The sequence below is a fragment of the Amphiura filiformis genome, chromosome 11 (assembly GCF_039555335.1).
Source record: "Amphiura filiformis chromosome 11, Afil_fr2py, whole genome shotgun sequence".
NCBI classification, from domain to species: Eukaryota; Metazoa; Echinodermata; class Ophiuroidea; order Amphilepidida; family Amphiuridae; genus Amphiura; species Amphiura filiformis.
In genome coordinates this window covers 32,027,059-32,099,147 of record NC_092638.1, presented here as the reverse complement: position 1 = coordinate 32,099,147, position 72,089 = coordinate 32,027,059, and the positions used below count along the sequence as shown (strand labels likewise).

At 38.4% G+C, this 72,089-nt stretch overlaps 4 protein-coding genes and 1 pseudogene across 4 annotated transcripts; 2 read left to right on the top strand and 3 right to left on the bottom strand.

Annotated features, from left to right (window-relative positions):
- Positions 1-12,321: 12,321 nt before the first annotated feature.
- LOC140163636 (uncharacterized protein F54H12.2-like) lies at positions 12,322-13,317 on the bottom strand. The gene has a single exon (XM_072186950.1). The coding sequence runs from the start codon at positions 13,315-13,317 to the stop codon at positions 12,322-12,324; it is 996 nt and encodes a 331-aa protein (XP_072043051.1).
- Positions 13,318-14,535: 1,218 nt separating this feature from the next.
- LOC140163635 (uncharacterized) lies at positions 14,536-18,322 on the bottom strand. The gene is made up of 4 exons (XM_072186949.1): positions 17,325-18,322; positions 16,616-17,190; positions 16,254-16,497; positions 14,536-15,061 (listed from the first exon to the last, which is right to left on the bottom strand). The coding sequence occupies exons 1-4, from the start codon at positions 18,320-18,322 to the stop codon at positions 14,536-14,538; spliced, it is 2,343 nt and encodes a 780-aa protein (XP_072043050.1).
- Positions 18,323-20,550: 2,228 nt separating this feature from the next.
- LOC140163634 (ribonucleoside-diphosphate reductase subunit M2 pseudogene) lies at positions 20,551-21,528 on the bottom strand (annotated as a pseudogene).
- Positions 21,529-24,828: 3,300 nt separating this feature from the next.
- Positions 24,829-30,720, top strand: LOC140163633 (betaine--homocysteine S-methyltransferase 1-like; the record flags this gene model as incomplete). The annotated part of the gene is made up of 8 exons (XM_072186948.1): positions 24,829-24,979; positions 25,523-25,662; positions 26,860-27,051; positions 27,683-27,830; positions 28,774-28,962; positions 29,251-29,381; positions 29,794-29,888; positions 30,591-30,720. Coding segments are annotated over 8 exons (1,176 nt in total), but the record flags the coding sequence as incomplete, so codon positions are not given.
- An 8,859-nt stretch (positions 30,721-39,579) lies between these two features.
- On the top strand, positions 39,580-40,023 carry LOC140163632 (uncharacterized). The gene has a single exon (XM_072186947.1). It carries the CDS (start codon positions 39,580-39,582, stop codon positions 40,021-40,023), a length of 444 nt encoding a protein of 147 aa, XP_072043048.1.
- The last annotated feature ends 32,066 nt before the right edge of the window (positions 40,024-72,089 follow it).

The following is a 72,089-nucleotide window of genomic DNA, read 5'->3' as shown; positions in this document are numbered from 1 at the left end:
AATTTAATTTGACTTTAAATGAACACCTTCTTATTTCTTGATTCTAGTTACGAGCTGTAATATGCATATCAAATTCAGGTTAAAATGTCCCAATATATTTATCAAAAAAATGATCAATTTGTCAAACACCAATAGATTTACGCGTAAAATTAGTTTGCTGTCACGTGTATTAAAATAGTAGTTATACAATATTGAATATGTAATTGTGTTTCTGTAACACTCAAAATAAGGTTTAATTAGTTATAAAAAGGGTCTTATTTGAGTAAATAATAATTAGTCGTTACACAGCACCGTAAATATTTTTCCCAGTGCCATTGGGAGAGGGCGAATTGTAAGGGGAAGGGGGCAAAAGTCATGAAATTTCGGCACAATTTCTTTTGGTTTTTATCGAGGAAACAGGATGCAAGATCTCTGACTGGGGGTATTTTCCCAATAACCCCCACCCCACCCCCGGTGGCGCCGCTGGCCATAGATACAAATACATTCTCGAAATATTAAGTTTATGCTTATCATAAGTTTATATTGAAGAGTTATCATGTGACTCTTCAATTCTGGAAAAAAATTGGTTCGTACCTAGTGGAAGTCTTGAACAAAGGTTTAAACAAAGATCATCTTCCCAAAGGCATTAAAGAGGGTAAAGAAAGATGTCAATTAAAGAATTGGAGACCATAAACTAGACTATAAAATATCCTTGCAATGAGGGTGTCATTCCTATAGGTTGGTCACATTAACCAGAGTGGTTTTGTTAGAGGAGAAAGTATATTAGGAGAATATATTCGTATTAAACAACATGTTATGGATTACTATGTACAAAAATATTCCTGGGCTATTATTATTTCTAGATTTAGAAAAAGCCTATGATTCACTTTAGTGGAATTTCTTATTTGAGGCTTTAAAAAGTAGGAACTCTTGTCCAGATGTTGTAAATTATGTGAAAGCACTGTACACGAATATCAGTAGCTATATTTTAAATAATGGGATTACGTCACAATATTTTTTCTGTAAAAGAGGTGTTCGTCAAGGGGATCTATTGAGTTCTTACTTATTCATCTTAGCTCTGGAATTGTTATTGTGTTCTATACGGCAAAATCCGTATATGGTCGAATCCAACCAAAAGTGTCCACGGGCCAAAAATAAAAGTCCGAAATAAAAATGTCTCCACAACTTTTTCCTTTTGCCCATTGATTGATGACATATTGGCCTTATAGGAACCAAAAGTGCCATTACTAATCTTGAAAAATAAATCCAGGACGTGTGATAGTAAATGTGATATCAAAACCCAATGTTACCTACGAATACCACTAGGATGCTTTCACTATCGCAATACTAATCAACCTAAAACAAATGGAATATTCTCATTAACGCTTTTTTCGTGTAATGTAGACCACAGGGTGTCAGGAAAATGCTAGCTCAACCAGAAAATATTTGTTTTATTTTTCTAACGCGATCAATATGATCTTAGTCAATTTATGCTACTTTATTTTTGAAAATGAAGTTTAGGTCAGTTTCTGTATTTTATTTATCAAATGAGTATGAGTAAGAATATTAGGAATTATACGCATACACCTAACGCTTTATACAATGAAAAGGTGAAGAACCCCGGGTATTCGTAGGTAACATGAGCGATTTAACAATATCTATATTGAGTTTAGAGGTTTAAATTTTGCTATTATGGTAATGAATTAATAAAATGGCAGTTTTTAGATCTCTTTCAGATGGCACGTCCAAATGAATAAATGCTATTACCTTAGTTCAAAAAATTTTTGATGCTTTTAGCAAGATTTTGACCACTTCATTTTGATATACAAGTAGTTAATCAGCAATTTTACATAATAAATAATTGTTGAATGAATCCGTATATGGGTAATAATAGTGTCCTGGGGTACCGCTTAAAGTTTTTGACAATTAATTTCCATTGGTGGGGACACTTCATTACACATGTCATGTATTATGCTGTATTCGTAAGTAACATTTCAGTATTTGTAGGTAAGAATTAGACTTTTGGTGGATATCGCAATCAAAACTTCATTTTATAAAGCACTTTGAATGTATTATTTTCTTTATGTGCGTTTATTGATACTTTAGACCCTATCATGAATTAATAATGTCGGTTCACAGCGGTTGAAAGAGGATTGAAGTAAGAAACAAAGGCACTAAAGTGACTTTAATTTGCTTAATTGCACACAAACCGTTATTGCAGACTTGTGAAGTCCATCTTGGAGTCAGTTACGTCTTGTGGCCTTTCGTTTGAGGGCAACTACAATTAGCTTTATACCAGGGTCCATCACGGTGTTGTCTAGATCATGAGACAATGAGAACAGTCGTTTTTTCCATGGTATTCGTAGGTAACCTTAGCGAAAACGTCAAAAGTTACCTTCGAATAAATCAATTTGGACACAAATTACTCAGAAACCAGAAGGTCGGTAAACATTTAAAATGAAGCACACATGACAGTTGACAAATCCAAGTATTTATCCCTTCTAATCTTCTTTGAATCTGATTTTTCTTTCAAATGAGCAGACCGTCGTCTATTTCAGTACATATTTTTCAACAATTAAGCCGTATTCACTTTTGCATGGTGGGCATGTATGTGAATTCGTAACTTTCATTGACATATGATTTGATAGCAAACATACAGGCCTTCGTTAAGTACCAATATGGGCATTGGCATGAATGGCGGTGTTTCACAATACTGTCATGATGTCAAATTGTATTCGTAGGTAACATTCGGTTACCGAAATTTACCTACGAATACTTGCTTTTATTGTTGACATCTCAGAAATATTTAAACGCAGGCTATTGAAACTTGGTAGAAATAAAGAGTGTATTACCCTGCACCTATTGCTTAACTATTGTTTACTATTCTCTCACTTTGTGGAAATGACACAGCTTTTAACATGTATTCGGAGGTAATGCATAATTTTTACCAAACCTACCTTTGTGCCATTTAGAATTTCTGGCAGCTAAACACAATAATAAAGATGTCCGAATCCAATGCATTTCAGTATTGGACATATCAAAGCTTGTATCAATTGCGCATTTATTAGTGATTTCCATTTTTTAAAGATATATCTAGTGCTATGAAAAATTGTATTCGTAGGTAATGTAAAAAAATACCACTCAAAAAATTATCACAAAAATTCATAATTATGTACAAATATGTGAAAAATTGAACAGGCAATCTTTGAATACACACCTTTCAGGAAATCAATTTAGATTCAATCCAATGACTTCTTTTCATAACTGATTTAGATGTTTTAAAAATACTTTAAGAAATATTTTGAAAAAATGGGTAAAAATAGCATGTTTTGGGGTCTCTGTGTCTAAGTTTTTCACAGAAGGGGGTCTTATTATATATGGCGCGAAGCGTATGATCAAGGCGAATAAACACAATACAAAAACGAATGCAAATTGATTAATACTTTTAAGTTATGGCCCTGAACATGCCGTGTACACTTTTCGTTGGATTCGACCATATATATATCCGGTATTATGATTAGTAATACAAAATTCAAACTGGTTCAATATGCTGAAGACACTATTTGTATTTTAGATGGGGAGCAATCTGCAAAAAAAAATATTGAAATTTTTAGTTTCTTTTACTGCAGCGTCTTGTTTAAGACTGAACGTAAATAAATCTCTGGGTTTATGGATTGGTACAAAGAGACATTGTATTGAGAAGCCTTTTGATATAAACATCTCAAAAAAAGTAACTAACCCCCTTATATAATGAGGCGTAGTTGAGTCCAATATTTTAAAACTCATAGCGAGACCAATAAATATTGGGCGTAAAGCATCCAATTTTATCATTATTATGTTTTGGATCCAATATTTTCACACACTTGGACTCATCAAAGCATAATAATGGAAGATAAGGGGATGTGCACAGACACCAGTTTGAAACTAGGGGTCTCGATGAGTTACGTGACACCCAAAGATGGAGTCATTAGCGTGAGATGGCCCAAATAGGAGGGGGTGTGAGAGTCATGGGGAACATTTTATCAAAAAGAGAGGGGGAACAATGAGACCAAAATATAAAAGTTGACAAAGTTTGGATTTTTTTTTCAAAAACCATGGAAAGGTTTAGGAGGAAATATTTGAAGAAAAACACTTTTTTAGAGAAAAAAAAAGGATCACTTGGTGACAGATTATCAGGAATGAGGGGGTTGGGGTTGGGGGGGGGTTGTGTTTGACGAGGCCACATAAATTGAAATTTTGTTTCACATCCCATCATTTATTTATTATTTTGCTAAATAAAAAAAATACTGCAGTTTCCATGTGATATTGACAGAGCTAGCAGTTTTCGATCAGCATTTTATTACAGGAAAATGATGAGGCCCTTTTTATATTTAAGATTATGAAGGATTAGACTCTTTTAGAGTTCCACAAAAATACTTGCAAGTGATTCATGGTGAACATTTAACTTGTTTATCAACATTAGGCCTAACCTTAAAATTTAATATGAAAATTGAGGAAAAAAATATGGACTGATCCCAGAAATTGAGGAGTGGACGCGAAATGAATTGATTGAAGGGATCATTTGATGTGAGTCAGTTAAAAAAATGAGGGTCAACAACAAGTTGAAAACTTGGCCCAGAAGAGCAAGTGAGATATTATGTTTTCAAAAGTTATTTCTTTCATCACATGAAAAAGGAAATTTACATTTCATTTATAATATGCTCCAGTATTTAAGCTTATTTACACATGTTACCATGGTTATGGTTACCTTAGCTCTGAAAATGCTATTAGCCTTTGACCCCTAGCCAGGTTCATCACAGGGCCGGGTAATTCAAACCGTCTATACATATATCTATGTAAGCTTATGTAGATCAAGATGCATCAAGTTATGACATTGCATATTGTATAGTACAGAGCTAATATTGGATCCAAAACATAATAATGATAAAATTGGATACTTTACGCCCAATATTTATTGGTCGAGCTATGAGTTTTAAAATATTACCTCGTCCAATATTTTTAAAACTCATAGCTCGACCAATAAATATGGGCTCAATCGATCCAATTGTATATCAAAGTTGCACAAAGTTCTGCAAAGTTACGTAAAATTTTGCAAAGTTGCACACAGTTCCTCAAAGTTGTCTAAACATTTTGCAAAGTTGCACAAAGTTCCGCAAAGTTGCATAAAATAAAGAGTTTTGCAAAGTTACATAACATTTTGCAAAGTTGCTCAAAGTTGCGTAAAATTGTGCAAAGTTGCTTAAAGTTACGTAAAATTGTACAAAAGTTACACAAAATTGTACAAAGTTGCATAAAGTTGCACACAGTTACTTAATGTTAATGCAAAGTTGCGCAAAGTTCCTCAATGTTAATGCAAAGTTGCATAAAGTTGCACAAAGTTACTCAATGTTAATGCAAAGTTTGGTCATTTTTGACAAATTTGGACGAATTTGGGCAACTTCCCCTGTGACATGGGGCCTCATAAAATATGAATTTTAACCCAAGGGATCGGATAGCAACGTTTGCACAGTATTTTTGTGGGACCTGAGAGCACATCTGTCATATCGAATTGCAATTGAATTTCAAATAATTTTGGTATTTCGAAATTCGCGATACAGTACAAATTTTATGGCAAATTTGATATTTTTTATATTTTTGGTATTTAACAGTTCTCGAAGTAAAATCTAATGATATGTACTTAACATGTATGTACCTGGGATAAAAGCCGACCATCATATGAAAATTTTGACCTTTCATATTGAAGATATAATTTCCCCAAAAGACCTACTCTTTTGGTGTTTTGGTCAATATTTTCATATGATGGACGGCTTTTCATCCCAGCTACATACACATGACTTTAAGTACACATCATTAGATCAATACAATTTACTTCAAGGACTTTTTAATTTCATAAATATCAATTTTTAATCATTTGCCATAAAATGTGTATTATATCGCGAATTTCAAAAATTTTAAATTATTTGATATCAGAAGGACGTCCTAGTATTCAAAATGCAATTCGATATGTCTGATGTGCTCTCAGATCCCTTAAAAATACGTGAAAACGTCGTTATGAATATTTGGATGTCAAGAAGACTTACATTGTCTGGTAAAGTTCTTTTGATAAAGCTTTTGCTTTGTCAAAGTTCATATTTTTAGCATCAGTAATTCATATATCCCTGACTATGTTATTAAAAGGATTGACAAAATTATTTTTAATTTTCGTTGGATTGGTGGTAAAGGTTTTATTAAGAAAACTTCTATTATTGGTGACATTGATGAAGGAGGATATGAAGACGGTGGATGTTAGATCAATATTTCTTGCTCATAAAATTAAGTGGGCTAATAAATATAACACTACCCTATCTGACTGGAAAGTTCTTTTTGATGATTTTATTTCTGCTTTTGGTGGAAATTTTGTTTTTTATTTCAAAGCTAGAAAAATGTGCCCATATTTGAAATGCGAAAATCTTACTTTAACTTTATTAAAACAGACAATGTAATTCCCTTTCATCAATGTATTTGGAATAATCAGCACATCTGTATTAATGAAAGACCATGTTATTTTAAGCCATTTTCTATCAGTGGATTAAAAAAGTTTTTTTTATGCAGTGGAGAAGTTTGTTTGACGCAGTTTCATTTTGTTGGAAGCGAATATTCTAAAGTGGTGTTTTGAAAGAGAAATGTATAATCCAATTTAGGCTTTACATAAATGTATGGTACATGTAGTAATGAAATGCCCATTCATAGCATGACATCAAAAATTATTTACCATATTTTGATTCAAAGGATTCAGAAACCCCCAACATCTCAGAAAAGGTAAATGACGATGAAGGATATATCTCATGCCTCTTAAGGATATAAGATGTATTGTTGGTCGAAGCAGCAGAAAAAAAGTAGTTCACAGCATCTTGCGAATGGTAGTGAGATTTAGCAAAAATTGCATTGCTCAATTCATAGCGAGCGTGTAGAAGGATTCAAATATCACAGATATACTTTTGTAGGGCCTGTGGTTCTTGAGTTATGTTGTAAAGAGGGCTGAAACAACAACACTTTTGTAAAACGTACATAACTCATTAACAACAATAAATTAAGCAAGTTATCAAAGTATGTGGTTTGTAGAATGAACTTTTGCAAAACAACAAAGTGTTATTTTTCAATAATATATTGATTCAGATGATGAAAATTATTAATGAAAAAAAAACACTTTCGGCTGCTTCGACCAACAATACCTCGCAAGTCACCGTACGATGTTAGAACAAGAATGTTTCAGTATAAAATTTATTTAAACTATTTGATGACAAATAACAGATTGTACACGATTTCGATACTAAAGCCTGTACACATTATAAGACGTTTCCTGAGACATATGGGACGTCCCCTGTCAAAAGGAGACACTTTTCGTAAATGGACAACTAGCCAAGAATCTGCCCGGGTGATTTTTTCACAATTTTAGTTTGTTGCGAATTTGTGATGTTATTAATGTTTACAATATTGTTTGATAGTTTCAGACCGGAATATAACTGGCATCTTGTATTTTTGGAGACATTTATCAAGGTAATTTCAACTCTCAACGTTGTCAATAATATTTTTATTGGCCAATATCTCAATTTCCAATTTTATAATAACTTTCAAACTCAATTATCTTCGCTTAGGAATGTCCGATTTCATTGGGGGAAAACGGCGTTGTAGAGCAAAATATCTCTATATTAAAGATATGTAAAAACCTCAAAATTGATAACCTGCTCAAAAGTGTCTCCTTTTGACATGGCACGTCACATAAAGTCATCTTTTTGGGGATTGTACCTAGCTTTGAAGATGTGAAATGAATTTAAAGTATGGTATAAAGTAAATTTTCATACAAATGTTGCCAATTTGGATTACAGCAAAAATTCTTTTTGGGTTCGGTCTTCAAGAATCTGATAGGTTGATTAATCTGTGTCTTATTTTGGTGAAAAAAGTGATTTATGACATCAAATTCAGGAATCAAATTAATTCTAAAACTTCTAATAAATACCTGATCAAGTTTCATTATAATTTAGAGAAGCAGTTGCTCTGAGCAAAAATGATATGTCTAACTTTATCAATAAGTGGAGTATTTTTGGAAACACTTTGTACTGCATAGTGTATAGGCCTATGTATAGGCCTCAGGTATGGCTCAGACTGTAAACTTTGATCTTGTTTGTATTTCAACTGATGTATTTATTTGATCTAGTGTAACGTTTGTGTGGTGTATGTTTTTTGTGTTGTTTATCCTTAAGTACGGTAAAATAAAAAGCACAGCGCAAGTCCTCTATCTTATTTGCATGGCAGTCGGACTCCTCTATTGTATTTTGTTCATGTATGGAGAGCAATGGCGACTCTTCATTGTATTTGTTCATTTGTGTATGGAGAGCCATTCGTGGAGCCCATGGGACTTAGGCTAGGTCCTCAGATAGAATCAGACGTTGTATGTACTAGAAATGTCTAATCTTAATTCTGCATTCATTAAATGTTAACATTAAATTTGTATTGCTCGACAGCCCCGCGCAATGGAAAACAATAAATGTGTTACATAAAAAGAATTGGAGATAAAAAAAAAGCAGGATTTCACCTGTACAAATTAAATAAATAAAATAATAAAAAATAAATGGTTATAGAAATTGTACTCAAATATTACTGAATGTAAACAAACATATTGAGATATAGTGAACCGTTGACAGACGTCATGATGACATGATTTTATTAATCGTTTTACATACCACCATATGTTATAATACCAATATTTGTAATTATATAATTAGGGATGACCAATGAACCATCAACTTGATTAGAACACTCCCATAGACATGCAGGGCGCTCAACTGTGCACTGCTTGCACAGACATTTCTAAATTGATCTCATTCTTTTATTTTTCAATATTTTTCTGTAAAAATTGGGGAAGTTAATGCCAATTATATTTTGTAACTATCTTGCAAATTACAGCAACATAACTTATTTCATTTTCCTGTAAGTGCGAGTCGAAATTGGTCCATCGCCACAGTGCGCTTAATTGCCAGTGGCTGAGTTCAGCACTGCTCAAGAATGGCACAAAATATTCATGTCAATAATTGCAGGTAAAAAACATGGCCTACTGAGCTGAAATTTGGCAGAGTTGCCAGTAATACCTCTATCATACCCTCTGTAAAAAGGTTAAAATATTGAACAAGTAGATCTTGAGTTACAAATTAAATCACCAGCTTTCCTTTGGAATTTCCATACTCCTTTCGAATCATGCTAAGAAGACACCTTTCTGAACATAAATGTGAAGTTTCGTGCTCATTTGATGTATTTTTCACCTGATTTCAACCCTAAACGTTTTCTTATATTTAGGCCCATACCATCTACAACTTGCTGCTGGCTATACCTTGTTTAGAAGTACCTGAATGTGCAACCATAACTGTTTCAAAATAGCCAGCGAAAGTCATGCAGGTAACTCCGAGGTCATGTATTGAATTGTTTTGAATGAGGAATACTACGGGAACCAGCCCCTTTTGTTAGAAGTCACACATGAGCGTGATGAGTGAAGTGGATAACCTTTATTGTTGTGAATGAGTCAATGACCGTCAATGACACTTAAGATTTAATTTGCATACACCTACTAATTGGTCATATTAAACCCAATAACATCGAAATTTTTGGTTGTGAAAAAAAGTTTACCTGGACTTTTTGATTTTGTGCCATATCGGCCATCTTGGATGATTTTTAGCAAATGTTCGCTAAATGCATGATTTCAATGCCTCGGTTTGAAAAAATAATTTATGCCATTGGCTAGTAAAGTGCCATTTCATAAGAAACCCCTTTGATACTTTCACAATATGCTTGTTTCATGTTTGCATATATGTTAAAATAAAGAAATATATAAAGGTAAATATATGCTTATGCCAATTTTGCTCCCAATTGATATTTTTGGACCTTGTCATTTTATTTCGTTCCAATGACCGGTCAGAATGGGAAACTTTGAAAATTCGTAATTCGAAAAGTTTTTGACCGATTTTGACCATTTAACCACCAAAATACTTCTATTGATGAGTTCTATCCAGAAAATAATCTTTTGTAGCAATAGGGGCAATATGAAATTTTGATGGTTATCCCTAATATAATAACAACTAATTTTTTGCATCTTAAAAAGGTTTAGAAGACCACAATTAACATATCACTAAGCAGGTCATAGGTGCTGGCCTTATCCTATTGTATTTGTTCATTTGTGTATGGACAGCTTCTTTTGATGGGCATTACACAATCGGTTTCAGGGCGCCACCACTTACTACTGTGGTAATCATGATCATTCTAGTAGTTTACCAATGTTTTCCATTGAGTTTTCAGAACATTGCATGTACAAACAAATAGAGATAAATTAATGTCTTAATACATAACTTTTAATGAATATTATATTTGGGGGGGATCCACTCACAAAATGATACAAAACATAACAGTCGGGGGAGAACTATAACACAAAAGAAATCCACTCACAAAATAACATTATAAAACATAAAGTTTTGTTTTGTTTTGTTTTATATTGCCGTCATTTTTGGAGAGAGTAAAACTAGTTATGTTTAAAGTTATTCTATGATTGGATTTCTTTTTTAGAATTTATTTTTCACGCTCCCCTAAAAATGACGGTCTCACAAAACAAAATAAACAAAAGAAATCCACTCACAAAGTAATAGCATAACTTTTGTTTCTCTCTCCAAAAAACGACCGATTCACACAAAAATACAACACAAAACAAATCCACTCCAAAATAATATTAAACATAACAGCTTATGTGAATGGAGACTGTATAGGGCGGCATCACAAAACAATATAAAACAAAGGAAACTCCCTCACAAAATAATATTAAACATAAATTATTTTTACCTCTCTCCAAAAAATGACCGTGTCAAAACACAATAAAAAACAAAAAATAAATCCACTCACAAAATAATATATAACATAAGTTTTTTTAATTTACTCTCTCCAAAAAATGAAGCAAAAGAAAATCGCTCACAAAATAATATTAAGCAGAAAGTTTATTTTAGAATACCGTGTAAAGAGACTATAGAGGTTAGTAGTAATATAGCTTTCCAGGACATCTTCCGGGTCACGAGGTCAAAGGTCAACGCATGTCAAAGGTTAAAGGTCATTTCCGGGTCATGGGTCATGAGGTCAACAGGAAGAGATCAAAGGTCAACCGGAAATACCGCCATTTTGAAAAGGTCAACCGGAAATGGTCAAAGGTCAACCGGAAGTACCGCCATTTTGAAAGGTCAACCGGAAATACCGCCATTTTGAGTCAACGTTAATATTTAGGGACGATAATATTTAGGGACGTTAATATTTAGGGACGTTTGATAAACGATGGAAAAACAAACGAGAGAGACAAGATATTTTTTATTCTTTCACCTTTATTAAGAACATCAAAGAAATAATACTAATAATTAATCAATCTTTATTCTTTATTAAAATCTAATACCTACTTTTTACGGCTCGACTCCATAAAGGGTCGAGCGATCTGGTTTACTAAATACTCTAAATCCGTCACTTCGAAATCAGCGTCGTACTTTTCGTTGATAAATTCATTGACCAGAATATCGTTGATCTCCGGGTCTTTGTAAAACATTCGAGAAATTTCGCTCGTGTCGTAACCGCGACAGCGATGATAAAGGTAGAACAGGCAAAATTGTCCACACACGGTACTGTAATCTCCTTGAAACCTTTTGGTATTGTGTTCGTAATTCTCTACGTTACGTTTCAGAAAGGTCTCAAATTCAACGGCTAAATTTTTGGGAGCGTTTCCGTAAGAATCGAAAAAAATCGGCGTAACGTTCGTTTTCGAAGTAAAAAACGACCCAATGTTTCCCTGGTTCCTTACTGGTATCCGTGTTAACGATGTACGCTCGAGGAAAAGGTTTTTCGATCTTGATAGGAAGCTTATCCCTGGGAAGAACATTTCCGAATATGTCGCGTACGATATGATCGGATTTGACGCATCGAAGCAAATCTACCGTATCCATCTTAATGATCGTAATCGATGACGATGCTGCGAGATTTGGTAATTTCCAGCATGGAATCCCACTCGGCGTAGACGACAAGGTTGACCGTGTTAGGAAGGGGTACTTGAAACTGTAATTCGAGACGAACCGATCCGTTACGTAAAAGGTTGAGATGAGCGTCGTCAGAAGCATCCGGCGATAGATCAAAGGCGAACAGAGTGTATCCGCCGGCGTAATCTTCCCGGGCTACCTGTACGCCTCGGTCCTTGTGCAGGTTGCTTGTGCCTTGAAACAACGTCTGATAAGCCATTATATGTCCTTGAAGGTTAGGTTGAGCGTCGGCTTCTTCGAAACGCGGTCTGAGGGGTTTTCACGGAATGGTTTCGCCGTTGCAGTGTAGAGCGAGGTAGTTTAAGTTGAAATGTTTGAAGAAATACGGGTTCTTGGCGTACGCTCCGTTGTAGGCTGTATTGTCAACGAGTCCAAAGATGATGCGTCTGGGTATCTGTCCCGTAAACAAGCTTTCTCGAACGAAGGAGAGATTACCTTGCGGGATCGAAAAGCTCTTGACGTCCACGCGACGAATAGGGTACTTGGCGGTAACTCCGCGTTCCAACTCTTTGGCGTGTGACATGGTCAATGTCGGATTCAGTTTAGCGCTCCTTACGAAGAGAGTGGCGTCCATGATCTGCACTTTATACGCGGGTTGTTGAATTTGAGGTCTGATACCCCTGAGAAGGCAGAATTCATTTTTGCTCCTGTGAAGTTTGAGTTTAAGAAACTTTTCCTGACAGAAAATGTCCGAATGAATCATCCCGACCATATCCACCACGCGACTATTATGGGTAAACTGAGCACGTTTCTTCAGTCCGATGTTAGCTTCATCGTCTATTAGCGCGGGGTCGCAGATGTCCATTTTGTACGGGGTATCTTTATAGAAGAGCGACGATGTCAAGTGCGATTTTGTAGCGTCCGATCCGTAAGTGAGCAGAGTTTCTATCATGGCGCGATAGGCGTAAGTGTTGGAAGCAACGCTGACCATTCTATCGTTCAAGTGGACGTCCACCTGATTGAACATCGAATGCAAAAACAGGTTCGTAGGTCCGACCGGGGCGTCTTGCGGTATATCGGCTCCATCGGGTAACGTGATTTTTGCCCTGACATACAGTTGAGTTTGCGACAGATCCAAGTAACCATCCGGAGATCCCGGTACCGTAAATTCCAACGGTCCATCTGACGTCACGGCGTTCAACGGTTTATATTCGAGAAATTGACTGCTGAGTATATCGGTCTGAGTCGGTGGAACGCTGAATAGGTCCGTTTCGGTTTTAGAACAGGGGCAGGAGTGGTTACTGACGAGAGACATTTTGGCGTAACGTAGACTTAACGGTCGAAGATATCCAGAGGTCTTTTCGCTCGCTTAGCTCGCGATGAAATGACCGATTTTCCGGTAGTCTTTCGCTTTATACCTTTTCGAACGGGTTGTTTAGACGATCGACGCTGATTCCTCTTCTTCTTCTTTACGGTCGTTTTCTTGGATGAAAGAACGTTTCGTACCGATTCCAGACCGCGTTGTCGAGCGGCGGTTCTTAGATTTTGACCGCTCAATACGTCTTGACCCACGTTAATTCCCGTTCTAAGGGCTTCTTTACCCAACTTTTGAGCGCCACGTTTGAGTAAAGGAACGGCCGCTCTGAACATTCCGGAAAGAATACTTCCTAACCTGTACCCCTTTGCATTCGGGATCCCCTAAAAACCGGGAAATCTCCGCGACCCGTCTGGACGTAACCTCCTTGTTGTCTGCCAACCATGATGATAATGACGCGTATATCGTAACGTTTTACCTTTTAAAGAATCCCGTTTTGACGGCTCTGAAACATAACTTGACGATGATCTTGCCGCGTTGAAATAGAATCTTCTCGCCCGTGTCTTGCCTGACACTCATGGTGATGGTATCGAAACGTTTCATCTTTACCTTGACGAAATGAGGGGATTGGTAAGTACGCGTAACGACTTCCCCGCCGTCGCGTTTATCGATGTGAACGTAACGTAAGAGGGGCACGAACGCGTCCCCAACGATCTGATCTTCGACGATATCGGTATAGAGGTACAGAGAGTACAGCCCTCCGTTTAGATCCATGGGTAAATCCGCCTCGGTAGTTTCGTCGATCAGTGTGTTTCTATTAGTTTTTATTCACGGTTATTTTCACGTTCTCTTTTCCGAGATCGTCCATGAGCTCGTGTATGGTTAGGGATAACTCTTCCAGGTTTTGGTAATAACCCTGCGGAATGGTAAACATTTTGAGGTTACTTCCCGTCCCATCTCCGCTGTAGAGTACGTTGTTGAAAGGTTCGACGATATTGTAGAACGAGTGAGGGAACGAAATTTCGGTCAGAGCGACTTCCCAATCACCGGACAGGTCGATAGGCTTGAATAACTTGGTGGTGAAATCGTTCATAGTATTGTCGGGGTAATTATCGAAGGAACTATTACTAGGTAACGTAACGTAAAATTCTCCGGCGTCGACCGCCATGATCGGATGTCGAACTAAGAGTGATGATTGGAGGCAGCTACGCACGTGTATTATACGGAATCTTCTAGATCCACGACCCAACTGTTAAACTTGTCGGGCCAACCTAACCATTTGACGAAATATTCGGTAACGCCTTGACGTTTTCTCTTTCTGATTACTTTCTCCACTTTAAACAGACCGTCTTTGTCCTTGGTGACTTTTTGAATCTCCCGGCCGTAGAAGGTGCCTTCGATTTCTTCGTCGTTGAAGTCTTTCAGCACGTACACCGGTACTCGTCTGTCGATCCTTTTCGCCATCACGAACAGTTCTTCGGACCATTGAGGTAGATACCCTTTTCTAAAAGGAAGTTTTTCGACTGAGATGCGGACCAGGTCGCCGGCCTCGAATAGATTCTGCTTTTTCGGTTTTCTCGAACGTTTATATTTTCCGTACAATGTCTTCCATACGGCGCTTTCGTTGTCTTTGTTAACGCTGACGGGACTTCGTTTGATGGAGCGATGGTAGCTGGCGTTGTAACCGTGGGCCGCGTCTCGCAAGATGCGATGATACTCGGAACTATTCGTTCTCGTAAAGTACCTGAAAATACGATATTTTAAAGTTCGATTAAACCTTTCCACGATAGCCGCTTTGGTATCGGGGTTCTGAGTGGTAAAGAAATGGATATTTTTATCTTTCAAGAGTTTTTGCACGTCTTTGTTTAGAAATTCTTTCCCTTTATCGCTCTGTAATTGGGTAGGTTGCCTTCCTTCCTCGAAAATATTTTTCAACGCCGCTGCGACGGTAGGTCCTTTCTTGTCCTTCAAGGGTCGCGCCCAGGCAAATTTCGAAAACACGTCGATGCAGGTGAGGACGAATTTATATCCTCGATTATATCTGGCCAATTTCTGAAATTCTACGAGATCGATCTGCCACGTTTGGTCGATACCGCCCGAGAAATAAATATTTCTGGGAAATCGCCTCCTACTCGGTTTATGCAGAGTGTAGGCGTCTTGGGTAAGGAGCTAATTCTCGATATCGCGTCTAGTCAGTTGAAACTTGCCTTCTCGTTTAACCTTTCTATACAATCTGTCTATACCCCCGAGACTACCCGGACCCGATACGTCGTAATATAAACTCTTCAAGTAATCGTCCACGTCCCTATCCATGGTTAGTCTAGCCACGCTATGACGAATGAAACGGAAACAACGACATTTTATTCATTTTTGTTACGTTTAAAAACTTTTATTTTGCCCTATTTTGCGAAAGATTAATAAATCTCCCACATGTTTCTATTCAGGGAGGATCTACGACGCTTCCGGGTTCTCGCGCTGCGTCTTCGTTTAGGGGTAACGCTCGATATCCCTTCGGAATCGTCAGATTTTCCTCCCGGTTCTTTATTTTTACGATCTCGTAAAGCGTTACGTCTAGCCGTATTGGTGATGAGAGATTCCGGAGTGTTGTTACGAGCTAGCGCTTCGTTAAACAATTCCCAGGCAAATGGCCCAGGTAATCGCCGGTAGGAGGTTCCCACTCACCGGGACGCGTGAGGAAAATGACGCTATCTGTTAAGAAAAAATACAAAAGGGAGGTATAAGTACAAATTAATCGTTCGAGTAACTGACTGCCCCCTCGTAGCTCAGTCGGTTAAAGCGTTCGACAGTAGTTCGAAAGATCCCCGGTTCGAATTTATTTGATTCATTTACTTAAAATATTTTATTATAGAAAGATTAATGTTTTTATCGGAAGAAGTGTCATACCAGTGTCTTGATACATGGCGCGATCCCCCAACTTTTCTAGGACTTCGTACAGTTTGAGTCTGGCGTGACAAGTCGTAAAAGCCGCGATGACGACGTTGGTGTTCGGATTAATTCGGGCAAAGTCCCCATCTTCCCGGTAGGTCACTTCGATAACTTCATCGTTGATCAGTCGAATATTGTCGACGGTGACGCTATCGCTCGTCAATAACTTGTATACTTCGGAGGGGTCGTCCAGTATAACCGTCTGACTCATGCTGGATCTTTGCGCAAATTTACCTGTAAAAATAATAGTAAATTAATTAAGAGATGAGAATCCGGTTAAGAAAGTACGTACATGAAAGGATGATGCTGTGTACGGGTTATAATTTTTTAATTAATTTTTCTTTAAACTCACCCCACATGCTGTTCAGGCACAGCTTGGCGAGCGACCTCATGCCGGGATTCTTCTCGATATTCTCGGAGTCCAGTCGTATCCCTTCGTTTTCGAAGTACTCTTCGACGTAACGCTCCTTGTCTTCGGGGGTCTCGCACCAGTCTGGATAACCGCTAGCTTCCTGTTTCAATTGGAGAAATTGGTCTATATACTCGGTGAACCGACCGCCCGTCTTGGTCGCTTTATCGTACTCTGCGCGTTGTTCCCAGTCCCACACGACTTCAATATTGTCGATGACGTATCCCATCTTCACGGCTTTCTCTACTTCGAGGGTCACCCACGTACCCCGGATCGTTCGGGCTTTATCGGAATGACGACAGTAGGCTTGTCGTTTCTCCTCCATGCACGTTCCACACAGGGCGAACATCAATTTGCCGTGACATCTCGCCGGTAGGACGGGATGAAAAAGCCATCCAGGGGGTAAGACCGTGCACCGTATCAGCCCAAAGTAAGAAGAGATATCCTTGAAGTTATTCGTGTAGATCTTCGGATGACCTACGATATAAGGACGGTACTTATTGCACCAGGGATAGAGGCTGAAAGAAAGAAAAAATAGGAATAAAAATACGCCATGTCTTATTAGTATTATTTTCAACTATATAGTTGACATTGCTAGGTAAAAATACATGAATCGAAATGATTAGTTTAAGGACGGGGCGATTCGACTTACCTAGTAAAGTCCAAGTATCGGATAACCTCTCCGTCTTTGACTTGATGGAAGAGTTTTGTCGCTTCGGTGCGACCTCCGTACAAGCTCTCTCTCGGGTTCAAGGGTTCGAAATGAGCTGGAACCTCGATCTGCAGTTTCACATCGGCGGGTAAATCTTTCCAAATCTCCTTCCATTCATGTTCCCATATTTCTATAATCTCGTACCCGCGGTAGTTGATCTCCAGCTGTTGTTTTCGGAACAGAGTTATCCTGTAGAGTTCAGCCATGGGTTTCTTGGAGATGGGGTTCAGAGTGTCCCCGTCGTAGCAGTCGGGACATCCATGAAACAGACAGCCATGATAGGAATAGATGCGGCGTTTCTCCGAACAAAAGCCATCGACCGTCACTCTTCCATTCAACCGCACTTCTCCCCCGTTCATCGCGTGTTGTATTTCGATATCATCCTCGAGAGACACGTGATTCAACCATCGTATGGAGTCGAGAGAAAAGTTCTGGTTCGGACCGTACGCGTGCGGTGGAATGATCGCGATGGTGTTTGGTTGAAGAAAATTTCTTCGCAACACCAAATTGCAAGCGGCAGCGATAGTGAGGGGCTTATCTAACGGGTCTACTCCAGGATCGTCTTCTTTCTTTTTCGTCACTCTCATGAACATGTCGCGGAATTTCATGCAACACCGACGAAGGATATCGACGTCGCGGACGCAATATTTCAAGAGTTCCTCTTGCAGATCCCACGTCAATCCCTTCTCTTTTTCGGCAGCGTGCCAGTCCATAAACCGATCTTTACCGTCTTCCGACATTCCCTCGGGGTCGAAGAATTCAGCGGCAGGTAGCTCCCCTCGGTAATTCTCGTTGGCTTTCGTGTTGAAGAAATGCGGAAAGTATCCTTTGCATAATTGGCGGATACCGAAACTCTTGGGAAGTTTGGAAAGAGGCATCGGGAAGAAGTTTAGGCTGTCCTTGAACACGATGTTGGGTCCCGGTACGGTGATGGACATGATTTTCGCGCCATTCATGATCACTTTCGGCTTGATGGCGTTGTCGTAGAGGAATTGCAGGATAAAATACCCGTCATACCCTTTCAAGTTATGTGCCATACATCGGGCGTGCTTATGACTCTCTCCCTTGAAAAGCCAAAGGCAGAATTCTTCCATGCAACTCTCTCCTTTAAAAATCATTTCTTTATCTTCCCGCAAACGTCGCACGGTTCTTCCAGAGGCTGTTCGGCGCACGATTCGCACACTTTCTGAGCGACGCAGAGATTCGGTTTGTGAACTCCCGTATCTTGCTGGCTTTCAACATCGAAAAAGATATAGCAGAATGTCGTATCGTCTTCTTTACCGTTTTCCTTTACTTCACAGGGTTTGATGTAACATTTATGTCCGGCGGGAAAGTTACCTTGACAAATGTGACACCACAGATCCGTACAATTATGTTTCGCTCCTTTTCTCAAAAACTGCCTGTTGATGACTCTATCGCACTTTTCGCACTTGTAGTATTGATTACATATCGTACCGTACTGTTTTATAGTGGAACCGTTTTTCTTATGGTTCTCGAAACACGCGGGTGTTTTGAAGTACCGTTTGCAGTCCGAACAGTAGGTCCAGGCGGTAACATCGTCGGATGTTTGACAACTTCCCGAATGACAAATCTTGCAAGAATTCTCGCAACGATGAATTCCTTTAATATCGTATCCCTTCTTACACGGGTGACACCAATAACTTCGGTTAAGATACGCGGACATGGACGTAATCAGATCGAAGTGTTGGTTGTTATATAGAAGATAGATGCCTTTATCTTTCTGAGGACCCTTGTATATAATCTTATCAAACTGGTCTTTGGAGTTGATACTCGGGAACCACTTTCTGGAAACTTTCTACGTCTTCCAATCCACAAGCCTCAAACGGGACGTTCGCTTCGTCGTGTAAAGCTCTGGCCTGATCTGTCTGATGTTTTTTCCATCTCGTATGCTTCTCCATATACAATTTCTAGCATTCAATTCGTGTTTTGCGATACCCGTCACGATAGCTCGCGCGAGACACATGTTGTCGCTCTGGTTGGTAATATCGACGATACATTTCAAATTTTTCTTCTTCTCGTCCCACATTTTGAATATCTTCTTATTGTTAGGCTTACCCCCATTGGGCATCTCCATATGCACGACGTTGATTTCCATGTCGCATCTCTCCTTTTCCTTCGCGGATTTGTTTTTTCTGACGCAATGCCTGTACGGCGCTATCTATCTTGGGTGAGACTTCTTTCAAAACGTTCCAATCTTGTAGACTCAAATTGATACCTTTCTGACTCGCCATCCATTTCTGGGTAACATTATGCCGGTAATATTCTCGGATGTTGATATAAATTTGATCTCTAATAAATATTAACGGCGGTAAATTGGAGCGAGACTAGTTGTTAATTTAATGACTGTTTCTTGACACGCCAAACCCAACCACCGATCGTGTTTTTAACGAGAGAAAACACGTTGCAACGCATAGTCACAAATATTAGCGGCGGTAAATTGGAGCCAGACTAGTTGTTAATTTGTTGATTAGTTGACACACCAAATCAACCACCGATCGTGTTTGTAACGAACGAAAGCACGTTTCAACGCCTAGTGTCACAAATATTAGCGGCGGTAAATTGTAGCGAGACTCGTTGTTAAAAAAAAAACCCAACATTGTCCACCTATCGTTGTCCACCAACATTAGCCACCGATTAATGGATCGTGTTTTTTAACGGTTAGTCTCGTTTGGTTGGTTGTTTCTTGACTCGTTAAATTATCCACCGCGTGACGTTACAATCAGCGCTTTTTAACGTGTTTTTAGCGGCGACACGGCCACAAATGTTTATTGAATACTCTCGCTTTGTTGGATATTTTTCTCCGATGAATGAGTCGTATTTTTGAACGACGTTGAAACCGGTGCTTAAAATCGCTTCAACAACAAATTGTCACGCCTCGTAAACTGTTGCAGTTTAAACGCCGGTAAATTGGAGCACAACTCGTTGATTCTTGATCGACGAGTCGCCAAATTATCCACTGATTGTGTTTTTAAACGGTCGTAATACGCGTTGTCAAATTATCGTGTTTTATTAATGACGTTTTGTAATGACGTCACGTTCACAAATGTTTTTAACGGTCGTAAATGTTTGTTGAATGCTCTCAACTTGTTGGATATTTCATCTGATACATTAATCGCGAATTGTTGTTACATTGGAACGTAACTCGTTAAAATTCAGCCGTGAGAGTAAACCGTTGCTCCTCTTCCGTCGCCATAACGCCTGCCTTTTGGTATTCACCGACGCGTTTTTCGAAGAAATTCGTCTTACCTTCGAGAGAAATATTTTCCATAAAATCGAAAGGGTTGTTCACGCGATAGAATTTTTCGTAACCCAGTTCGACCAGTAAACGATCGGCGACGAATTCTATGTATTGAACCATTAGACGTTCGTTCATTCCTATCAGTGAACATTTTAAAGCCTCCGTCATAAATTCACGTTCAATCGCCACCGCTTCTCGTACGATTTTCAGCGTCGTTTCGACCGATGGTTTCTGGTCGATGTACGAGAATAATAAACAAGCGAAATCGCAGTGCAACGCCTCGTCGCGGCTGATGAGTTCGTTTGAAAAAGTCAGACCGGGCATCAAGCCTCTTTTTTTCAACCAGAATATCGCGGCGAACGATCCGGAGAAGAAAATCCCTTCGACGACGGCGAACGCTACGAGTCTCGTGGCGAAAGTGGCCTCGTCGTCGTTGATCCAACGTAGAGCCCATTCGGCTTTCTTTTTCACGACCGGTATAGTTTCCACGGCGTTGAGTAAATGCGCCTTTTCGCGTTTGTCTTCGATGTATGTATCTATAAGCAAACTATACATTTCCGAGTGAATGTTTTCCATCATGATTTGAAATCCGTAGAAGAACCTCGCTTCAGGAATTTGTACTTCGCTACAGAATCGAGTCGCTAAATTTTCGACGACTATTCCATCGCTACCCGCGAAGAAAGCGAGAATGTGAGAAATGAAATACTTCTCCCCATCGTTGAGACTTTCCCAATGCGGTTTATCTTTAGAGAGATCTACTTCAGTCACCGTCCAGAATGACGCCTCCGCTCGCTTGTACATTTTCCATATGTCGCGGTACTGAATCGGGAAAATAACGAACCGCGATGGATCGACACGTAGTAATACTTCCTCGCTTCGGGACATTTTCAACTCTTATGTGGAAAGTGCGCTATGCACAGTGCTTTATATCGAGTTTACGATCACGATAACTATATAAATATGATTACGCAGCTTTGGGATTGTACTCTGGAATATATAACCGTGGATTATACTCGCTCATGAATCATATTACGCTTTTGGAATTATATTATGTGTTTTATAACGTGGATTGTACCTGAATTGTTTCACGTTATACGGAGCTGTTTCGGTAAGTCGCAATCTTTATTTATATATTTTCGTACATCCCAAAGTTGAACATCATTGTGCATCGTTGCGAGTTATTCCCAAAATACAAACGTCCCTAAATATTAACAACCCTAAATATTAATGTCCCTAAATATTAACGTCCCTAAATATTAACGTTGATTCAAAATGGCGGTATTTCCGGTTGACCTTTCAAAATGGCGGTACTTCCGGTTGACCTTTGACCACTTCCGGTTGACCTTTTCAAAATGGCGGTATTTCCGGTTGACCTTTGATCTCTTCCTGTTGACCTCATGACCCATGACCCGGAAATGACCTTTATCCTTTGACATGCGTTGACCTTTGACCTCGTGACCCGGAAGATGTCCTGGAAAGCTATATTACTACTGAGGTTGGTATGTGAGTGAGGCACAAAATCCTCACCAAAAAAATTACACCCTAAATTGTGCCATTGCTGGGAATCATGATTGATATAATAATGACAAATCACACTACACTGTTCAACACGTTTTTAACAAAAAATTGAGATTCTCTTTCTGCATTGTATTTCATTTCTTACGTGTTTGCAGAAATGAATAAATAGTAATAATGGCCTAGGGGTTGATGGAGTCTAAAAATGTAATCTTCAGGAGCAACCGCGTACTATTGGCTGTACGTTTATTAGTGACAAAATGGGATATCATAGGGTCTGAAGTGAACATTTCGGAATCCCAACCTTTGAGAACTAAAGGCTTGGACTGCTTAATGCACCCGTCATTGCAACCCTAGGTACCAGGTGATGGTCCGGGACATAATTATAAAACCCGGGATTTGACTCATAATTCGTCGAAGGAGGGGGGTTGGCCGGGAACCGGTATAAGAATTGGCGTCGGGCTCGGTTCTGTATAATACGCAGGATATAGCCTATAGAATACATACTGAAAATTGCACTTTGCTCTGATTAGAAACTAGGTGATTCCGGTTATCGTATATTTTAGACCTTTTTAGAGAAGCATTCTGTCTACGAAACAGTGATGATAAGATCGCCGCGATATTAAAACCATAAGATATAGGCCTATCCGATGGCCGGGTATATGGGCCAAGGACTACCCGGGGTTTACATCGGTTTGTAACGGATATTCGCCCCCCGGTATATGCCCGTGGGGTCTGGGTCTTGGCCGGATGTTAGTCCTGGAGTTGAACTTTTAAACCCTAAATCCTCGGCCCACCCCCACCACCCCTCCAACTCCGGATACCCATGGACCGGGATTGCTTTTGATATGTGCATTCATATTTGAGATTCTAGTGCGAAGCCGGCTATATTTGAAGTAACAAACAAACTGCCTGGGATACTGTAGAATCATGGTTTAAATATTGACAAAGAGGGGAAATATATTTTTTTTTAATTAACAACACCACGAACATTCAGATTTTAGTGATTTCATAACATGACTTGCAGTCAAAACACGGCGAATTTTTTTCGAAATCTCTCCTGAATTTAAAATTAAGACACAGCATTGAAATGATATTTCACAATTTATATCTAGGTAACAGTTTTGTAACAGGTCTTCCGATTTTGGATAGAATTAGCTGTGTTTGTGCAGCTTGAACGTCGCGTCGTAGCGGCTGTATCAAACACCACTTGAACTATTAATAGAAGGCATGGTGGGAGATAAGGAACCAAACAATAATAGCTGCGCAAAGTGTGAATGTAGAGTGCTTATTATTCGTTGGGGGGGGGGGGCTCTCGAGCTGCCAAACCAGTTGTCATTTCTAAGGGTTATATTTTAAGGGTTTTGGTTGGTAATAGCCAGCCATCGTTTTTAATTTAAAAAATATAAACAATAAGGCCGTATAAAATTAATGTTTTGTTCTCGTCCCTTTTTTCCTCAAATTTCTGGGATTTGTCTGATTTTTTTTAGATTATTCAGTTTTTTTAGATTTATGAAATCTTCATACATATAAATCAGTAAGTTTATTACAGAACAATGACCACTACCAAGTCTTTTGGGGGTATTGGTTTGTCCCTCAGAATCTCACATTTGAAAAAAAGGGCTTCATCGTTTCCTCGAGCAATGTTGGAAAAGACCGAAAACTACTAACAATGCTAATTTTACATTGAAAAAAAACACCCCAAAAACACGCCTCCCTCATCAATTCATAAATATCCTTTAGACGAGAACCATAACATTACTTTCATACGGCCTAATTGGCCGCTCTCTTAAAGATAAAGAATACAAACGTGAGGTCACATTGTTGTGTCAATATAGCCGACCTTGAATGTGATAATACTTAGTATATAATGTTTTGTGTATAATAGTCGGGTCACATAAGCCTACATTTAGCGTATCTAGCCTATACTGGAGCTATATAAACGCATTCAAAAATGGTAAGTACTTATGTTTTTGTATATAGCAATTCCCTTTGAAGTTATTTCATCAACTTTTACTCCTTCATCGGCTAAAATAATAGGCCTATAGGCCTATAATAAAGACACACCGCTTTCCCATTGTGTAGCTATTTCTCTTTTCTCTTTAAGCGCTATGCCAACTCTATAAAAGTTGCTTAAGTTTAAGGTTAATAACTATTTTCAACTGTTGCGATTTGGTCATTCACAGCATCATGCGTGAGCTTTGGCAAAAATTGCACTGATCATTTCATAGCTAGCGTGTAGAAGGAGTCAAATATAACAGATATACTTTTGTAGGTCCTGTGGTTCTTGAGTTATGTCGTAAGGAGGCCTGAAAGCACATAACCTTTGTAAAACGTACATAACTCATTAACAACAATAAATCAAGCAAGTTTTCAAAGTATGCATATGATTTGTAGAATGAACTTTTCCAAAACATCGAGGTGTTATTTTTAAATAATATTTTGATTTAGATAATGAAAAATCGATCTTTTTCTCATTGTTTATGTTTATGTTTATGCCTCAAATGTTTTTCACAGGCAACCCTAATGTCTGAATAATACATTATATAATGCACCTACTTGGGTGCCTCAATTTCTTTTAACAAATTCAGCAACTGAGTGCACTTAATACTTCTTTATTTGTGTGGTCCGCACATCCTCATCTTAAACTCTCATGTTTAATTGTTAACTTCTAACCTTCAGACGACAAAAGGTCTTCTACAACGTCTCGCAAGTGGCGTTGTTGTAGGTGATGGAAGCTTTGTTGTAACTTTGGAAAAACGAGGGTACGTTTCAGCTGGTTCCTGGACGCCTGAGGCAGCAGTTCTTTATCCAGATGCAGGTATATTAATTGATAAACTCCTCAACGAACATTTGGAAAGTTTTTTCAAGCATCTATATCTCAAATTATTTGTGACATGTTCATATTGTGTTTCTTGTCAAGAAAGGAAGAAAGATCAAAAGAAAGAAAGAGAAAATAAAAAAGAAAGAAAGAAAGAAAGACAGAAAGAAAGAAAGAAAGAAAGAAAGAAAGAAAGAAAGAAAGAAAGAAAGAAAGAAAGAAAGAAAGAAAGAAAGAAAGAAAGAAAGAAAGAAAGAAAAAAAAAGAACGAAAGAAAGAAAGAGAGAAAAGAAAAAAAAAAAGGAAAGAAAGAAAGAAAGAAAGAAAGAAAGAAAGAAAGAAAGAAAGAAAGAAAGAAAGAAAGAAAGAAAGAAGAAAGAAAAAGAAAGGCGGGAAGAAGCTGTTCTAACTGACATAGAAATCAAAATATGCAGCACAAAATATTCTCATATTTTAGTGTCAATTTTCAATACGTACCCAACAGATCTGAACGTCATTAGATTTCGCCTGAATAAAACAAAATCTTTACATTGATTCCTACAGTCCGTCAACTTCACCGTGAATATTTGCGAGCTGGAGCCGATGTTGTGCAGACGTTTACGTTTTATTGTAGTGATGATAAAATTCAGTATGACAGAAACGCAACAGATTTACATGACCATGATAAACGGCATGATTTAACGGTCAGTATCAATAGCTATGATTATTGTAATTCACACACAAAATCTTTAATAGTGTACGAATGACTCGCAAATCGAATGCTACACTATTGTGATCACCATTATTGACAAGTTGGTAGTAGGAATTTTCCATATCATTAAGGGTCATTGTGAGATTTCACATAAAAATGCTCAATTTTGGTCAAGTCCAGTTTCTGACATGCACGCAAAATGTGTCCAAATTTTAAACAGTATCTGAAATAGCTAACCTTAATTCAGCGTCTTTTGTGTAAGAATTCATGATTTTGAAAATAAAGTTCACATAATAGAAGATAGCAGATAAGCTCAACATTTGTAAATGCGGATGTCTTTCTGTTGCGAATATGTGTCTCATTTTCAGTTACAAAGTGACACAGAAAATAGCCACAAGACGTGAGACTGTTTCTGACCTATAGACATTGGGCCACCTGGTTATATGGAAATTCACTCCCGGTCTAGCCCCTTCTTTTTTCGAAACAACTGATCAGAATGTGAATCTTAAGTCCATTTAATCATTTATTCCCAGTTATTTGTCTGAGGCAAATCCCGTGTGCACGAATCCTCACTTTTTCATGTCACATGTAGTTTATGACTGCGAAGAGTAACTGAGCAGTATGCTTCGACTATGTATAAATACGCATTTATAAATACGCACGTGACCACTTCCGCGCTGCCATAACAGCTTGTAGACAATAAGTCTCGAAGTGACCTTCTACATAGCGGGTGGTCTTCTTGTACATTTGAATGCAAAAGCGGTAAACAACGAGAGACTGTGCAGCAAAATTGTCTATTTAGTTAAACTTTGTGATTATAGTGTAAACATTTCCGCCAATAAATATTTTTTCCGTCGGCAAATACTTTCAAAATGTTGTTTTCATAACGTATTACAAATTCGGAATCCCCCCATGTGTAATAATTTATCTAAAGAGTTCCTATCCTTTCAATGGCATAAGGATTTGGTCACGCTTGCTGGTCATGTTATGTCGTACCCATGGGTCACGTGCGTAATTATAAAATAATATTATCGAAGGTAGCTGCCGAAGGGAACAAGCTAGTTAGTTTCTGGCAAGTGGTTAATTAGATATTTCTTTTAAAATATCTCAGAATACTGTTATTATTTTTAAATAAATTATGATCTTACTTACAATATGATGCTTACCGATCTTTTTTTTATTCCCTTAGAGCGTTGAAATTAACAATGCTGCATGTGATCTGGCGCGCGAAGTAGCAAACGAAGGAGACGCCCTTGTGGCTGGTGGCCTCTCACCGCTACCTGCTTATGGAGAGAAGAAAGGCAAAGAATTCATCAAGCGAGAACTCCGCAAACAGTGCGATCTGTATATTAAGAAAGGAGTGGATTTCTTACTTGGAGAAGTAAGTATGTGCGCCATAGTCGTATAACTTTACAGAACAGGCGTTGTGACAGACATAAAGAGATTGCGATTTCCAAACGCCGCAATGGTCGTACGCCCGTTTATTTATTCAAAATCACTCTCCTGTGATGGATTGAGGTCGCTTATTCAGCCAGTACGAAATTAATGCCCAGACAACGCAGACTATGCACACAATTTGTATGTATATAGACGAATCCAATTTCACACATTCCTACACCTCAATAGCTACCATAGCTGGGTCCCCGTCTTTTTAGCTATGTTAACATAGATTTTCGTTTCTTTTTTTAACTTATTTATCCTTTTCTGCTTTTTTGTGGTACTTTGTATTCTATAAACTGTATAATTGTGTGCAAATTGAGGGCGCTATTTACATATATGTTTGTTACTGCTTCTCTGATGTTTTAATTCCATTATATCAGTATCTACCCCTTGTAAAGATAAAAACACAATTAAAATAAATAGCGCCATCAGTGTTCACCTTTACCTAAAAATGATTAGGTTTACATGCCATCAAACAACCGTGTTAAAGATATTATCCCTCATTTTAGTCTAACGATACTTTTTGTGCGCAGTTTATAATTATGATGAAACTTTTTTCCACCTTTGTGTAGTTTTATGCACACGTTGGAGAAGCAGAATGGGCCATTGAAACCATGAAAGAGTATAATGTACCTGTAGCATGTACAATGAGAATATGTAGTGTCGGAGACCAAAATGGTGTAGACACAGAAACCTGTGCTGTAAGAATGGCTAAGGCTGGTGAGTATCATTTGACATATCGACTGTGACATATACGCACTGTCAACATCCGTCCATCCTACACCAACATCTTATAGAAGCATACAATAATCTTGCATGTGCGGCACATCGTCAACCCCAGGTAAATAATGATTTTCGTACAGGCAGTCGAACCACGTGTATCTGCTATCACACCATTATCGTCAGTTAATAAAATAGAGTTTCCTTTCCTATTCGCTCCTAATCAATGATAACTATACCCTATTGTTAGTAACGACCAAACAGGATAAAAGTCCTATATATATTGTTGCGCAATAAAATAAGTAGTGTCTCACTGTCTTTATATAATTCCTGAACAATTATGAGTGGTATACCTGCTATTTGATATTCAGACGATATATCTTGGAATACCGAGGTAGAAAATGATGACCAATTGTAAGGCTTGCACTTGAATATATGTGTTGAATGAACATCATAATCTTTAGTCTGCATATTGAAAACAAAGCTTGCGTATTGAAATTAAAAACTGACTGATTTTATATGCGCAGAACAAAAAAAAATTAGTCCTTCAATTAGATGAGGGGCTACCGCAGAGGAAACGTGCCAGGCTATTGTCAATAGCCCTAGTCGGAGGTCCCTCGGCCCATAGTCTCAAAACTATTGAACAGGTCTTAATAAAATGACCATGCGTGGCTTTTGAAGAACTGGTGGATTCGACCTACCATCATGGGGATTTCTGCCATGAAGATATTGGGGCGATGACACCGTGTGAAGTACTTGGTCAGTTCCAGTAGTATAAGTAGCAGTGTTATTGGGGACACAAAATTGACAAACGCGGGAAAATTCGCAATGTTAACATGTTTAATGCAAAAGTGAGCCAAATTAAGGTTAGGTTAGGGTAGTGCTCCAATATGCAAAGAACACTGCGCTTATTTTTTTTATTTTACCTTTGAATCCCCTACAGGCGCTGATGTGATCGGCGTCAATTGTATGTACGATCCAGATATCTCATTGAAAACAATAAGTTTAATGAAGGCAGGTCTGGCTTCAGCCGGATTAGAAGCGTACCTTATGATGCAACCCGTGGGCTTTCACACTCAAGATGTCGCCAACAACCCCGAGGGATATATTATCATACCAGAAATGCCATTTGGTAAGTTTGATATTGTTACGTTGCATGGTCTAACTGATCAGCCATTCATCCTAAAAGATCATCTGCAATATTAGACTAGTGCATCAAAAGATGTAAAATGTTATTTTTTTACTAAACAAAACCCGAGTTCGCGCGTATATAATACATGTATACAAAATGTACTTATAACATTAACACTTACAATAAACATTGCCAAAAGTTAGAAAGACCTGTTCACATAGCATCAGAGAAACAAACTAAATAATACAAAAGCTCATTATTATTTTAATTTCTCTTTTATTAATCTAGCTATGGAAACACGATTACTCAATCGTGCAGATGTGAAGAAGTTTGCGAGAAAAGCATATGAACTTGGGGTTCGATACTTAGGTGGATGTTGTGGGTTCGAATCCTATCACATCCGGGCAATTGCAGAAGAGGTAGGGTAGTACTAGCAACATAAACCTTTTTACAGTACTTCAAACTTCCTGGGTAAATAATGTAACTTTTCTCCGAAGGAGGCACACCCCTGGCTCCCACCCCTGAGGCGCACCAACCGGTGAAGCGACATGTAATCTTACTATTCCCCTGGAATACATTGCAGGGAAAGTGCCTGATAGTGCTTACACTGTTTGTATCTGTGCACCAAAACACCAGCCAACACGCGGATTTGTATTTTCTGTCGTAATGTCGCACGTATATTTATGGGTAACATTATTTTGTAATGCGCCGAATATTAACCGAAATGAAGGTGGTAACTGGGCCGGGAGCTTCTTAAAATTACCAAACGGACTGATTGCCAAGGAATAACCTCAAAGTGACTTGTATTGCATTTGCGTTTTCCCATTTTAGTTAGCTACTGAACGCGGAAAATTACCACCTGGTGCTTACATGAGTCCGGGTCCGAAAGGCTTGAAGACGAGCTTGTATGAAGAGCAACGCAAAAGGTATGTATAGCCGTTATCTAGAGCCCGGTAGAATAGCTTCGCCTCGTTGTTTTACTTAAAAATATGATTTCGCCCGTGTTATATAAGACGATAGATGCACGACAGCGGCTAAAAATATTACCTTTATTCTCTAAATTGTACATTGATTGTATTAATTGTATATTATTAAAATAATAATAATAATAATAATAAACAGACACTTAATATAGCGCATTATTACGAAGAGCCTCAATGCGCTTTACAACCAAATATATAAGCAAACATTAAAAGAACCAACACGCTTAAGAATACAGTCAGAAGGAGAGCAGAAACAAGCGGAAAAGACTGGGAAAAACTCAAACGTGTTGATGTTACAAAGCATGCAAACAATAAATAGTAGATTACAATTACAGAAACATAAAATATATGCAAGCAATAGAACATGATATGTGAATGGTAAAATACACAAAATATCAGAGCAAAAATATTAGATCAAACATTTCAAAACATGCAGCAAGAAATAATAAGAGAGTATGGATGACCGGAATCCACCCCCTCGGCAATAAAAGAACATGGAAAATAAATCATATTAAGCATACATTTGAACAAAATATTAAATATCAATATAAGCATACATTTCAACAAAATAGAAAATATTATGAAAAAAAATAAAAGCAATATAAACTTTTTTATTTGCTAATTTTACCATTACTTACATTTCAGAGGTACAGCTGACTATTGGGACAACTTGATACCTGCCGCTGGAAGACTGGAAGTGAAGAAGTTAGCAGATATTTGCTCGCCCAAGTCCACACAATCCACACTTAATAATAACAGTCCAAACGTTATGTAACCCGTAATTCTAAACCTGCTTAATATATTGTAACGATTTGATTGACACAGTTGTGTGCAGCTCTATTAGTTTTAATTTGATACCACATTTGTTACCAAGAGCTCTAAATTGACAAAGATTGATAATATGAAATTTGGTGCATTTGCCAAAGTTGCAAATTAAAAAAGAACCACGCAGAGCTGTGGAGGTCAATGCAGAGCGCGACAATGACATAGCAGCAGTATGCAGACTTTTTATTATACGTAAAATATTTGATGTAACATATCTACGTTATTTAATCTATTGCCATTCTATTTCCAGTAATGTTTAAGTTCTAACGAATGTTTGATGACGTAAAATCGATAATATATTTCTGCTAGATATTAAGTAAAAGAGTCCAAGAGCAGAAATATTTGGTGTCAAACCACATTTGTATAAATTTATTTGCGTAGCAAAATTAATCACGAATTTTCGGTCATAGACCTTTGTCAATACAATACAATAAACGGAATTTATATAGCGCCTTAACATAAGTATGAACAAAGCGCTTTAAAATGATCTTAAAAGTACAACTTACACTACATCTTAGGCTAATGTACAACTTAATTAAAAATATTTAAAAAATTTAAAAAAAAAAAATCATGTCTAATTTTATAAGCGAATGTGAGTAGTTTGTAGGTAATACGCTCTTTTACTGGAAACCAGTGAAGCTCTTTCAGCAGGGGAGTGGTGTGTTCCATACGGTTTGCCTTGAAAAACAAGTCTGGCAGCTCTGTTTTGTATCTTTTGTAGTGATGACCTTTTGCGTGCTGGAAAACAAAGGAAGATGAGAGCACACCAAATATTTGGTTCGACACCAAATATTTCTGCTCTTGGACTCTTTTACTTATCATTTTTCAAACCTACGCAGCCACTACTTTTTTACTGTCTTAATATGAATCTACACCTGCTGCGACTATGCAACCTAGAAGACTACTACTTTTTTTTCTGCTAGATATTATATGTAACATATTATCGATTTTTCGTCATCAAACATTCGTTAGAATTTAAACATTACTGGAAATAGAATGGGACTAGATTAAATAACGTAGATATGTTACATCGAATATTATACGTCTAATACTCGGTGTCTGCATACGACTTAAATAACCGCTAGGTTATATCCATCGCATCATGCCCTAGAATTTATAAGGAAATCATTGTAACAATCCATGCGTTTTAAATTAACAATTGAATAAACAGTACACTTGGGATAGTCGACAGGGCACATCGTCCATACCGGAAAGGTAATTATTTTGTACAAACGAACCGGTCTATAAATGCCCGCCGACAGCTGAAAGTAGATGCTAGTTACAAAATAAGCTAAATTTACTAAAGGTATACTCCGCGCGCGGTCAAAATAAAAGAACAAGAACGTAGCTTCCTCTTGTACTGATAAAACAAGCAGGCTATGAACTAATGAAGTTTGTTCAATTTTATTATGTTTAACGTTCTTATTGCCAAACGCCCCTTCATCTTAGCGAGGGAGCAGTGTGGTGCACTGATTAATGTTTTTGCCTTATATCTGGACTTAACAAGGTTTGGAAATAAGCTCTTCATATATACGAGTAGACCTACTTATTAGCGTTATTTCTGTTGAGGGTTATCAAAACCCCACACTGTACTTTATTGATGCATCTATTTATTCAAACAACATCTAAATACTATAGGTCCACTAAGTGCTAAAAGACGCTCACTTGACCTATAAAATAATTAATTAATTGATTGAAAGAAATGGCGAACTTGAATTATAAAACTTTGCCATTGTATAACTTGGAGCACTGTTTTTTTTTCTTTCTTTTTTTTTTTCCTGTTTTGCTTTTGTTGTTGTTGGTTTTTTGGTTTTTTTGTTTTTTGGCCCCGTCCCACGCATGCTTTCCCTCCCTTGGAAAAAATCCCAGCTACGCCACTGTTTTTCCATCGTTCGATTTTTCGAAGTGCAGGATGAAATTGTGGCTAACAACATTCTCAACACGTTCATATTAATTTGATCAATATAATAATCGTTCTGATCGCCGCATATTTCCAATTAATAACCTCATTAATATACGCGATTTGTGTCCCTAATCATTTTTTTTATTTGCCAAAACGCAAACGCTGAATGCGGTTACTAATATTCAAAGTGGACCTCCGCACCGTCAGCGTAAACCTCCGCGCGCGCCGTGTTGTGCGTCGAACAAATTACGTGAGCGATGTCCGCCGTATTTGGATTAATATTTGCACAGATTGTGATTCGCACTTCTGTTATTGGTCGTTCTGTGTTAGCCCGATCGATTTTTGGAAGGACAAAACCTAACAATTGTTTATAGGAAAATTGCCTGTTATTTTGTAAAGTGAAGAGATGAAAGTGACGGTTATGAATGAAGTTAATAACTTTGCATCGGTCATATGTCGGGCATTATGAAAAATCTAAACATTTTGCTTTGGACCTCGGAATATCACTCGGGGCTGCGCCCCTTGGGATATTCCTCCAATGCCCTCCAAATAACCGATGCGCAGTTATTAACCTCTAAATAGAAAATGGTAAAAATCAGCAACGTCGCCTTCTGTCATTCTGTTGACAAAATAAAACAATACAAAAGCTTCATCGCTACTCGCGCTCGGCGAATCGCCTGAAGCATTTGACGTGTTAGATGGAGGCGATTTATAGTTAACCGTTATTCGGTACTCCGTCGTATTTATAGCGATAAAATAGATTTCAAAGAACACCCTCTTCACCTCTACATTGATTAATTGAGGGTGAAGTTGAATAATAGAATGAAATAATTTATCTATCACGCATTTCTTTTAGCCCACTCCGAACTTGGCTTGGATATTGTACAGCATCGATTTTTGTTGGTTATACTTCCTGTTAAGTTTTGAACTTAATAAGGTCGCTACGATTTCATTACCCTCTAAGATTTTTATTTTAGAGGGCTAAGTTGAGTAATAGAATGAAATAATTTAGCTTTGACGCATTTCTTTTAGCCCACTTCGAACTTGACTTGGCTATTGTACAGTTATACTGTTATACTTCCTCCTAAGTTTTGAACTTAATAAGGACGCTACGATTTACATTACCCTCTAAAATTCTTGAAAGTAGCTAACGCTCCTGAAATAAGCTCTAAGACGTTCAACGAAATTACCAGGCAGAACCATGACGAATGTTCTACTTTTTTTGCATATTGTGTTGATAATTAGCAGTGCCGTTTTTATATGTAAGTAACGTAGAAACATCTTTCATTTGTATTATTTTAGATATGAGAGAATAAAAACTATAATTAACAACAATGTTAATAATCAATTTTAAAAGAGTTAGAAGTAATAATGATAAATATTTAAGTAATTTATTCAAATATAATAATAATCTTTTTCAATTCCCTCTCCCTTTTCTTTTTGTTTCTGTCATTGATTTCATTTTCGAAGTACGAAAAGGTTTCCGTAACCGATCTAGGAACATGTTTTAGAGCACGAGGATTTCTAGTTCGTACTTAATGAACTATTGTTTCTGAACGCATCCTGGTGCTATTTACTTTTACTTTTTCACGAAAGACTGTGTTTTTACCCTGCATGTTATGCCGATGGCAACATAATTACTGAACAGTTTACCATGCGCAATGACGATCATTCACGGTAACGATGTGCAAAATGCGTGATATATTAAGATTAAATCGCAAAGGCTTATGGGATTCACCGAAAAGATGAATTGTGCCGAAGCATTGGCATTTAATGTCTAATGATAAACTGGTGACGATTGGTTTCTGTAACAAACAAATGAGATTTATCGGCAAATTACAAATCGTATCATAGGATTTTGTGTGTAAGAAGATAACAAATCTATGAAATACAAAAACCTATAAAACTGTGTTATAAGAATACTCTCGGGATTTGTACGCAGGACAATGCACTGCTTATAAATTCACTTTTTTTTCAAAAATAGGTCCAGCATAATTATGTTTTAAACTGTTTATGATAATTCTTGAAAAAAAAGTACATTTTTTTCACGGCCTTCATATAATATATGACATCTACACCAAATCAATAGCGCTCAAGGCGCGATACAGAGATTATCTTACACTACATAATAAAAATTAATTTACATTACATGAACAAAAATATGGTGATGCACATCAGTAAAATGCTTCTTTCATTAAATGAGTTTATAAAAAAACTTTTAAATGGTGCTAAAGATGTACTTAATTTAATGTGGGTGAAGTAATTGAAAAAGCCCTGTCCCGCCGTGAATGTTTTGAACGAGGTTCGCAGAGAAGTGATATATCTTTTATTTCATTTTATTTCTCATTGAAATCTGCCATACATTGTGTTTGCTATACAAACCATATTACCATAAATGTCTATAATGCTTGTCATTTTTTCCTTTTTAATTTAACATGATATGCTGTTTCTATATATATACCAATTGATAAATAGATTAATAGTCATTAGACCAATGGGTATTAGATTTAAGATTAAATGCTAATAGACAAAATAGTAATTAGACCAAATGAATATTTAACTTGTTATTACAAATGTTTATTGTAGGTACTGGGTAATAATAATACCGTAGACCACTTGAGTTTAGACTAAGTGGGTTTTTTGACCATGTAGACCTTGTGGGTTCTTAACCAAATGGTTTAAGACCAAATGGTTAATTACCAATAAGTTGAAATATGGCAATCATATGTAACTTTCCATCATAACTATGCCATTTACCTTTGTATCATTGTTTTTCAAATGTCGATTTGTGGCCCTTTTCATTTTGACTAGGACTTTCTTGTCTTTAAGTCGATTTTTATTCTGAAATTCCTTTTAAAATGAGAGTTGGTACGGCTTGAGATCCGCTAAGTTGCACCATTCTGATTTGAATTATGTATATTAAGGTTTAGCAAAATTGAATCAATAAAGGATACAGTGGCGGCGCCAGGAATTTTTATCGGAGGGGGCATTAGGGGAAAAGTGAATTTCGGGGGGGGCGTGAAAATTGCAGCAAAAAGTGCAAATTTTCGTAATTTTGTGAATTTTTACTGTGGCGCAACAGGGTGAAAGAGTTCTGACTGGGTTTTTCCCCCTCATGCCCCCCGGTGGCGCCGCCACTAAAAGGATAGCAAAATCCCCCATCATTTTTTGAATTGTTACATTCTCATTTATTTTATCAAAAGTATTTATTTATTTTTTCACTTTCTTTAATATTGTATAGTAAGTTGCATCTTCACAGTCTTTTTATCAGGATTTTAAAATCTAGATAAATTTCGTGGGCCTGTAAAATGTCTGCAGGGGATTCTCGGAAGCTCTGGACTTTTAACATAACATTTTGGTAGAAAAAGGAAGCTAAGAAATAATATTTACAGGACACAGATGCTTCTGAACCAAGAACAAGGTTAAATTTCAAATATATGTAAAACTTAAAATTGTAGGACTCTAATCATTCTAGGACACCCTGTAAACGTTATGAATATTTTTTTTATTTATTAACAGTCAGATTAACGGCAGTTAATGAAAATGATATCGGGAAAGAAAGCAAAAGTGAGCTGTTGGTGTTATTTCTTTTCAGGAAGTTGAATGGTTGCTAAGTTGCTAAGTTCTACATTAATACCGCGCCCAGAAAGTATCCGAACACTAGGAAAAATCATAATTTTAAACTTAGCCATATTTAGTTTAATTCTTTTTAATCTCATCCTGCACATTATGACACTGTATTGAATTCAATGCGAACTCTAGGATCAAAGTTACAAGTGTTTGAATCACAGAGGAGGAAGAAACAGAGGGCGTACAACCAGTCAAAGTCCCCGTGTATTGTATGGTATAAGTTCTCGCATATTCATGAGGGCCGATTGTTCGATTGTGCCGTGTCCAACTATCACGCCAGCGCTGCGTGCCTTCGCGTATACGCGATAGAGCGTCGCGTGCTTTCACGATTACTTGATAGACCGTGTAAATACGCGGTAATTGCGTAGCAATCTCGCCTGTCGCATTTCATGGAACAATCGGCCCTCATTATCGGGTGATGCTGAGACTTTGACTGGTTGTACAGGCTCTGTTTCTTTCTCCTCTGTGGTTTGAATGGATGAAGGTCCAGGGGTGTCTATTCTTCCAGAAAATTGAAATTATTCCCTCACCCTACCGCGCTGTGTCACATCCGTCCCCAGATTCTTCCCCAACTGAAAACCCCAAAAATGGGCCATAGCGCCAAAAAGGGAAAATTTTAGGTTGGTTGCTATCTCCAGGGGGGGCACTCCCATATATTGACATACGTCATGCGCCCATGAAAAGACCCCTACACTGAATGACCCCCTTTCTTGAACAATTCACACACATTTTGAGCAAAATAAATGAGTTTTGTCTACGTTGTACTGTAAAATTGGGAAAAAAGCTATTTTTGATTGTCAATGATGTGAAATTTTAGGCGCTCCAATACAAAATCACTCCATTTTTGACATTGCCAACACCAAATGAATCCATTTTTCTGAAAATGTCTGAAAGTTTCATACGCTGGTGGGCACAGGTATGTCACTTTCATATTCGAGGGCCTCCCCCGGGTGCTATCTACATGTACTTTTCCTTATTTTCTTGTTCCCTCCCTTCCCTGACTGAACATAGGTATGTTGTGATTTGTTCTATTCTGTCTTCCCTAAAAACATCAAATTCTTTCCTAGATGGTACAGTCTGGACACTGAACCATTGCATCTAAGGACTACAATGGGAAGACAGGCTGGTAAACACCTCTTCCCTAAAAACATCAAATTCTTTCCTAGATGGTACAGTCTGGACACTGAACCATTGCATCTAAGGACTACAATGGGAAGACAGGCTGGTAAACACATCTAAGATCTTTATTATTTTCAGAGCTACAATGCTGGCCATATAAGTGTTGGGACGGTTTGATAGGGTAATGTAAATATGCCCCCCACTCCCCCGATCAATGTTGAATCCAACTTTTTTGGTCACACGAGCCTTGTGGCACCCAACATTGATTGGTGGGGAAGGGGGAGAAACCTCCACTTTATCACGTTAATAATAACGGAAATAAGGTCATAATATAGTGTCCCAACACATTTTGGCCATGGTTGTAGCTGTGATTTATTATTTACAGGGGGTTCAGTTTTTTTGTATTCATTTTCAGCTTTTTTGTACCAGTACAGTAAACTTGCTCTGTATAAAAGTATAGGATCTTCCCAAATTGCAGCTTTTTGCTAGGTGTTTTCAATTTTTTGCTATCTGTTTTTTGCGTTTTCAGCTTTTTTATATATGTGGTGACTCGCATGCCCCTGATTTATAAAGCCTTAGAATTAAAATTCTTCTGTTGCAGAGTTTGGAGAATGCCACTGAACTATGGCATCTAGGGAAGAATAATCAAGGATTTGGATCTGAAGCTGAGGTTTAAAAGGGAAGATAAACTTGGACAATAGAGCTGTTAACTAATTTATGGTTCTTCCCTTAGAATCCCAAATGCTTCCCTAGATAGGCAGATGTCCAAACTAAAAAGAAATGGATTTTGTATGAAATATGCAAAGTAGAGCTCCCTTAATCTTAGTGTGCAAGCTGTGCATTATTACCTATATAGTATGACCACTAGTCACTATTGCCCAGGCAGGGAAGAATTACTGACCCAACCCATGCAAGTCCATGGTTTCCCTCAAATAATTATTTTTGGGATGGGAATGGGTAAAAGCCAAGGGACCACTACATGTATGCTAATGTTATGTAATGTACCCATTATAATTCTTCCCTAAATGACGCTTGATGAATTCACCCAGCCAGTGACCATCTATTTCATTCCAAAAATACCATAAAACATAATAATACATGTTCCAGTTATATACATTTTCCCCCAAATTAGTTAATTTTATTTCTAATCTTCCTTGAAGCCTGTTGACTTTCTTCTGTTTTTCCCCTCTCTTTTTTTTCTTTTTCAAAATGCAAAATTCTTCCCCAAAGGGGTAAAATTATTCCCTCCCTTTGGGGGCGATTAACGGAAGAATAAACGCCCCTGTGAAGGTCCAATATAAAAATGACCTTTTGGCCTATACAAGGAGAAAAGATTCTAATCGAGAGTACGCGACGACTTTACACAGCCCTTGTAGACAATACCGGTGGTCACACAAAATATTGATGGAAGCAAAAGAACCTGATAAAAGAAAACTAAAAAATGAAATAAAAGTTGTGAAAAGTACAGAGAAGAAAAAAGTAAAAGAAAAACTTACAGCTTCAAATAAAGCTTGACTTAATAAATATATCCTTCTCTTTGCTGTGCTGTTGCATATATTAAAAAAAATATTCAAAACGTTTACAGGGTTTCTTAGAATGGGAAGTGTCCTAGATTTTCTTAAATATGGTTTAGTTTTAAAATTTTGATATTTTTAAAGTGTTTCTTTCTCACACATTCTGGACGCAGGATATTTAGCTTTCTTAGGAATTTTAGGTCAAACAGTAGTAATGCCCAGCAAACACACCTTTTACAAAAAGGTTTAAATGTCAGGTTATATAAAGAGTGTAAAAAAAATTAGTAACGTTCATAAAACCTTTTTAAAAACGTAATGCAAAACATTCTGACAAAATGTTATTTATCTGTTGACAAAATATTTTACAATAATGTTTTTAAAACGTATTCATGATCTTTATATAATACGACATTTAAAATTAATGTTATTAAAACATGTGTTCATACCAGAAGCCATACATTAATAGCGCACGAGCACATTCTGCTTCTCGTTGCGACACTTCAATAGATATAAAATTGTATATTCATACGTAGTGGTATAATTTAAATTAGAAGAATTTTTGACTTGCGTCCTCAGCCGGATGTTATGGCTCTGATGATTTATGGCTTGTTGACAACCGTCGATGACGTCACACTAGAAGAAGATGACGTCAAATCTTGCGAGATTTGTTGCGGACATTATATCACCTTTGATAGGAAAAACGGTACATCACATAATTAATTCTCAGGCCTTTGTTAACCAGATCAAAGACTTAAAAGTAGAGCCTGATGAGTCCATAGTGTCCTTTGACGTGTCGGCATTGTTCACTTCTATCCCGGTGAAAGAAGCCCTCGTCGTCGTTCGCAGTTTGTTGGAAAATGACGAAACCTGGAAAGTAGGGACAGCGGAAGATCTAGAGGTGGACGACATCATCAATCTCTTGAACTTTTGCTTGAGCACGACATATTTTGGGTTCAGAGAGAAATACTACCAACAGAAGGATGGATGCGCAATGGGCAGTCCTTGCAATCCCCTGGTGGCCACCACGCATGTGGGTTCGCTATGTCGACGACACATTCTGCGTTATAAAAACTTCGCACGTGGATGAATTTACAGATCACAAAAATTCGCAAGACAATAACATTAAGTTCACCAGAGAGGAAGAGAAAGACGGGCAACTTCCTTTCCTAGACACTCTGATCGTGCGGGCTAGCGATGGCAGTGTGAAGGTCAAGATCTTTAGAAAACCAACTCACACTGACCAGTATTTAAGTTTCGCATCCCACCACCCACTGGAGCACAAACTAAGTGTGATCAAGACATTGCTATATAGGAGTGAAATTGTTACGGATCCGGAGGATAGAGCTGAGGAAATTGAACACGTAAAAGGAGCGCTCCGAAACTGCGGCTATCGCGTCTGGACCTTTTTCAGAGCCCAGGAGAAGCGTGAAAAATCAGCTTCACAGGACGAACCGGATAGTGAAACTTCCAGGGGGAACACAATAACGAGCATTCAAAACAGCAGGTGTTCCCACAGCCTTCAAACCATACCGCACACCGGCAAACACTTGTGTCACCGAAAGATAAAGTAGACAAATTAAAACAGTCAGGGACCGTCTACGAAATCTCCTGTTCAGACTGTGATGCTATGTACATTGGTGAAACAGGTAGAAAGTTGGAAAAACGGCTATCTGAACATAAATCAAAGGCTGTCGGTTCCAAATCTGTTGTACATGAGCATATTTCCAGGAGCAAAAACACCCATCAAATAGACTGGGAAAACGTAAATGTGCTGGAAAAAGAACCCAAAGAATTTTCCAGAAGGGTCCTAGAAACCATTCACATCAGGAAAAAAGGACGCAACTTGAGCAGAGACACTGGACTGGATTTAGATCCAGTTTTGGACAACCTACTCATACCCAAGACCACCAGAGGGACGAGGACAACACCTTTGACGTCATCCTCTTCTAGTGTGACGTCATCGAAGGTTGTCAACAAGCCATAAATCATCAGAGCCAAAACATCCGGCCGAGGACGCAGTTGGTACTGTGAAAGCGCTCCCGGTAAGCGATCAAATTTTAAGTAGTGTTGAAGTAAAAAATTCTGCTATTAACTTCAATAGATGTTTTAGTGTGCAAGCACATGGATGTTTAATTATTATTATTATCATATTTTCCCTTTTCCCAGTATTTTGTTTTCTCCAAATAAGTTTTAACAGACATTTAACAGAAGTTTGAACTGGATATTTTGAAATTGACCCATTATACATGACATATAATTATCTTTCTAAATTTTTGCATGTCTAATTGTTTATTTGATAGGTACACTTTGCGATGACGCAAATGAATGGAATAACTTTGTCTTCAGCATACCTTTTTTTCTATTCCCTAACTCTCCGCCGCACGTCTATATAAGGCACAAGAGCACAAACTGGCTGCACTATAGCGCAGCCGGCTGCACTCTGGCTGCACTCTAATCTTTGCGGGGCCAGGCGAGGCCAACTCAAGGTTGGCCCCGCTACCTGCGGCCGGCTCCGCTAAATAATAGTTTTCTGTTATCACCTACCTTGCGACCCATATCCAAGACCCAGTGAATTGGATCTAAGGCATAAAAGGCTTATTGTGTAATAGTAAATAGCCCAGAGAAACCACAAATCCTTATTGCTACAAAGTGGACAAAAGGAAATCAAGAGACTATAAACATTAAGATGACTGTTTAAAAAAGGACACATTAAAAGGTCACAACCCGTGTAGGTTATATTAATTTAATGTCACTTAAAAAAGTTAGTAGTATGACTTTGTAAAAATTATATCTCGCTTATTCATTATAATATTATCAATTGTCACTTATTGGGCCTATTTGCATTAGGCCTACTTGAGTTGATTATTCTATATTGTCAAGTTCTAATGGTATTGACCTATAATCATATTTACCATATTTATATAATATTAATTGTATTAATAATCTTAGATTGTATTTGTAAATATTGTTATATTTTGTAGGTTTGCATTTTTAACTATGTTGTATGATAATATTCTGTATTGCCTATGTTTTCTGATAACGTTGAATATAACTGATGAATGAATGATTTTAGGTGTCCGTGTTTTTATTATTTTATGTATTTCACATAATTATTACATGTACTATGCATTTGACATAAAGATATGCAGTAAGAATACAAAACATAAAAATAGCATACCAGTGTGTTATGGTAGATGGTAATATGAAAGTATGACAATAGGAATAATGATTTATTGTACAGCAAACCACATTACTTATCCAAGCAGATAATCCTCATGCGACCTAACACCCTATGGCCGCACTCTGGCTGCAACTTTCGAAATACATTGACCACCTATGTCGCAGCCAACCTTGTAACTGTTGCAGCCAGACAGTGCAGCCAGAATTAAAAAGAATAGCGAGGCCAAAGGGTGCAGCCGATTTTCGCTCGCATCCCTAACCACTCCTTCGCCGATACCTATCGTTGCTACTTTGAGCATCCCTGCGGTTGGGTATGTAGTTAGTAACACCATTAGCAGAGACGATCCTGCGGATATCCACTTGTCAACAGATGTAGTCGGATATGACGTGCGCCTTATTCCAGGAGATCGAAAGAAAAACAAAACAGCAACGGCAACGTTACTCATATTACAGCTGAGTATTTTCATGAAGAAGATGTCACAGGGGACACTATTGTATCATTTACATCAAACCAGCCCGTCATGGTGGTTCAGTATATGAAGGGGTCGAATGCCAATACTCCTTACCGTGGTGATCCATCTATGATTATCGTCACTCCAATCACATCGTTCACTGCTAATGTAACATTCCCTGTCATTGAATACACCAATAGCCATACATATTACATCAATGTAATAGTAGAGTGTGACTATCTTGATGGACTTCTCTTGGATGAAACACCTTTAATGAGTTTGGAATCACTCCATACACCTGATAACTCGATGTGCTGTTCACGTAGTATTGTGTCTACTGGACATTATACCATATCTCATACGAATCCCATGGCAAGATTCTCTGTGACTGTGTATGCTGTTAGTACAGCTTCTTCTTATGTCTATGCAACCAATGCCGTTAGTTCAGCAGGTAAGTACATTTACATTTTGGTTTGATGCTAGGTCTATACAAAATAATTCAACAATCCATTGAAAGTTTGAAGTCTAGTCTTTCATAAAATGAAAAATGCAAAATGCTTGCAATAACTTACTTTTTGCAAGCATTTACCAGATAATATGAAGAGATACAAAATCCGATATAAAGGTTTTGCGTTAAGGCCACTAACGTCCACCACGTAATTTTTAAAGGAAATAGCCTTTAAACTCTCTACTATAACATGTATTCGCGCATTTGACGATTCCACCATCTCAGAGAGGGTTTACTGTAAAACTGAAAAAATAATCAGGTTACTTGAAATGATCGATTACAATTTGACTTACACAATTAATAGGAAACAATACTTGCAAAGGTTACTTTTTGAAATCATTTGGGTGGATTTACGCGTTAAGGCCACTAAGGCCACATATGTCTAATTTTACCTTTTAATTTACACCAAACATTAAAAAATCCAAGGTATATTCTGAAACAATGATTAAAAACAGCATATAATTTTCTTATTGTGTTTGTATACATCACAAAGACAAAGACTAAAACCAATACACCAGGAAGATTCGTGTTGCAATATGTATTTCTCGGCCACATAATAACTCACTGATCAAACAACCATAACAAAGTACGAACGAGACTACTAGATCCTGCGGGAGATGTAGTGAACCTTGATAGCACCTGTGATCAAGATGACATACTATTTCCTTTTATTTTAAAACAGGTGCTTGTCTAGAAGATGAAACAAAGGATCCTTATCCATTGAATTGGCCACAAACACAGGTCAGCCATACGGCAGAATCGATAGAAAAATGTCCTGAATATTCTGGAACAGGTAATTGTCTATAAAAATAATACCAACAATGTGAGATTTTGAGAGCCTGCCACACTGTTTCTATTCTATGTTTTTACGATTTTCGCATGATCAGTATATGGCTGGCCGTAACCGCCACAACGTGGAGCTGCTACGCGTAGCTTACTTTTCGCTTCGCGGAGCTAGATTGACCAATCATGTTAGATCATTTCATTACGCGGAGCCAGTGGATGCATCCTCGTTCCAGAGAGAGAAAACTCTTGCCAAAATTAATGTTTACTATGGGGATTTTAAATGAATTGAATGTAAATAAACCACGACCAGTTGTACAGGATCAATACCATTGTTTGATTAGTGTATAGTCAATGTTCCCTTGCTGGGGTGTGTCATGTGTGTGGCGTGTTTGTTTGTTTGTCTACTGTGTCAGGCCAGGATCACTGACACCCACGGTACTGATACTGTCATACTAGCACGGTGATCATATTGTTGAATGTTGTTGACTTTAAAATAATCATGATGCAGTCATGTCTACAGTAGAATTCACCACGACCTTTGAAGGACTTAAACCCCATTAAAAGCTATTAAACCAAGATAACACTCAATGAAAACAGCTCAACTATGTCACATCAGATCTTCTCTGGTTAAATACACACTGCACTTGTGTCTGTTTTACCTGTGCAATGAGCAATGAGCTGGCATTATAGTTTCAGTTGGGTGAATGATTATAAAGCGAACGCAAGGTAACAATGCTGTGTGGGCTTTTGTTTACGAAATAAAACAATAGTCTGCTTATTGTTAACCAGCGTTCTTGAAAATGAGAAGCATAATGGTTTGCAGACTTAACACGGTTTAGAAATAATTTCTTCATTTTTTTGGTGTTATCTGTCGTTTAATATCCTTCCTAAAACACAAAAGTACCAATATTTCCAAACACCTGAATTAGCTAAAAATTTAGGACATGTTACAAAACTATATTTTTAGAATTTCAGAGAATACTTTAAATATTGGCCGGTTATTTTTTACACAGTGACGTCAACTAGGCAATGGCCTATACTTCTAACATACACTATTAAGAGGTCACGCGTCAATGGTGAGCGCACTGAGTATTGTGTATAGGAAAACGGACAGTAACTACAGTATGTATGGCCTACTATTAGTATATAAAGCCACGCGTAGCAGCTCCACGTTGTGGCTGTTGCGGCCTACCATATCAGTATCCCATATCATATTTCTATTGCAAGAACATTTTATTTGTTGTCAGGTAAATCACAGGTTTTATTCTACATACACTAACTGGAAATTAAATTCACTAATTAGTGAGGACCGGTATTTTGCTGTGGATATGTTTAACTGCAATTTTGATGTTAAAAATTTGAAATCCACTGTAAAAATTGTGATAATATTCAACTCTTTGAGAAAATAATTATATAAAGGAATGCATGTAAAATCCAGGTGCAATACAATGTACATTATTGACACACTATCACTCTCTTTATCTACGTCAATAATAGAATAATCTATTTCAATCGAATTGAATACATTGCTCCATTTTGAGTTTGTAGTTGACTACTGAGCGACCTAAGCGATCGATTGCTAGCCAATCAGATAGAACTCCTTTTCTTGCGTTTGGTGAAATACCACTGGCCCGTCGCTCTCCAACGGAGTATTAAATTTATATTTATCGTATAGGGCGTCGACACTGTGCCGTGTATACGGGGGCACGATGACGCAGCGATACGGGCTCTACCTCGCAATCGGAGGGTTGCGAGTTCGAGCCCCGGCATCGTGTTGTGCACTTGGGCAATGCGCTTTACCTCACTTGCCTCTCTCTACCCAGGAGTGAAGTGGGAGCTGTTAGGAATATTGTCCAATGAGCGCCGTCCAAAGGTATGAGCCTTGGGCATTATTAGGCAGTTGACATATTCTAACAACAGCGGAATAAATGTAAAGCGCTTTGATACCCGTGAAAGGCGCTGTATAAATGACAACATTTATTTATTGTTATTCTATTTATAATTTATACCGTAGATCGTAGATCAATACTTTCCGCTAATTTGAAGTGATAAAATTAACTAACTACCGTTGCTTTACTCTTGTAAAATTATTCATAGGGATATGGACTGTAAACTTGGTTGCTATGCAAATAGATATGCCATTTCATCCCTTTCATCAACGTCCGGTGAAAATCTTATGTTCGTGAGATTTTAAACCAAACTTTAAATTTCGTCTGTACGATTTTAACTGGATTTTCTGCAAAATATGAAAGGAAATTGTAGTTTTCACTACCAGTATTGAAGTCTACATCGCTTAGAATAATTCACATGAGTAAACATTAAAATAATTTTGGCTTCAACCCCCCCCCCCCAAAAAATACGATAAGCTTCAATCGGGGTATTTAGTATTTATACGAGCGGTTTTTAGCATGCTGGATGAAAACCTTATTGGGACCCCCTCTACATTCCAGAATGAATTTGTTTGACTAAAACGCTATTGGTTTTGGCACAATTATGCTCATTTTGGCCCATTGCATCATTAAAAATACAAAATCTTCAGGGTTTTTTGTCACTGTGGCCCAGGTACACATCTGTTCAGCAAATGAAAGTTACCTAGCAATGACATTTATTACTTTTTTGGAATGTTTTACTATTATAGTGCGTCCACGAGGGACTAGAGAATGTAGGGGTGATCATGTGTCTACATCCCAATGGCAAGATGTTGTTATCAATGAATGCTTTGGTGATAATAGTGAAGAAATCCACGCAGTGCTCACATATTTATCTCAGGTAAACAATTTTCGCAACCTTTTACCTGTCATACATGTCATAGCTGGCAATTCATCTTAAAGCAATCTATTTAGTACTCAAACATAGTAGAGAATGACGCATCCTCAAATATTTCATTTCTTTTTTCAATTGCAATCTATCAAGATATTGAATGTTCCATATTTATTATGAACGTATAATGAAGAAACATGTCATCAACATTTAGCCGAACTTATAAAGAGGTTTGTTTTGGGTGTATATGCTCATTTTATAGTTTTCAAAATATCATGGGCCTATATAATTAATTATTTAACATTTTAACATTTGCATGCCCTTTCAAAAACCATTATTGTGTGTTTCATGTTAACGTTGCAGAGCACCGTAACGCAGGATAACGTAGCCCAAGTTTCTTTTGACTTGTCCGAAGCAACTAATAAAACGGGTGGAATCAATGCAACAGGTTTAGGGACAGCTGCACTGGCTTTGGAAAGTATCGTCAACGTACACTCGCCATCAATAGAGGTAAGTCAGCGATACACTTATAAGCGCGCCCATTCAGTGATTTGCTCATCCGGACGATCGTACAAATTATCAAAACTCAGATTTCGGTACCTTTGTAATTGTCATAACATAGCCTGGTCAACATCTTAGCGCCCGTACATTATTGAGTCCATTTTATCTCTTAACAAGTGGCGCACATTTATCTGTAATTAATGGTAATCCATTCGGGAGAGCGAGTTGGCACAGCTGTTGTGCCCTCACCTTGCACCACTGAGTCCCGGGTTCAAGCTTCGGCCTTGCCCAAGGACTGTATGTGCACTTAGTTTATCCCGATCCATGCTCGCTCTCGCTTTTTTTCGGGACATCCAGTTTCTTACTGCTTTCAAGATAGATGTTTTCTTACTGCTTTCAAGATAGTTGTTTGCTTATCAAAAACTTCCTTCACCCAATGGAATTTGGGGAGCTGCACATATAGTTGGTGGATGTTAGCATCTAAGTGCGGATAAGTTTGAGCCAGATTCAGCTGCAACCGGCCTAGTTGATGGTTCTCATGAAAATACGATATGTAATTCCAAAATATATTATTTATCCCCTAGCGTATGTGCCTTGCGCAACGGTACCACAGTGACCATGCAATATTGACCATTTCTTCCATTCCCCGGGTCATTTGCAACGAAACCGAGCCTAGGTCATCGTCGATGTGCATATCGGCAATTCACACGACCGGTTAGTCGCGTGCATTCCCACTAACGATGTAATGACGTAGTTTGGGATTTGCAAAGGATTCCGGGCGTTACCAAAATTGCCTGTTACGGTGAAGGGAGTAGGGTGGCAGCGGTGCTGAACTAACAGCGTTTGTGCTCAAATATTGAGAAAAATAAAGCCCACGTCCACAGGGTTCAATATATAAGATCCCAAGTCTCATTGTAACATTCCATGTTCGGCAAGGCCCGTTCATGAGTATATTAGATCTTCAAATTTCAACCGCAAGGTTGTGAGATCTAACGGATCGGCGAGAACGAGGGTCAGGCCGGAGCTAGAGATTTATCATTATGATAGTACATTCGATGGAACATTGTAGAGGCGCCAAGGAGACCTATGATGATGCATTAAGTAAGGGTTTTATTGGCCTTTAGTTTTTATCATTATGAATCATTTAATTTTCTTCCAAACTGTCTAGGTTACTACTTCCGTAATTAACACAATAGACAGTATTCTCAACATCGACGAAGAAGTTTTTGAGGCTGCTGTTGGTGTAAACGCTCCAACCCGCATTTTACAGTCATTGGAGGAACAGTTGATTACTCTGCAAAAACAAGGAACAAATTTAACACTAAGCCGAACAAATATTGGTGTTCAAGCATTACAGGTTCAACAATCCAGCTTACAAAATGGAATTGGATTTGCCAATATTTTACGGAGTTCCGGCAGTAGCGGTAATACTGAAATATTCAACGATCCTAAGGACATACCAGTGGATGAGTCAGATACGTCCATTGTGTTGCCATCTGAAGTTGTCTCGAGGTTCAGATCAGAAGGTAATTACGTATTACATATCCTACTTCATATAATAATATTTTCATAATATACCATATTTTGTTAATACATACAGGGTGTCCCAGAAAAAATTATCTGGTGAATGAAATTGAACGTCGAGAAATAGACATCGGAATCAAAAAATAAAATGCGTAGCGCATTTTATTGTGCATCATATACGCAATTGTTATTTGATTCGGTTGACTGGCTGCGAAGAAATCAACGATTACATAATGCGTACATCAATGCAGTTCATTCCAAGTTTGATCAAGAGGCACTTTTTGGATATTCGCTCACCCCATCCTAAAGTTTGTGTATCTCATTAAATTTAGTCCTCATTATCTATTTTATAATCCGACGGTGTTATGCTATTTATGCTTTCACTGAAGATTAACAGTAGCTTGTCCGAGAAAACTTTGATTTTTACAATTGGAAGCTTCCCAGTTGTTCAAATAATTATTTTATATTTTTACTTTCCAAGCAACATTTGGGCCAAAAATAACAACAATGATCAAGTAATTACAGCTTCAAGTGTAATTTCTGATACCATGCAATATTACGTTGAAGTTTTAAAAGATCTTTGCATTGCAATTTCTTGGAAATATTCCAAAAACATAAATGTGTGTGAGAATTTTTGTAGCCAGCTGGCTATATTTCTTTATGCAACGATTATATCAACATTAACGAAAAAAGGTATTTGCAAGTACAAAGCGTCATCTTACATGCAAGCTTTCATTTCAATATCGTGCAGTTTTTCAAATTTGAACAAACCCTAGTTAAATATTTTGCAAGAAACAGATTGTTTAATATAAAAAAACCCGAAAAGGATTTCACCGAACAAAACGTAAAGCCCATTGACAGTTAACCACTTGTACGCATTACGTTGAGTGATCTTTCATTCAAGCTTGGAATGAAGTGAAATGACGCATACGTTATGTAATCGGTCATTTCTGCGCAATGAGTCAACCGAAACCGAAATCTTTGGATTTTGATGCTTATTTCTCGACTTATGTCCGAATTTATTCACCCGGTAATTTTTTCTGGGACACCCTGTAGCATGCTAAAACAAAGTATTTGGGTTCCTCTGTTCTAAATCGTATTCTAGTTGCTTAATCGTATTCTAGTTGCTTAATGTTTGTATACAAATCCGGTCAGTAAAAATAATATATATTTTGTTTTCCGTTTTGTAGTCAATGAAACCGCGATGTTACCAGTTACCTTCACTGTGTATCAAAACAGCAAGTTGTTCCAATCTAGACGGCTTAAGAACAGGACTACGACTAAAACAGTACAAGTGGTTGGCACTCGTGTCATTTCTGCTACCATTGCAGGACTCGCAGTCTATGACCTTGCTCCAAATCAACCAATAATTGTGACTTATCGTCACAAACAGGTATTTCAAGTTAAACCATGATCACTGTTTTTGTCTTTACTTCATCTTTCGGGGTATGTTTGCAGCCGCATATCCCTATACAATCCTCTCACTAGTAGAAAGTACATTCGTAGTGAGTTCTGCTAAAAATTGAGGATTTGCTTCTACATTACAATCACTTCTTGTTTTATACAAACATATTAAATTATTTTCTTAATATCACAAACACATAGCTATCTTCGACTATTATTTAAATACGTATTTATAAAAACGCACGTGACCCATGGGCACGACTTACCAAGACCAGATAAATATTATCAAATTTAAGTATTGATTTAATTGAATAGCAAAATTACTACACGTGGGGGTTTCTGAATTTGTAATGATGTTATCAAAAACAACATTTTGAATGTATTTGCCGACAGAGAAAAATATTTATCGACGGAAACTTTTGCATTATAATCACAAAGTTGAACAAAATAGACAATTGTGCTGCACAATAGTCCGATGTTGTTTACCGCCTTTGCATTCAAATGTACAGGAAGAACACCAGCTATGTAGAAGGTGACTTTGATACTGTTATGGGAGTGCGGATGTGATCACGTGCGTATTTATAAATACGTATTTATAAATATAGTCGAAGCATACTGTAGAACGTAATTCCTGACAGCAAAAGTAATGATCTTGATTTATGACTCAAATATTCGTTTACCTCTTGCAGTATGAAGATGAAAATACATCATTTGAAAATTTTCAGTGCGTATTTTGGGATTTTGATCTGGAGGATGGGACAGGAGACTGGATCAATAAAGGCTGCAATCTCGTGGAAACCAATGGAACTGATGATAGGATTATATGTCATTGTGACCATCTCACTAGTTTTGCTGTACAAATTGTAAGTTGCATTTTTATTATTCACTTTTAGCTAACATTTAGTCTTTTGTTGAAAATAATGAAGCCAATTCAGTAACGATTCATCACTTCGATTTTTAGGACGTCTACGGTCAACAGTATTCGACTCTGATTCTAGATGTCTTCAGTAAAGTAGGGTGTGTCATCAGTATAATAGCTTTGATTATTACAATCATTACATACTTGGCCACCAAGTAAGTACCATTTACATTTTTCGTAAAAACAAAATACTTTAGCGGCAACTGAAATATGGAATTTTCAGACTTAGATCCAAATATGTTCGTTATCATCGTTGTTAGAGAGTGCAAATATTATAGAACTTTATGTATAACAAAATTTGTATTTAAATGTTATTTAAATATATTTATGCAAATAATAGGGGGCAATAATTCTGCCGGGGTAAAATTTACAGCAAGAAAATCCCCCCCCCCCCTGCCTGCCAAATATTACTTGCCCTCTTATCTCGGCCTGCAAAAAGTCTTTGTCGCCCCCTTTTTTCGGTTATTTGACTATTATATTGCGAGCGTAATGAGCAGGACATTTTGCATATTTAAACACACCTGTAATATTTTTCTTTTTGTTATTTCAAAGGTGCCCGTAAATGTGTGCCCAAAATCGCTTACCATCCCTTCTGACCTGCCACAAATTGCCTGCTCCTTCCTTTTTGACTTGGCAACAATTTGTTGCCAATCCCCATTTTTCCTTCCATGTTCGCATAATTATTGCACAGCTCCTTTAAAACAACAACCCAAAAACTATTTTCATTAGGACTGTGCGGACGAAAACACCAAAGCAAATTCTTATTTGCGTGTCCTTCTCTCTTCTGTGTTTGTACATCGTGTTTGTGGCGGGAGTGGATAACACAGATTCGTATGCAGGGTGCATTTTTGTAGCCGTATTATTGCATTATTTAACTTTGTCATCAGTCAGCTGGATGGGAGTCGAGGCTGTGAATTTGTACTTACTACTTGTCAAAGTATTTAATGCAGATGTTTCCAACTTTATGTTGAAGGCGTCTCTTGCAGCATGGGGTAAGACACTATACATTTTTTATAATTATTAATCCTTATTGTTGCTAATTGTTGCTCGTTTTACTAGACGATGAAAGGAAAATATGGTGGTATATTCGTAGGGAGCAGCGCGGAGACTGCGATCCAGGAATTAATGTGAAACAAGAGAAGGGAAGCAACAACAACGAGCGCGGAAACGTCCACAATAAAGACTTACTTCCTTAGGTCCAACTTTAGATGAACCCCGCAGGGCTACTTTAAAGGTCATATGACCAACGCGTGGCCACACCATGGCCCCCTCGCGGGCCGCATCCGCGGCCCCGCATGTGTTTCCTACAAGTGTAAGACTAATTGTATAAGAAAACGACCCTTCACGTTGCCTGTTCATTATTACCATATATTCATAGGATTTACCCTTAATTGGCACTGAAAACTGCAATCGATCACGTAATTTCATGTATATTGCATGCGTCGATAGTCTCGAAGATACAATTTGACATTTACATATATCAAGGCACTAAATCACACGTATTGCATTTTGCCCTCGATACAGGTATTCCCCTCATTCCTGTTATCATCGTGCTTGCCGTCGACCATACACAGTATATCAATGAACACCGGTAAGTGGTTATGTAAGCGTGGAGTCTTGAATCTACCCTGCTCAAACCTTTCAACTTGGTTCATTCTTAAAATACTATTTTTAGACAATTATTCACCTTCTGTCCAAAAATATTAATTCAAGATTCACCACACCACAAGAAGTTACAAGAAAAGACTATTAGGTCAGTATTCACTTGATCTCTGAGTATTGGTTCTATGTACACGCGTAATAACAATCTACACACGAATACATAGGTTACTCAAACTTCAAATTTGCGATTATTTGTTTGGTTGAAAATTCACAGCATCTGCAAACGCATTGGGCCAAGATTCGCCCAAAATTTTTGTCCAGCAAGGTAAAGATTTGGCATTTCCCCACAGAAATGGTGAAGGCTTGAGGAGGGTAGAGTCAATATTCTCTTTGACTCCTGCATTAAATTTGAACTAATAAAATAGAAATGCTTCAGCACCAAATATATAGGTAATAACACATGATAATAAACATGAGGTACAGATTATTCTGTCCTCTGGGGTACAGAATCTAATGGAAAGAAGTATTTTTTCACTAATTTGAAAATATTATCATTAATTTCGATTGTCATTAAACCTGGGTGACAGCTTTATATATTCTTAAGATTAAGTTTTATTCTATTCATTATTATGTATCCTTTCCTTTCACAGTTGTTTCATGCAGCCAAACTATGCCTTCTATTTCGCGCATCTCCTCATTATTTTTCTCATCTTCATATCCAACATTGTGATGTTCGTGAGGATTATCTATAAGCTTACATGTGGCCGCAAGGATATTGGCAGATCACGCAGTCGCGATAAAAAACAAACTGTTACCCGAGCTATTAACGCAGTAGCTATAACAGCTATACTTGGACTAACTTGGGTTTTTGGTTTTCTTACTATCATTGAAAACCGTGGGTCTAATTTGGCATTTCAAGTTATGTTTTGTATCTTCAATTCGTTGCAAGGGTTCTTTATCTTTTTGCTATTCTGTGTGCGTCCTGACGAAAGCCGTGATGTGTGGAAACAGTTGTTTGCATGTGGCCAACCTGGCACAGGAACCAAATTGTTCTCTGCTGGACGTGCTGGACATTTTAAAGCTACAAGCAATGAATCTCCAAAGTCTCCAGCTTCTAGTAATCCAAACTCATCTAAACAGCCAGAGAGTGTAGACGGTCTTCCAAATTCTGACGACGACATTAAAGTTGTTGGTCACGAAACACAAACACAATCGCCGTCAGATCCACGTACTGAATCACCATTTGCTGATGATCAATCTGGACTTACGAAAGCTGCAGGCAGTGATCCTCCCAATTTGACGGTTTCTAGTAACCCGGTCTCATCCAAACCGACAAAGAACGTAGAGCTTCTTTCAAAATCGGGCAAAAACGACCAAAGAGGACCAACAGAACCGTCTTCTGACTCATCAGCCAGTAAATTGACGGGGCAAGAAAGTGAAAACCAACTTTCCAAATCTCAAGGGGAGTAAATTAAAGAAATATTTGACAGATGAAAGCAAACCTCATTATGAGGTAGAGGTTTTCAAAAGACGCATACCTAACAAATGGTGAAAGTTATGAAATTGAGTTCGTATTAATCGTGGTTGTGATATGCGTAATTGTGTTTAAGAAATAATAATAATAAAACGGCATTTATCCACGCTTTCTGAATACCCAAAGGGTAGCGCAAGTTGAACTCAATGCTGAGTGTGACAGACAACAGGCCCGGTCTGATCCCCTGCTCTTTACGAAAAGGCCTGCAACTTTTACATGTCCAGATATTGCTTTTCTGGTACATGGGACCACCATTTTACGTGACTCTCCGAACCACGGCACGCTATGCACCCACTGTGGTGTCTGTACGTTTAGGGCCACAATGAGTGGGATAGAGGATAAATGAGAAAGCTCATGATCTTACAACCTTCCGACCGATAGCATGGCACACCAAACTACATGACCACCCTCTACCTCTAGGCTAACACTGATGCCGTCTACAGGGTGGACTAAGGATGACCACCATTTCCCTTCTCCTCTGTTCATCCGCCAGTGAACTGCCGTTTACTTTGGAGGTCGTAACCCATCCGCCTTTACTACCGATGCTATAACTGCTGGTGCTAGCTCGCTAGATCCGCCGTTGGTCTTCGCCGTAACCCTGGCCAGGGAGGCCAAGGGTTACCCAGTGCTTGCCCAGGGCACTGCCCCCAAGTCTATGGAAAGGGAGGGTGACTCACTGTCCCTCCACGGGCTGCCTCAAAAAGGGTCCCAAGCCGTACCCACATTCATTGCTTTCTTTCTCATAATTGTCCTTTTTGGTAAATCTCATAAGCCTTTGCGGGTAGATCTGTGGTGCATATCGTTATGACAGGGATAACTAAATCAAAGTGGTCTCCGGCTCCATTGGCAAAATAAATCAAAATGAAAAAAGTTGCACTATTTCGGATATTTTGTTACATAGGTAACATCACAAAATAGGTCAAGGTCGACAGGGCTCAATGAACTTTGAGCTTCTTTACCATGTAAACGTAACAAATACTCTTAAGTATAGCATAACATAATGTTTAAAATGTTTTTGCAAGTGGACCATTTGTTGGCATGTGTATTACAATAATATGATGATTTGTGAATGTGTAATTTAGTTTCTTAGAGCTGATTTTCAACTTTCTGTGCTTTACGCTACCGTATCTCAAGTGTTTTAAGAAAATCAAAAGTACATTGCAAAAACTGTGTATTTTGAAAACATGAATAAAACCTAAACACCAATTCAAAGACATGTACTTATTTCTTAAGGTACCAGAACCAAATTTGTTCGATATTTGGATCGATGCTGCTTCGATAAGTACATAAATAAATTTCGGATTTATCTGGGTCGATATCAATATATACTAAGATTCATATGTTATCACAATAATAGTCAATTAATTGATTTCATAAATAATAAGAATCGACCAGGCATCGACGGTCGATCGAAAGATCGAACTAATTTGTTTCTATTGTCTAAACACAAATATGTTTAGCATTAAACATGTTTACAAATCGATTATAAAACGAGTACAATTATTGATCATATTTTTCTCATTACTATCCTGCAATTTGACGCTTCAAATCTAAGTATTTCCGGAAAATATGGAAAAAACAGCTTCCTGGTGGTTACCACTTTACCCATTATGGTATTCGTGGTGTAGCCTTCGAGCGGTTCAGATTTTTATCTCACAATTATATCGCAATTTGTTTCGTATAATTATCACAAATCATCTCTTTTAAATATTAGTTGCGGAGTTCCCCAAGGCTCAATCATTGGGCCTTTGTTGTTTATTTTATATTTTAATGATCTGGTTTACACCCGGGAAAATCTCTGACTACATCTTATTTGCCGATTATTTTGTTCTCGCATAACGATTTGAAGCATCTTATTGATAATGTTAATTTTGATCTTGCTAATATTTCCTCCTGGTTCAAGGCTAACAAATTACCACTAAATGTTAATAAAAGCAATTATATGACTTTAAAAAACAGGTAATGTAATCGTTCTTATCCAGAACTACAGAGAACTACAGATCGTCATTGACAACAATATTATTTCACGAGTTTCCAGTACAAAATTTCTTGGTCTAACTATGGATGAATGTTTGACATGAAACCAACACACTCATAATTGGTTACCAAAAAATGCTAAATTTTTCATAAATCCTTGATAAGATGCATATGGACGCAGTGTAACTTTGGGCTATACTTTCCCAAACCACGTGGATATAATAGAATTAAATGCCAAAATTTGTCATTATATAGGGATCCAGTTATTGGCAGAAAAAATAGGCAAGCATTACTGGGAATTCAAATTCTATGAAGCATGTTGGTTATTGGTTTTTTAATACTTATATCATGTTCAAGAATAGGGACTAAGTTTCATTTGGCCCCGCATTTAAAGTATCCAGTATATTTTTCCTATATGCTCAGCCTTATTACTTGGTAAACAATAGCTCACCAATCAGAAGAGCCTGTTTATAATCATGTGATGGCTAGAATCCAATAATAAACATGATTTTAGCCAAAAATGCTAAAATAGGGTTAGTTGGTTACAATAGCTATTCAAGACACAGGGCATGTAAGGGATAAACTGTGCATATGAGATGTGGGTGCAAATGGTATCAAAGTTCACTGCGTGAACAAAAAGTCAAGTTCAGCCACCAACTATTCCAGACTGATAAAAACAGCACAGCAAAATAGTTATGCTCGTCATTGTTTTCATGATTATGTATTATCTTTTGAAAAGATATGTTATCATTTAATAGAGTGTCACATCATCTTTTCAAACAAATAAAATGTTGAACTTTGAAATGTTCTGAACAGTTAGCTACATGAAATAGATGATCAAGATGTCGTCCGTAGTATATTTTGTCATTGTGCTGTGTCTTGGTCAACATTTTACAGGTAACTGCTAGCTCCTGTAACGCGTCATCGTTAACAATCACGTCTAAATCCAAAGCTGAGTTGCGTAACATCATGCAGCACGACAAAAGTCACAATGAAACAGTTCTTGTGAAAGTAATAACTGATCATTGCGGGGTGTTAAATCAGCAACAATGGACATTTGCAAACGACACGAAGTCTTTGTTTCTCCTTCAGCTTCCATTAATAGAAGTAGAACTTATTCTGCAACGGGTTTTTACATTTCTAGTAGCTGTCAAAATTGAACTTAACTCGACTGTGGATGAGTGTCAACCCTGCCATCCTCATATCGTTACAGATTTGTTGGGAGAAGATTGGTTAGAAGGTGAGGAGAGATATGAATACGACTATACAGATGACGATATTAATACTTTCGTTACTACACAGCTTCTGAATCAATTGAAACAAAACTCCACTTTAGACTTTACGTATGACTATGTATGTGCCGAAAGTGCCACAAAAAACCTTAAATGTTGGCATGGTGGGGAAGAAGTCCATAATCTTGAAAGGTTTTATGGAGTACGAAAAGTAGCTTTATTTTGTTCAATAATACTTTGCATCTTATCACCATTGATTTTAATGACTTTCATAAAAAGAGGTACCTTCAAAGATCAAGAAGAAAGCAAATGCTATGGTTTAAACATTCATCCATTTCCAATAGGGATCCAGTATTTGCTATTCTTTTGGAGACCCGCAAGCAAGCCAGGTCGTTACGTGGTCTTTACAGCGCGTATATTGATTTTCGTCCTATGCCTTTTGATGACAACTATGCTAAGAATTCAGCAATCTGTAGATGTGTACATCACAATCTATGCCCTAGTATATCTAGTATGGTCGATTGCTGTAGTGTTTGGATATTGTTCAGTCATGACCTGTCATATTTCACTATCATCCACTTCTAACATGTCTAGTGAATCTATACCTAACAAGTCACAGGATGATAACCGAGGAAATAAAAGCATACTGAGGATTCCGCAACTAAAGACATCGTGTTTTACGGATTTTTCTGTTGGTTATAAAGTATGGATGCATTTGCTTCTTGACCAGGAAAACATTGTTGCACAGTTACCGGACACTAACTCGCAAATTAAAAAACAATTATTCTGGATTGTTTGCATTGTGCTCAATTTCACACTTTTCTCACCGTTGATGGTTTTTCTAAGTTGGACTCCGCCAGTTGATTCATAGTTGTGTGCCCTTAAGGTGCACTGAGCCTGGATGGGCTCTCTCTCTCTCTGTCTCTGCACTCGTGGAAGCTACATGTGCCTGGTTGTGATTATCACATTAGATTAATCCCTAATCCTTTTATTGGCGTGGTGACAGCTTGGATTCGAAACCAGTCATCTCTGAAGTCTCTCAGCTGACCTTCCTGACGAAATTGGTGGTCATCTTGAACCCTAAATGTGTGATCTTTCACAAGACTGTGAGCGACCAGTAAGCTTAAAACAGTAAGCTTAAGCCTGCAAGGCTGCATATTAGCTTTTATTCTGGTTCACATACACGAGTGTAAAAACAATCAGCAATGGCCACAACACATCGTGCGCCGAAGCAATGGCCTCTAACAAAGAACGAAACAATAAACTCATTTGAAAGCTGGAAACATAACCTCCAGTATACACTGTCATTAGACCCAAGCTTTTCTCCCTACTTGGTTGAAGGAGCGGTATGGGGCAAAAAGTCAAAACTTCCCTCTTCGAGGTCTCACTAACGACGGTGAGGACATACAGGAAGCCCAAAGGAAAACAGCAGTCCAGAAAAATGCTGCATTGAGCTTATGCTTGGACAAATAGCCAACTATTGTCCAATTATCTCACGAAATACAATACTCAAAAACTGCACCAGCCTGAAAACGATATGGCAAGCCATCCGTCTCCATTTTGGCTTCCAAACAACAGGTGGCCACTTCCTAGAGTTCAACAATATTACCCTTGGCCCTGATGAACGGCCAGAGGACTTGTACCAGCGTCTAGTAGCATTCACCGAAGACAACCTCATGCGTGAAGGAGGCGGCATCAGTCACCATGACCAAGTCATCGATGAAGATGAGGAGATTACGCCTACACTCGAAAACTTTGTAGTGTTAACGTGGTTGCGTCTTATAAACCCTGATCTGCCCCGATTAGTAAAGCAGCGGTACGGTACAGAGCTAAGATCCCGCACCTTGGCTTCTATCAAAGCCGAAATTTCTCAAGCTCTGGATTCGCTCCTGGATGAGCTGAGCTCAAACGATGCTGCTCGCAGCATGCGCACTAGTAGTCAGCGTAGACCGATGCCTAAATTGAAAGCTAAGAAATCATTTGGTAAATCCTGCCCTCTGTGTGAGCAAGCTGGTCGGCATGACCATGCGCATTTCTTAAGCGAGTGCTCGTACCTCCCTGAAAAGGACAGAAAATACCTGGCCCGCGCTCGTCAGCTTAACATCCTTGATGATTGTGACAGCGACTCAGATTTAGCATGCGCCTTTGTTGATCAATCTGACCTTAGTGCGCAGCCCAATGTTCAGACAGCGCTGCGAATTCATGTTGATCAGTCTCCTTATGTAGATGCATTCCACAAGCACCATGCGGTCCGCATCACCATTGACAGTGGATCCACTGGTAATCTCATTCGCGAAAACACTGTCCAACAATTAGGATGCCCCATTCATCAGAGTTCGCAGTCTGCCCGTCAAGCTGATGGGTCATCCCCTCTTAAGGTAGTTGGGGAAACAACCCTCACCTTTACTCGTGACAGACACTCCTTTGTCTTTAAAGGTCTAGTTGTTAGAGACCTTGACGAAGAAATCCTTGCAGGTATTCCCTTCATGAAATGCAATGATGTCGCAATTCGCCCTGCTAAGAACCAAATCATCTTGACAGATGGTACAATTATCACTTATGGCGCCAACAAGAGCCCCAAATCCCAGCACACTGTTCGTCGTGCCCATATACTTCGTGGACCTTCTCAAAACACTACCATATGGCCAGGCTCATACGTTGAGGTAAATCTCCCTGCAGACATCGTTGAATCAGATGCTACTTTTGCCATTGAGCCCCGTGTTGATACCCCGCTCGGTAGGTTCCTACCGCCCAAACAAGCCTGGCCCAAGCCTGATGTAATCACAAGTATTGCAGGCAGGGTTCGCATTCCCAACAATACTGGTGTGTCACTTGTCATCAGAAAGCATGAACATCTTGGCCAGATACACACTGTTTTTTCACCATCACTAACTTCTAAGCCATCACACACTGCTGCAGCAGCATCAGTCAGTGTACCAAAGCCCAGTTCACCGGTTAACTACTCAGCTGCTGTTGCCCTTGACCCAGATGGTATACTTGGCACTTGTGAGCAATCCAACTTCCGCAGTCTTCTCGATGAGTACGATGAGGTTTTTGACCCTAGTTTCCCAGGTTACAATGGTGCTGTCGGCCCTTTCAAATCTGTGGTTAATATGGGACCGGTCCAACCCCCCAACGCAAAGGTCGTCTCCCATTGTATGCACAGGATAAACTCCAAGAGTTGCAATCAAAGTTTGATCAGCTTGAAAAAGCAGGCGTCTTTGCTAGACCTGAAGATGTCGGTGTGTGTGTCGAATACCTTAACCCGTCCTTTCTTGTCAAGAAGCCTAATGGAGGCTTTCGTCTGGTTACTGCATTTGCTGATGTCGGTAGATATAGCAAGCCACAACCCTCTCTAATGCCCAATGTGGACTCAACATTGCGTTCAATTGCCAAATGGAAGTATTTGATTGCCACTGACTTGACTAGTGCTTTCTACCAAATCCCTTTATCCCATGAGTCCATGAAATACTGTGGTGTTGCAACTCCCTTTCGTGGGGTGCGTGTGTATACACGGTGTGCCATGGGTATGCCAGGTTCTGAAACAGCCCTTGAGGAACTGATGTGTCGTGTCCTTGGTGACCTCTTAGAGAAAGGTGTCGTAGCAAAACTCGCTGATGACTTGTACTGTGGTGGTAATACTGTGGATGAACTTGTTGAGAATTGGCGTCAAGTTTTGCAAGCTTTGTCTAAGTCTGGGTTACGTCTTTCTGCTTCCAAAACAGTCATTTGCCCCCAAAAGACAGTAATTCTGGGTTGGATTTGGTCAAATGGAACCCTTTGTGCTAGCCCCCATAGCATCGCCACACTTTCCAGCTGCTCGCCTCCAAGCAAAGTTGGTGGCATGCGGTCCTTCATCGGTGCATACAAGGTTCTGGCCCGTGTCATTCAGAATTGTGCCAGTCTGGTAGCCCCATTAGATGATGCTATTGCAGGGCACCAATCAACTGAAGAGCTTACATGGTCTGATAGTCTGCATACTGCTTTTCACAAGGCTCAAGCAGCACTGTCTTCCGCTAGGGCAGTCACACTTCCCCATCCCAATGATCAGCTTTGGATCATTACTGATGGATCCGTGAAGAAACATAGCATTGGGTCAACATTGTATATTTCCCGCAATGACAAACTCTTCCTCGCCGGGTTCTTCAGTGCTAAATTGCGTGATCGACAGCCAACATGGTTACCCTGCGAAATTGAGGCGCTGTCTATTTCTGCCTCCACCAAGCACTTCAGTCCCTATGTTATTCAGTCCAAACACAAGACATGTATCCTCACTGACAGCAAACCTTGTGTTCAGGCATATGAAAAGCTCTGCCGGGGTGAGTTTTCAGCCAGTCCTCGCGTGTCCACATTCCTCTCCACTGTCAGTCGTTTCCAAGCATCTGTTCGTCATCTTGCAGGATCAGCTAACACCCCCAGACTTTGCTAGTCGTAATGCCCCTGACTGCACTGAGCCCACTTGTCAAATATGCTCCTTTATCAAACGTGAAGAGGAAGCAACTGTCCTTCGTGTTTCCGCACATGACATTCTGTCCGGGAAAGCTAAGCTCCCTTTGCCAGCAAAGCAGCCTGGCATGCTATTCAGCAGGAATGCCCGGATCTGCGACGAACACATGCTCATCTAGTTCAGGGCACTCGCCCTTCAAAGAAAGCTACTTCTGTCAAAGATGTGAAGCGCTATTTGCAGGTTACATCTATCGCTAGAGATGGCCTACTTGTTGTTCGTCGTGATCAACCATTGTCCCCAACTCGCGATTGTATTGTTGTTCCCAGACAGGTCTTAAATGGTCTTCTCACTGCCCTGCACATCCAACTTGACCATCCCTCCAAACATCAGCTCAGTTTGGTGACCCAGCGTTACTTTTATGCTCTTGATATGGACAAGGCTATTGATCAAGTGACATCAACTTGTCACCAGTGTGCTTCTCTGTCCAATGCCCCTAAGACATTGATCGAGCAGTCCTCAAGTGACCCTCCCGATGCAGTTGGCATTTCTTTTGCAGCTGATATCCTGAAGCGTAGCCGCCAGCTAGTCCTTGTGCTGCGCGAAACCTCAACGTCCTACACAGCTTCTTGCATTGTCGAGAATGAACAACATGGCACGTTGCGTGATGCCCTGATTCAATTGTGCATTGAACTTCGTCCACTTGATGGCCCCCCTGCAGTCATTCGTACTGACCCAGCACCAGGGTTTGTTCGACTCGCCAATGACAAACTTCTCACACGTTACCATCTATCGGTTGAGATCGGTCGTATTAAAATAAAAACAAGAATCCTGTTGCTGAGAAAGCCATTCGTGAGCTTGAAGATGAGTTGCTCAGACAAGATTCTACAGGTGGTCCGGCTACAGCATTATCACTTGCCATTGCTACTGCAGCCCTTAATACTCGCATCAGATCCCGAGGTCTTTCAGCCCGTGAGATGTGGTTTCAGCGAGACCAGTTTACCAATGAGCAGGTTCCTTTCACTGATTGTCAAATGATTCAGGCCCAGCATGCCTTGCGAAAAGCCAACCACCCACACAGTGCTCATTCAAAGGCCCCATTAGCCTCTGCCTCCCCAGCAGCAGAGTTGGAGGTTGGTGATCTTGTCTACCTCTACTCAGATCGCAAGAAATCTCATGCTAGAGATCGCTACTTAGTCACTACTATCGAAGGCCCATGGTGCAACATCCGCAAATTTGTGGGTTCTCAGCTTCGGAATACTTCTTATCGTATCAAGAAATCTGAGTGCTTTAAGGTCCAGTATTATCCTGACCTGGATTCTCGTCCCTTTCCCAAGTCGTCTCCACCCACCGAGGATTCCGAGTTTGTTGAAGTGGTCCCTGAATGTACTCCTCCAGAGCCTCCTTTCATACCTGGCGAGTTGTCCACACCTGCTACTTGTGACCCCCTGCCCAGGAATGCTAATCACTCGCACCCCAGTTCTGAGTCAGATCCTCGCGATCCCGTGCGCGATAGCGGTCATAGCTCCAGCAATACCTCCGGTTTGGTTGCACAGTCTAATCCATGTACCGGTAACAGCAGTGAGGTTAGTGAAAGTATCCCCCAAGCTAGTATGGTTGGCCCTGAGATCATGCCACCATTGCTCACACAAAGGCGTTCCGCGCGCCCTCACAAACTTCCTGAGCACCTGAAAGACTATGTGTTAAACTAAATGGACAGGTCACTGTGTACTATGACATTAATCCATCATCGGTGTCCTCCTATATGGTCACTTCATTGAACTTTGAACTGATTTACGTATGTCATTTGGAATTCTAAAAGAAAACTCTGGAACTGACGTTTACTTCTTTGAACTTTGAACCATTTTACATTCATGTTGAATGTCAGTTTGTCATTGCAGACAAAAAGACTCTTGATTTGAACTGTTGATGTTTTTGACTGTTGGCACATTGCCTATTTTGAGTGTTCTAACCAGCAGTGTCTTCATTCACATAAGCTGTTAGATTGGTTTCTGCAAGTCAGTTGTTAGTAGTAGTTGTTTAGTAGTGTTATCCTCACTTCCTTGTGAGGAAAGTGATCCTTTTTTTCATAAAAAAACAAAAAGAGAGAAAGAGGTAGTTACGCCAGTTGATTCATAGTTGTGTGCCCTTAAGGTGCACTGAGCCTGGATGGGCTCTCTCTCTCTGTCTCTGCACTCGTGGAAGCTACATGTGCCTGGTTGTGATTATCACATTAGATTAATCCCTAATCCTTTTATTGGCGCTCTTCAGTTCTGTCTAGAACGGTTTCTCCGTTACAACCAATGCTGCCGATACATCTGTACAACTGTTACCTTTACATTCTTTATCACCGTGTTTGTTTTAATATGTATTGGTACCGTGTCTGTTTCAAAACGGATGGGTACATTAAATCCTGCTTTATTTTCTGCATCAGTAGTATTTCTAGTACTTTTCTTGTTTTCTTTTCTTGTTTACTCATCAAAGGTGCTCATACGTTTGTGTTCATGGAATGGAAACAGATTTTCAAATCTAATTAACGTATGTTACACACTAATGAGTTGGATATGGTATTTTACATTCCTTGCTTTATTCGCTTCTATGTGGATCCCCGTTCTATATCACCTTATGTGCTTCTTTCTGATTACTCCGTTAACCATCTTCGCCTGTTTCATTCTATATCCACAGAATACTGCATTCCAACTATTGAGAGTTTTTACGTTTGCGAATGCCATTATCAAACCTATAACAAACTTTAATAATGAGTATTCCTCTTTCTTTCGTCGTGTGGTCTCTATTGTAGGTGAAGTTAATGAAAAACGGTTACTAGTAGATAAAATCATAGACAGTGGAGATAAAATAAGATCTTCACATTCTTTACCCAACAACGACGAATTTAATGACAGTAGGCACTGTGTTTGTGAACTTGAAGATGTGGACGAGGAGCATGAAGAAACCTCATTTATGAATAATGAACAAGCAGCTCGAGAAATGTATTGTCAGAGCAGTCAAGTTAAAGTCGAACCGGATGAGAGCGTCGTACCATGTTCAGTAGTAGATATTGATGTCCCTCATGTAAAATCCTGTATATTTTGGGCATTAGTTAAGAAACATAAACCCATTACTGGGGCGCTGATTCGTGCACTCGTTATAATTGTCATATCCTCGGCAGTACTTTTTTGTTGCTACGGTATATTGCATTACGTCGGAGCAGAGGAGGGAGTGACAGTTTTTTCTAGGACAGCCGGTTGTCGAAATTAGATTACGCAATGATATCTCTCTCTTGATGGAAAATCCCGACGTAAACGTATGAAAACGCGATTTTCATAATTCTCAGTCCATTGTCGGACCGGAATTGTATTTGTCGGTTTGTTGCACTTTAAGTTCAATTTTGACGACTCTGATATGATAAGAGACGGAAAATAACATTGTACTTTGGATTATGTACTTTCGCGATTATACCCAAGCAAACGGTGGAACCTTGTCTTATTTGACAGGCATAAGGTTAAAGACCACTAATAAGCCTGGACGATACATTGAAATACGACGAGGAACTATTTGTTTTCATGGCATTCAAAAGACTGCATTAAAATCGCTGAAATTGATCAAGTTATATAGCCAAAAAGTACTTTTTAGAGTTTGATGCTTCAAAATGGTACATTTTCTCTCATTATAATTATGACATTTTTGTTGTAATAGTACCAAAATTCATACGCACGTCTTCGGTTTTTAGTAAATATTCGCCCTATCATATTGTAACTTTCAGCTTCGAGGGCGCACTGTCATTTTAAGGTGTTTACGGTTCAGTGCGTTAAAACAAGAAAATTCTCAGGTCAACCTATGTTGAATTTTTGATCATTTGGCATCTAAATCATATAGTTTCACCTGATATTAGTGGCATTGAACTGTGAGAGTTCTGAATATGAGAAAATTCCACCCGAAATTAGGCATTTTCCCATTGAAACCCGTGTGATACATAATTAGTGGTATTTAACCATAAGTTTATCGTACTTGTACGATATATTGATAACATGCGGAACAAATAACTAGTTTTGTCGAGCTTCTTTTCGACGTTTTCTGCGAAGGAAAAGCAATATAATTAAGTGCTGTTATACATGTTTATAGATTTCTCGTAGCGCAAGCATATCATAAAAAAGTAACTACCCCCTTATCAACTACTGCCCGATATAGGAACCAAATAAAAACATCACTAGCCTGTACTCTAAAGCTCACTGCGTGTCACTGTATGTTTTATACTTCATATCGAATTTCTTTTTTTACTCTATTCAATTAAAGCCATAATGTACGATCTTATAATATGAAATTGGTTAATTTTTGGTGTTTGTACTCTGTGTTGCTCTGTGAATTTTGGATATATGGTTTGCCATGGCGATCTCATTCTCCTGGTCATCTTTTATGGTTCTAGCACGATACCATCTCTTGGTTCTGGCAGTGTTATTTTCTTCACGATGCATACCTATATTGCATACGCCATTATACATGCCAGACCAACAAGCTGAACCAAGGCCGAGTAATTTGACATCCATCATTGATCGTGAGCAACGAATATCGTACAATCGTGATCAATTGATCGCTATTCAACCTGCACGCTTGACTAAAGATTTGGCTTCCAAACTTCGATCGCTAGAAATTGGCACTGGCCTACCACGTAAACCGCAAAAATGGTAAGCCTATGGAAATAAATCGTGATCATCTGAAATGGATGTGTTTTAATACTCAATCATGTCGCGATGTAGCTACAGACATTTCTGAAATTATCCTCGATAATGACCTAGACATCTTAATGTTAACTGAAACGTGGCTATATGCTGAAGGTGATGAGGCATATGAAAGTACAATGACCCCACATGGTTACAAGTCTTACTCTTTCCCACGTTGCGGAAAAAGAGGAGGTGGAATTGCTTTCATCATTAGATCCAACTTATCCAGATATGTCAAATTTACTCCGTTGAACTACTCTTCCTTTGAAAGTGTTGAAATGAAGTTGTGTGTTAACCAACTTTCAGTTACATGCATTTGTTTATATAGAATCCATCATACCAAGAAGAATAATGTAACTTTTAATGGTTTCATGTGCGACTTTGTCGATATGCTTTCCTCATACGCGGATTCAAACAGTGATTTGTCATTCATTGGTGACTTTAACCTGCACTTCGATGAGCCTGATGAATCTTGTGTGAAACGCGTTAATTGCGCTGTGTTATCCGACTTTCAACTCTTGCAACTTGTAGATAAACCTACCCATATTAAGAATCATATTCTCGATTGGGCCGTAGTACGGAATGAAAGATCTCTTATAACTTTTAATGATGTTCGTATTTATCGTGGGATATCGGATCATTTTGCTATTTTAGGACAGATTATCATCTTAAGACCTGCTCCTGCTAAACGTGTTGTGACCTCGCGAAATCTGAGGGCAATTGATACAGATCAACTGAAAGAGGACTTGTCTGTGATGTCCCTTAGCATGAATAACTTGACTGTCGATAGTCTTCTTGATACCTATAATGATACCCTGCGACAGACACTCGATCAGCATGCTCCGTTGACCACTCGCAGTGTTAAGGATAGACCATCCGCCCCCTGGCTCACCACAGAAGTCAGGAATGCGCGACGTAGGCGTCGACGTGCCGAACGACTCTGGCGCAAGACAAAACTGTCTGTTCACGAAGAGTTGTATACTAATGCTAGGAACGATACTATCAAGCATGTTACTGCCGCGAAGAAAGACTACTATGGAAGTAAAATAGACTCTGTCGGTTTTTCCACCAAACAACTTTTCAATGTGTCAAATGAGCTTCTGGGCAAATCAAAATCTCGTGCCCTCCCATCTAATATTCCTGTAGATGAATTGCCAGACAAGTTTTGCCAATTCTTCTCTGACAAAATAACAGGCCTAAGAGAGGAATTAGATTCTCGGCATTGCCAGCCTCCATGCTTTGCTATTTATGATGGTCCAGTGTTTGATAATTTTTCTCCGGTTTGTGAAGAGGATATTGTTGCTATGATGAAGGAAATGCCCAATAAAACCTGCATCCTGGACCCACTTCCAACATATATTGTCAAACAATGTGCCGAGAGCCTGATTCCTCTAATCACTCGTATCATTAACGAGTCTCTTCTATTAGGTTTTGTTCCATCTAAACTTAAAGAGGCTGTTGTAGTTCCAATTCTTAAGAAACATGGACTTGACTGTAATAATCTAAAGAACTTCAGACCGGTATCCAATCTACCGTTTATCTCAAAACTTCTAGAAAGAGTGGTTCTTCGTCAATTGCAGCAACACCTTTTTGACAATAACCTATTGGAAATAAATCAATCTGCGTATAGGAAGGGTCATAGTGTTGAAACCGCAGTACTGAGTGTCATGGACCGCCTGCTCAAAAACTCTGATGAGAAATTTGTCTCACTCGTTGCCCTCCTTGACCTCAGTGCTGCGTTTGATACGCTTGACCACTCAATTCTTCTTAGACGCCTTGAAATCACTTTCGGTATCAGTGGCAATGTTCTTAAATGGTTTCATTCATATGTGTCACAAAGATTCCAATCTGTCATTGTTAATGGTTCTACTTCAAATCCGTGCCCACTTTTGTACGGGGTTCCACAGGGCTCTGTATTGGGGCCAGTTTTGTTTACATTATATTCCCAATCCCTCTCAGATGTCATCAATCTTCACAATTGCTCTTTCCATAAGTATGCCGATGATACCGTTGTATTTCAAAGTGGTCCTCCTGAGAAGTTTGAGGTAACTAAGATCGCAATTCAGGAATGTATCAGTGACATTTTATGTTGGATGGACAGCAATAAGTTAATGCTAAACACAGATAAGACCGAGGTTATGATTGTGGGCACCACTTCGCGTGTTAAGCAGGTTGCTAGTAATTCCATCACAAATTTGAATTCTGATATCAAAATACAGGAGTCTGTTAAGTACCTTGGGGTGAGATTAGATCAAACGTTATCCATGTCCAGTCACATCAGTGAAGTTTGCCGTTCATCATTTTTGTCTTTAAGACGTATTGGGTGTATTCGGCCTTATCTGTCTGATAAAGCTACATCATGTCTTGTCAATTCAATTATTACATCACGTCTTGACTTCTGTAACTCGTCCTTGACTGGTATCACCACTGACCAACTTAACAGACTTCAAAGAATACAAAATTGCGCGGCCCGTTTAATCATGAAGAAAAGGAAGTATGAGCATATCACCCCCGTCATATATGAGCTTCACTGGCTGCCATTAGAATTTCGGATTCAGTATAAGTTAGCTGTTTTTGCTTTTCGGCACTTTGAAGATACTTTACCATGTTTACCAACCTATCTGTCTGCTACGCTCTGCACGTACAAACCAGCTCGATCACTTCGATCTTCTACTGAAAGATTATTGAAATCTCCCCGTGTAAATCTAAAATCGGCTGGTGAACGCTCCTTTCATTTCGCTGCCCCGGCTGTTTGGAACTCGCTTCCAAACAGCCTCCGTAACACATTCGCTTACGCAGTTCAAAAAGCAACTTAAAACTCATCTTTTCTTCGTGCTTTTCCGGATTCACATATGTAACTTGTTTGTCTTTATTGTTTGTGCGCCTTGAGTTCTTTTGAAGATTGTGCGCCTACTAAGAACCCTCCATTATTATTATTATTATTATTAATTTGACCAATTATTTATCAAAAATCTGATTTTCGATAAATAATTAGTCATTTAATTAGTCATTCAATTAGTAATCAACTAGTAATGCACATAAATGACTAATTAAATTGTAATAAATCGTGAAGTCATAAATTCGTCATTAGTCATGCAATTTCTTATTCTTTACAAATTGAATATTATAAGTTATAAAAATATGGTGAAATGATGTAAATTAATGTGAACTGATATTACTGTTCTTTTAGCATTATAAATACATAATTTCAGTACTCTTGAATAAAAGAATTACATGTATATCTTGTATGACTAATTTTTAATTAGTTAAATAAGACCCTTTTTTGACTAACTTATGTTTTCAGTGCAGTTGAACCCGAGTCCGAGCCAAGTCCGAGTCCGTTTGTGTCCGAGTCCGGACTCGAGTCCAAGTCCGGGGGTGCCGATATATACAAATCAGTTAAGGGTGGGCCCATATCCCCCATCAGTCAGTCTGGGGGTATTTAACAAAAATTAAAGAATGTGGTATGCTTTGTACCTGTGATATTAATTCCAAATATCTTTTCAAAACTGAACAAATGTTCAGCGAATAGTGAACACATACAAACTATAATACGTTCATGGGACCTTTGGACGTCCAACCGATCGATTTGAACGTACCATTGGCCTGGAGAGGAGGCATCTTTGTAGACGATAAATCAATATGACCTTCATCAAGTGAGGATCAGAAAAGCACGAAAAGTCTCTTGTTTAGCGTAACTAGCATATTATCTTTTTCGCGTCTGGCCCCAAGGATGCATTTAGTGTCTGGATTAAATTCCCAGGGAGTTCCAGTGACACATTCTTGAAGTTATCTGTTATAACACAGCTGAAGATGTGATCATTGATACTGAGACAGAGACTGAGGCAGAGATGGGATTTGACCAACCAGCCTTTTATGACTCTTTAGGGTAAGGCGGCTTATGGTGTCATAAATTTAGTAGGAAGAATTGTGGCCATAATAGGTTCATAGGTCAACGCTAGAAAGTACAATATAATACTAGTAAATCAGAAGATTTATACATACAGCTTCAAAATTACATGAACATAGTCGTGTGTTGCCATAATATTAATGTATTACATTATATTGCTGTAATTTTGGTAATAATGTTCCTCCAAACTTAATGATATCCCGGGAATGATATGAAATAGTATAATTTGAAACTATTTTTTGTTCTCTAAAATCCAACGCTAATTATATTACACAAATTGTGAAGCACGCTGGTAAAGTAATGCACTTCATTTCACAAAGTGATCATTGACATACTGAGACAGAGAAAGCAGAGATGGGTTTTGACCAGCCCAGATTTAATTAATAAATAAATAAATAATTAATTAATTAATGTGACAAGGATTGGTTAAATATATTAACCCTTAATAAATGGAGACAGAAAGAGTTTTATAAATAAATAAATAAATAAATAAATAAATAGATTTAATTAATTAATTGATTAATTAATTAATTAATTAATTAATTAATTAATTAATTAATTAATTAATTAATTAATTAATTAATAATTAATAAATTAATTCTACCCGAGGTCAAAGGTTATCAATCAGAAGTCATCCGGGGTCAAAGGTCATATGGAGGTCAACGAGGTGAAACAGTACCACTCTCATGCCGCAACTAGGATTATACCATTTTGTGCCAGGGTTGCAAATATAATATTAACCTTTTTAAAGAAGAAAGAGTAGTCAGTTAAATAAATAATTAATTAATCAATGTCATCAACATAGGTCATTCGGGGTCAGGTTATATGGGGTCAACGAGATGAAACAGTGTCGCTATCATCGTGCTGCTACTTGAGTACATATGTCCAATACCATCAACAATAAAAAGTAATAATTCTCAAAAAATTATTTAAATACCACCAACTATATTCATTTTTATATTTATGTCGATTAATAAAAAGTCATGAGAATATACTAGTACTTGGATCCTGATTCGTCAAGTCTGTTTCCATGACCACAACGCATCCAATCTTTTCTCTGGACCAGACGCATCCCTTTTTAAAGGGATTTTTATTACCTTAGGCCTTATAATCATATAACACAGGCCTGCCTCGTGTGTAATGTGCGAGTAGGAAAAAAATCTGATATTCTTCTTGATTTGATCAATATTATACTTATTTCTTTTCTTTTAATACCTTACATTACATGCCTATAACTTGTATTAGTGAAAATATAGTATAAAACAAAATGGGGTTTCCCTCCACCTTTTCTTTATCAAAGAAAGTTTTCAAGCGGGAAATAATGTCACAGATATTTTTGCTGTCATGTTTAAAGATACGAAATACCTGTGTGATGGTTGATGAAGGCTCTGATATCAACATAGCATGGGAAATATATCAATTGTGTGAAGAATACTTTGTGGGAACAAGTTAGAGTTAATGCAGTATGTGCTTCTGAACATGTTCTGAATTACAAAGTATTGGTTAGTACTTGCAAGGGGGTGACACTAAATTCACGGTTGTTCTATTAGCAACGCAAAATCTATGAAAAATTCAGCTGGTTTACTAGCTAGAAAGTGAGGCCAGTTATCGATCCGTTATAGCTCGTTATGAATAATTCACGTTCGACCCCTTGGATCATGTTAATTGAGTTTGGCAAATAACAACGTTATTAGTTTTGCGA

Coding starts and splice junctions, on each gene's coding strand:
- LOC140163636 (XM_072186950.1), bottom strand. CDS start 13,317: ATGTCTCTCGTCAGTAACCACTCCTGCCCCTGTTCTAAAACCGAAACG.
- LOC140163635 (XM_072186949.1), bottom strand. CDS start 18,322: ATGTCCATCACCGTACCGGGACCCAACATCGTGTTCAAGGACAGCCTA. Junction 16,498..16,615: donor GTGCCTGAACAGCATGTGGG/GTGAGTTTAAAG, acceptor TTATTTTTACAG/GTAAATTTGCGCAAAGATCC. Junction 15,062..16,253: donor CTGTACGAAGTCCTAGAAAA/GTTGGGGGATCG, acceptor TCGTATTTTCAG/GTACTTTACGAGAACGAATA.
- LOC140163632 (XM_072186947.1), top strand. CDS start 39,580: ATGACGTCAAATCTTGCGAGATTTGTTGCGGACATTATATCACCTTTG.